This window comes from Phyllopteryx taeniolatus, chromosome 4 (genome assembly GCF_024500385.1).
Source record: "Phyllopteryx taeniolatus isolate TA_2022b chromosome 4, UOR_Ptae_1.2, whole genome shotgun sequence".
Lineage (NCBI taxonomy): Eukaryota > Metazoa > Chordata > Actinopteri > Syngnathiformes > Syngnathidae > Phyllopteryx > Phyllopteryx taeniolatus.
This window is the reverse complement of record NC_084505.1, coordinates 10713336-10784494: the sequence shown is the minus strand read 5'-3', so window position 1 is coordinate 10784494 and position 71159 is coordinate 10713336. Positions and strand designations below refer to the sequence as shown.

The 71159-nt window shown below is 40.8% G+C and overlaps 5 protein-coding genes across 7 annotated transcripts; 1 reads left to right on the top strand and 4 right to left on the bottom strand.

Annotated features, from left to right (window-relative positions):
* Nucleotides 1–15729: 15729 nt before the first annotated feature.
* Nucleotides 15730–21965, top strand: kpna7 (karyopherin alpha 7 (importin alpha 8)). The gene is made up of 12 exons (XM_061769383.1): nucleotides 15730–15890; nucleotides 15971–16114; nucleotides 16186–16271; nucleotides 18231–18399; nucleotides 18496–18595; nucleotides 18785–18867; nucleotides 19091–19177; nucleotides 19969–20145; nucleotides 20232–20465; nucleotides 20548–20730; nucleotides 20833–20979; nucleotides 21836–21965. The coding sequence occupies exons 1-12, from the start codon at nucleotides 15825–15827 to the stop codon at nucleotides 21926–21928; spliced, it is 1569 nt and encodes a 522-aa protein (XP_061625367.1). The 5' UTR covers nucleotides 15730–15824; the 3' UTR covers nucleotides 21929–21965.
* Nucleotides 21966–25072: 3107 nt separating this feature from the next.
* xpa (xeroderma pigmentosum, complementation group A) lies at nucleotides 25073–27741 on the bottom strand. The gene is made up of 4 exons (XM_061771943.1): nucleotides 27338–27741; nucleotides 27161–27266; nucleotides 25405–25688; nucleotides 25073–25325 (listed from the first exon to the last, which is right to left on the bottom strand). The coding sequence occupies exons 1-4, from the start codon at nucleotides 27735–27737 to the stop codon at nucleotides 25171–25173; spliced, it is 945 nt and encodes a 314-aa protein (XP_061627927.1). The 5' UTR covers nucleotides 27738–27741; the 3' UTR covers nucleotides 25073–25170.
* Nucleotides 27742–29475: 1734 nt separating this feature from the next.
* slc24a2 (solute carrier family 24 member 2) lies at nucleotides 29476–48278 on the bottom strand. 3 transcript variants are annotated; one of them, XM_061769381.1, is made up of 11 exons: nucleotides 47989–48278; nucleotides 47859–47891; nucleotides 44027–45138; nucleotides 37994–38032; nucleotides 37790–37901; nucleotides 37218–37304; nucleotides 36443–36519; nucleotides 36206–36343; nucleotides 34781–34870; nucleotides 31245–31411; nucleotides 29476–31173 (listed from the first exon to the last, which is right to left on the bottom strand). In XM_061769381.1, exons 3-11 carry the CDS (start codon nucleotides 44927–44929, stop codon nucleotides 30924–30926), a joined length of 1863 nt encoding a protein of 620 aa, XP_061625365.1. In that variant the 5' UTR covers nucleotides 44930–45138; nucleotides 47859–47891; nucleotides 47989–48278; the 3' UTR covers nucleotides 29476–30923. The 3 variants fall into 3 exon arrangements, with proteins under 3 accessions (XP_061625365.1, XP_061625364.1, XP_061625366.1); XM_061769380.1 differs by lacking the exon at nucleotides 47859–47891; XM_061769382.1 differs by lacking the exons at nucleotides 37218–37304; nucleotides 47859–47891.
* A 4708-nt stretch (nucleotides 48279–52986) lies between these two features.
* Nucleotides 52987–57536, bottom strand: LOC133476244 (sialic acid synthase-like). Its single transcript, XM_061769378.1, has 6 exons — nucleotides 57285–57536; nucleotides 56894–57109; nucleotides 56722–56821; nucleotides 55612–55766; nucleotides 55262–55528; nucleotides 52987–53534 (listed from the first exon to the last, which is right to left on the bottom strand). The coding sequence occupies exons 1-6, from the start codon at nucleotides 57414–57416 to the stop codon at nucleotides 53319–53321; spliced, it is 1086 nt and encodes a 361-aa protein (XP_061625362.1). The 5' UTR covers nucleotides 57417–57536; the 3' UTR covers nucleotides 52987–53318.
* A 2617-nt stretch (nucleotides 57537–60153) lies between these two features.
* Nucleotides 60154–68874, bottom strand: LOC133476245 (sialic acid synthase-like). Its single transcript, XM_061769379.1, has 6 exons — nucleotides 68636–68874; nucleotides 68110–68325; nucleotides 65965–66064; nucleotides 65361–65515; nucleotides 65006–65272; nucleotides 60154–60525 (listed from the first exon to the last, which is right to left on the bottom strand). The coding sequence occupies exons 1-6, from the start codon at nucleotides 68765–68767 to the stop codon at nucleotides 60334–60336; spliced, it is 1062 nt and encodes a 353-aa protein (XP_061625363.1). The 5' UTR covers nucleotides 68768–68874; the 3' UTR covers nucleotides 60154–60333.
* Nucleotides 68875–71159: the final 2285 nt, after the last annotated feature.

Here is a 71159-nt window from a genome sequence, read left to right as displayed (position 1 = left end):
AACCAGTCTCCACCATGTTGCCATAAAGGAAAAATAGTGAGATAAATAATCTTAAAATTTTTAAAATTTGATTGAATGACGATACAGTGTGCAGTTCTGTAAGGTAGAAACTATTGCACCGTGTTTGATTTAAATTAGTACACATAAAAGATGATCGACTAATTCAAGGAAACAGGCTCAAATTGGTGAGGTAAAGGTAATGCAGGCAGTCTGTGGGTGGATGGCTGCTGTAATCTGATTTTAAATGTTTTAAAAGTTTGTCACATGAATTTTGCTTCCAAATAAATCTGAAACTATTTTACTATAATGTCAACATAATTGTCATTCCTTATGTTTGTTATATCGAATGTTTAGTAGATAGTGAATGTAAAATTTGAATGCAAGTTTCTTTTGAAAATTTCAAAAGAAAAGGACCAATTGTACGGCGGCTGCAAATTGAGCACCATATTCATCCATCTATTTTCTGTACCGCTTATCCTCACTAGGGTTGCGGGCGTGCTGGAGCCTATCCCAGCTATCTTCGGGCGCAATGCGGGGTACACCCTGAACTGGTCGCCAGCCAATCGCAGGGCACATATAGACAAACAACCATTCACACTCACATTCACACCTTTAGAGTCTTCAATTAACCTACCATGCATGTTTTTGGGATGTGGGAGGAAACCGGAGTACCTGGAGAAAACCCATGCAGGGACAGGGAGAACATGCAAACTCCACACAGGCGAGGTTGGATTTGAACCCCGGTCCTCAGAACTGTGAGGCCGATGTGCTACCCAGTCCATCACCGTGCCGCTGAGCATCATACTGTCCTCCAATTGGACTTGCTGCTGGTGCACTGACCATGTGTCCCAATACCTTTGTCCATATGCAGCAAGGAAATGTTTGGTTGAGGTTATTTATTGCTGCAAAAGAAGGGTGAACCAAAGTATACCAATGTATACAGAAATATTAGAACTTCCAAAGGGTTCACATACAGCGGCTGAAATAAGTATTTAACACGTCACCATTTTTCTTATTAAATAGATTTCCAAAGGTGCAAATGAAAATCCATACATACAAAGAAAGTAGAACAAATAAACTCAGAAATTAATTTGTGTGTAATAATGTGAAATGACACAGGAAAAACGTATTTAACACGCCAACTGGTATTTATTTAACACTTTGTACAAAAGCCTTTGTTTGCAATTACAACTTCAAGACACCTCTTGTATGGAGAAACTAGTCGCATGCATTGCCCAGTGTGATTTTGACCCATTCCTCCACACATTCCTCCCTCTTTTATGGACCTTGAGTTTCAATTCTTTCCATATTTTTTCGATTGGATTCAAGTCAGGTGATTGGCTGGGCCATCCATCCATCCATTTTCTGAGCCGCTTCTCCTCACTAGGGTCACGGGCGTGCTGGAGCCTATCCCAGCTGTCATCGGGCAGGAGGCGGGGTACACCCTGAACTTTTTGCCAGCCAATCGCAGGGCACATACAAACAAACAACCATTCGCACTCACAGTCACACCTATGGGCAATTTAGACTCACCAATTAATGCATGTTTTTGGGATGTGGGAGGAAACCGGAGCGCCCGGAGAAAACCCACGCTGGCACGGGGATAACATGCAAACTCCACACAGGCGGGGCCAGGGATTGAACCCGGGTCCTCAGAACTGTGAGGATGATGCTCTAACCAGTCGGCCACCGTGCCGCCTTGGCTGGGCCATTCTAGCAGAATTTTTATTTTTTCTTTGAAACCAATTGAGAGTTTCCTTGGCAGTATGTTTTGGATCATTATCCTGATGAAATGTCCACCCTCGTGTCATTTTCATCATCCTCGTAGATGGCAGCAGATTTTTGCCAAGAATGTCTCGGTACATTTGCCCATCCTTCCTTCAATAATGTGAAGTTTACCACTACCATTTTCTGAATAGCAGCCCCACACCATCATGTTCCCACCTCCGAAATTCACGGTTGGTATGTTGTTTTTAGGGTGATGTGCAGTGCCATTTCATGTCCAAACGTTGTGTGCATTATGGCATCCAAACAGTTCAATTTTGCTCTCATCCGACCAGACTACATTCTCCTAGTATTTAACATGTTTGTCCAAATGTTGTTCATCAAACTTTCAACGAGCTTTGACATGTTATTTTTTTTAGCAACGTGGTCTTGCATGGTGAGCATACATACAGGCCCTGGCGGCGTAGTGCATTACTTTTCCTTGTGACAACATCCGTCCATTTTCTACACCGCTTATCCTCACTAGGGGCGCGGGTATGCTGGAGCATATCGCAGCTAACTGCGGGCAGGAGGCGAGGTAAACCCTGAACTGGTTGCCAGCCAATCGCAGGGCACATAAACAAACAACCATTCACACTCACATTCATACATACGGACAATTTAGAGTCTTCAATTAACCTACCATGCATGTTTTTGGGATCTGGAGGAAACCGGAGTAGATCGAGGCAAATTTATGGTGGTATGATTGGCTTTCCACTTACGTATTATGGCCCCAACCGTGCTCACTGGAACATTCAGGAGCTTAGATATGCGCCTGTGACCAATGCCATTGTTATGTTTTGCAACAATTAGTTTGCGATGGTCTTGAGACAGGTCTTTGCTCTTACCCATCGTGAGATGTGTCTTGACTCTCACCTTGGCAATGAGACCTTTTTGTAGGCCATCAATTAGGACTGAACCAGCTGATATTCGTTTTCACTGACAAGGGGCAGGATTGATGTTTGACTATTGATAGATTTTAGTTGTTGTCTTGGCTTTCCATGCCTTTTTGCATCTCCCTTTCTTCATGTGTTCAATACTTTTTCCCTGTGTCATTTCACCGTTTTACACAATTACCTTTCCTATTGTGTAAAAATGGCCTTAATTGAAAATGTATTGGCTGTGTTGTTTCTCTTGTTCTGGGATGTCCAAATGAACATTTGCAAAGGTGACTTGGCATGTTTTTGTACACACGGCTCTCCCCTTGATTTTGCTCTGCCAATGGGGCTCATGAGAAAAGAAATTACTCAGGATTGCTAGTACTGTAAGTCATGAAGTGCTTTAGGTTACTCCAAAATGTTAACAAACCTCGAACAAGAGTGTTTTAGAAAGTAAAAGTGAAGTTTAGGCTTTCTTAGGAGAATATCAATATGTGGACAATTACTAGGCAACTACTGAGTGTGCAGAATTATTACGCAATTAAAATGAAAAAGACAGATTTTCCCATCTCACTTTTTCATTTTCATTTGTTTAAGTGAGAATTATAAACAAACAACTCAAAACTTTCCAATAGAAATGAATAGAAATTGATATAGATAAAAAAGTGACTTCTTTTTCAATAACGGTGATAAGCCTTCCATCCATGGATTCTGTCAGTTTCTTGATTTGTAGTCGATCAAGTTTTTGTGCAGCAGAAAACACAACCTCCCAGACATTGTTTTGAGAGGTGTACAGTTTTCCTTCACTGTATATCTTCCGTTTAAAAACGGCCCACAAGTTCTCAATTGGTGTTCCTCTGCATTCAGTGGGTAGCATTATATTTTAGACGCTACTTTCTGCTCGAGAGTGCATACTGCTTAGCCTCATTAGTAAATGAAAGCGAGAAAAAAAAGAGAGTTTTACATGTCTATGAACTGAAACCAAAGGTTCAGACAATTAACATAAACTGTCCCACCCCTAGGTACGTTAGTTAACTATTATAAAGCGTTCACAATAACATGATTTTTATTTTTAATCCTCCCAAACTAGTCTACGAAGCTTAATGTTTGACCTGCTAGCTAAACTTTTAAATTAGCTTCTGTCTTTGTGAGTTTTGTAGTGACGGATGAAGTTCGACGTAGTTGTTGTTGTGTCTTTAATGCACGAGTAGCAAACCATGTAGGTTGCGATCCTCTTTTGCAGACTTCATCAACAACATAATCATTGAATCCAAATTAATTATCTTTGGAGCTCCTTCCATCGTTGCGCATGTTGTTGGCTACGTCACACTGGCAAAATTGTGTACTAATCCAGAACGTGTTGCCAGGTTGGCATGAATGACACCACAAAAAAAACGTTTCTGTCTTTCAAAGGAAAAAAAAAAAAGACAAACTGTCTTAATTAAAATGCTGATTTCCAACTCTAAACAAGATGACTTGTGAAGTCATGTAGTTCAAGTCAAACTCAAGTGAAGTCTACCATGTCTAAAGTCAAGTCTTCAGTATTTGGCAAGTCATAAAACTGGCAACTTGAGTCCCCTCATTTCTGCTATTCGTAACAAAACGTTGGATTGTTCTGTGATCACGCCCTAATATATTAGATCTCTCTCTCTCTCTCTCTCTCTCTCTCTCTCAGTCTCTCTCTCTCATTCTCAGCCTCTCAAACTGGGTGGAAGTAATTAAACCAAGTGGAGCTAAATTGAAGTGCATTGAACTCATCTCTCACACGCTCCCACTCTGTCAATAGATCACTCGCCAAGCTATATCGACCTCAGCCTGACTGACTGCATAACGCTCCTCTCTGCGGTGTGCGCACAAGTGAGTGATAAAGAGGGATAAAGATGCCTCTGTCTCCCATCGTTTCTCCTTGCTCGCTAAATGTCTTTTTCTTGTGGGAGGGGTAATGATTTTCAGAAACCTAAAGCCTTGCACTTCCACACGCCACTAGATTAACGGCTCGATAGAACAGCATTTGTGCGGTCATCTGTGTGCCTGCACAATTCATATACTGTAGATCATGCCGTCATCATAAACACCCAGTGACACCCCAGGTGACTCTGCACTGCACCAACCATTTACTGATGCTCAACAAGAACAAACATGAGAGCTGTGGTGCATTGGAATCAGCAGAGGAGAAAGAAAGAATAGATTATTATTGAATATTCATCAGGAATTGCCCTGAAGGTGTCGACATGACAAATGGGCATCCAACATACCATCAATGGCAAAGGAGAAGAACTCGTCTGTTGCTGTTGAAATGCCGTTTTCTTTGACTTGATGTGAATTCAATTGGAGTTGAATTGATTATGTCCCTTTTGGGATCAATACTAACCGGGTTTGCTGAGTAAGATCCTCCACTGTGATTTGACTCAGAACCATTGGACTTTTTTCTACTCTAAATGTTATGTTAATTCAAACGGCACTAAGGAGTCTTAGTGCCACTCTGCAAAAAAATAAAAGCCACATTTTTTTTCTTCTTCCTAAATTTACAATCATTACTACATGTTGTACCTGTGTTTAGATGAGGATCTTGTCAAGTTACGTGGTAATATAGCTTTCACAAACAATGGAATGTCTTGGTACATCAACTCCATCATCGATAGCAAGAACAGTTTACATATGTGCACACCACACGGACTAAAATTACCTCTTTTATTTGTGCTTGTGTGTTCCCACTCAGATTTTTGACAAATTAAGAGCTCTTTTCCAAACCTAAACAAATACCAAATTAAATTAATCTTGGCTTGCCATTCATCGCATACAGACTCGATTTTTGAATTAGGTTATTTTTATTTTTGTTGTTAATATCGCAGGTCTGGTCAGGTCATTTTTCTCAGAATAATCAAAATGGATTAAAAGAGTTTTTGAAAAAAAAGCTATTTACATAGTATTTGATGATCTGATTACCTGATTTTGACAATCACTTGTTCAAAATACCCCCCCCCCCCAAAAAAAAACAACAACATTTTGACTTCATTTCTTCTTAGTGTGACTCTACTCTACTCTTTTGTGAGTTAGGTTTGACATAAAAAAGAGAAATTAATAATGGCACTAATATTTGAGCTTTAAAGTAATCTGTAGTGGTTCACTCGCCGTGCAGGCAGTGTGTTTCACTTCCTACTCAGAGACTGAATAGTTGTGTGTCTTTATATGTACCCTGTGATTGACTGGCAACCAGTCCAGGGTGTCGTCTGCCTGTACGCGAGGTCGGCCTCCCGCTCCCTGCAACCATAAAGTGGATGGATGGAGGACCGATGTGTGATGTTACTGGATTGTATTAAGGGGTAGAAGTGAATTCTATAGAAACAAACAGCCTCCTGACACCAGCCTGAACTTAAAACAAGCAAGAGTGCTCACATGTCCACAGCTGGGATGAACAATAAAGCCAGATTCCTCTATTGAACTTCTTCTACAAGAATATAAGTGTGAGATTATGAGCATAGAAGCAATACCATAGCAAATCACAAGAAATACTAAAGGTTCAAAAGCAAAGTGACTATATGATATCAAATGAAGTATAACATTGCAGCTTTCCTAAGATACCACAGAAAACAAATAGTTCACGTGCACATACTCACACATGTCACTACATGTTGTGTGCAGATTGTGCAAAATGCAGATCCTATCAAAGCATGTTGGTTTCCTCCTGTTAGTGTGACAGCTCAAGTCTCACACCTGAAAGACTGACAAGGAAGTTTTATTACCCTTTTTTCCTACGGTCAATCACGAGCAACTATATGGAACTGTGTTTTTGTGTACCGGTATGTCATATTCTTAGAACTAGGTGTGACCTTGCAAGTACATCAACTTCACTTGTATCTGCTGCTAGCATGAAATATGTGTCGCTTTGAATGTAAACAGGGGATTAATCATCACACACGTTTTGCCTGAATGACTTGTATTCTTCCTGGATTGAATGGGCCAGAAAATAAGAAAATAATTGCAATATTTGCAGGATGAATATAGTGTGTGCAGATATGTTACAGGTATTATCCATGTATGTATTATTTTGTATTTTTATTACAGTGTCCATTTGAAAATGAGGATCATAATTCATAAATTCATGTATAGAAATTATTTTTGAGAGGTCTATGCCTATTTTCATGACTTGTCATGTGATCATTATTTCCCGTGAAATTGAAATCATTTGCATAACGTGTTTGTACATCATGGAAAAAGGAGAAACATATTTTATTCCAACTTGTGAGTAATAGTTAAAAATACCTCACCAGTATTTTTTATCAAGTGGTGATTATTGAAAAAAGTTTAGATGGTGGCAACTCTGTGTTTGACTGGTTAGTAGCTCCATAATTGTATATAATTGATTTAACAAATATTTTTTCCTTATTACTTAATACATTTCAGTCTACTTTTTTTTTTTTTTTTACTTAAAAGGAGTTGAGGTTTTTTTTCTTCTATTAATCAGCATTGCTTTCATTGATTGACCTACAGATTGTGGCAAGCCACGGACAAATAGGGGTGCCATGCAGGCAAAATAAACTTACTATTTGCAGTTGCAATATTACTTTATGTCATGACATGCCATGCTGCTGTTCCTCCAATTCTACTCAAGAGCACACGCGAATACTCATTTTAAATGGCATGAGCTAAGAAATGCAAAATACATCTCATCTTTTTGGTACCATGACTTATTTATTTTTTGGTTTTTTTTGGTTTTTGTTTTAGGGTTCTGTGCGCAGCAAGAAGCCTGGCATGAAACCATAACTCATCATGTTATGTAAAAGATGTGTAAATGACAACGTGTCATTATTGAATGGTCACACAGGCCCTCGTGGTATACAGAGGAGACTGTAAGTAGATGAAGTATCACATGCATGGCCGGTAAAAGGTGAGAAAAAAAAAGGAAGCTAACATTTCAGAACATCCACAGTAAAGGTGAGGAGGAAAACAACAGCATTTTAGAAGTATTTGCTCCAAATTCCAAGCGCAACATGACTACAGAACATCTATATAACAAATGCACCTGTTATTTTAAACTCTTATTTTGACCCTCTGTCTCTGCCCAGCTGTGTTGTAAAGAGCCTGCACATGTTAAGACATGAACATCCACACAACCTGTGATTTTTATCACCACATTTACACATTTTCCCACACACACACAAACACACGCACACACACACAAACCACGTAGACACAGTGACAGGTGTGTTTTGCATACGGCACAGAGATCAGTTGCTCTATGCAGTGTGTAATAGTGTTCTCATACTGATGCTTGAAGTCAGGTGGGCTGCCACATTAGTATCTTCTTTGAAGGTCGTGTTTATGCATAACACAAGAACCACACACACACACACATACACACATACACACACACACACGCACGCTGACCAGCTGTTTCTCTCTTCCACTACTCTTTGATGTCTGTACTTTGCCATTCTATCCTCAGAACTTGCAATCTCCTTGTCTATCTTTCTTGCACTTAACATACACACGCACGTACACTCACATGCACGAACGCACGCGCGATCGCACACACACACACCTGCCTCTTTATATGTATGTCAGTGAAGTATTCTATTTATTGCTTCTAGTCAGTCTTCTGCAATACGTTCACCTGTCCACTGCAAAATTTGTGAGTTCTGAAGTATCCTATTCTATGAGGTGTATTTTAGTCAACCCCATTAAAACAAGGGGTTGACAGACCTTACATATCCACAAAAGCCTTTCACACTCAGCTTAATGAATCATATACTGTATTTTGTAAAGGAGAGTTGAGTTATAAATCAAAGTGTGAAAAGGGTTTCTGATTGACAAGGATTCATTTTGGATTATAGGCCATTTTTTTCAGAGGTCTTAGCTTGTTGGACACATAAAAGGACATTTTAATCTATCTTTTTATGGTCTACTTTTCCAGATTCAATGTATTTAGATGTATGTTATCATCTAGCTGTTAAATTCAGTACTAATTGCATGAAGACATACTGTAATCGAGCTTGTGGAGTTTTTTTTTCATTTTTATTTGTTTTTAACAAACCAACAAATGGAAATCAAAACATTACCTCGTATGCTTGGTGGCGGTAAGCAACGTGGTTCTGATAAGGATGTCCAGGTCATATACTCAGGATAACTCACCATTTTTGCATCTTTCAAACCATATTTCCTTCATCTGTATGCTGTCACGACCTCCTAGTATTACCTACTCTCTTTTTTTTTTTTTTTTCCAGGCCTGGGCAGCAGGTAAATAGGATGCCCATGTGGGGGATGGAGGAGACTCTCAGCACAGTTCCACCTGATACATGCTAGCATTTCTACAACAATCACTCCACCCTCCAAGTCACCCTAAAAGCCCCTGACGCCTCTTCTTGCCTGTAAGCCAGCTGGCTGCCTCACTCGTGGACTCACAACAGCAATAAAGGATGTTATTGTTGTCATCAGCACCCCCACACACCCCCCTGGTGTGTGTGTTATGTATATTTTCTCTCTGTCTATGGAGCCCATCACTGTCTATGTGGTGGTCCCTGTCTGAGCACTATATCTATTTGAACTACACATTCACCTTTGAAGCCCCCCGCCACCTCCTCCATTCTTGACCTTTTCACTTGCTTTGATTCCCTTTCCTGTCAGTGTGAACATAGGAGACAAAACTATTGAGACACCTGGCTACTCCCTTCGCAGCAACTATCCACTCTTCAGGAAAGACTATAGCTGTTGGAGGGCATCATGGGATTTGTGAGCTCATCGGTTACGGATGTTGGTTCACAGTCTCTGTCAGGGTTCAGGAACCTTAAACACTCAATGAGCTGTTTGGATTGTCTCCCACAGAAAAAAAAAACAAAAACCCAGGAGCCACAAAACCCTTTTGAAATCTAAAGTGAGAATAACATTGTATTTTAACATAATAATATAACAATAACCTTTTTTTTAAATCTGTAGGCCGATGTATAAAAAAACTGTAGCATGTTGCATGCATGAAAGCAATCAACTGCTACAGAGAACATGGAAATTTACTGTATATCTGCGTATAACAAAAACATTTTGAAAAAACACACTTGATTGAAGCTTACTTTCAAATAAAATAGTCAGTGTCGATATGAGTCATCCTCATATTCCTCCTCCTCACATATGAAATTAAAGTCGAGCCTAAACTATCCACCTGCAGTAAACCAAAAACGCCGTCTGCTTCCGTGTTTCGTCATCATTTTATAGCATGTGGAGCATGCAGTCAGTTGTACACTTGGATTAAAAAGGACTATTTCATTAACAATGTCCTTCCATCCATTTTCCATGCCGCTTATCCTCACTAGGGTCGCGGGCTCAGACTCAGGGTGAGATGGGCAATTTAGAGTCTTTAATCAACCTACCATGCATGCTTTTGGGATGTGGGAGGAAACCGGAGTACCCGGAGAAAACCCACATGAAAATCCATACCGGCGAGGCCGGATTTGAACACGGGTCCTCAGAACTGTGAGGCAGATGTGTGAACCAGTCGGTCAATGTAAAATATATATTTGGGAAATAGCCAATTAGTCTATTTATTTGACCTGTTTCATGTAATTTTTATTCCTGAACCTCAGCGTACAGCACATCAGGGCTGTCGACGTCACCTTCATTTGCACCCACAATTATAAGCTGTCATCTGTCAGGCTACGGGAGCGATGTTTGTTTTTAATGTAGTTATTGTAGTACATCATTAAACATTCTGTTTTCTTCAGAAACTTTTCTTTTATTGTATTTATTAATGGTTTGCCTACTGGGGGTCAAATAGATCAATAAATCTTTGTGCCAGGTGTCGAACATCGGCGCTTGTGACGCATATTTTGAGCAACAACAACAAAAAAAGTGTATTTTAATATTACAAGAGCACTATAATCTTTATATGTATAATTAATTTGAAAAACAAACAAGCTAAAAAAAAATTACAAAAAATCTAAATTAAATATTTATTTTCCAAAAGTCACAGAGAGCCACTGGTCTCTGTTCTAGTTCCACCTAAAGATGTTTTTATTGTGTTTATGTTTGAGGTCCAGACACTCAATTTCTTCCACACAAAATGCATGTGTGTGTGCCTTTATGGAGAAATGTGTTTCAATGTTTAGTCCAAATGGTATATACAGTATGTCATCTCCGCAAAGTAGCAGCATCAGTATAGAGTGTCAGTCCAGCCATCTTCTTGTTTGTGAATCTCCTTATTTGCACAAAAATAAACACCAGAACTAAAGCCCACCGCAGTGTTGCCTCTCTCATTTTACTGCACGTCACCAATGTGATGAAATAGCCGAGTTGCTTTGAAAGCCCACGTGTAGAATAACAAGATTTCCACTTGCATGCTGATGATAGTTTGACTTAGCAACTTGAATGACAATGGAGGGAAACCTGTTCATGGCTTTTTACTACATTCACAAACAGCAGTAAGTGTAACGCCTGTGCACTACACATCTGCTGGGCGTTAAGATGGCAATATAATTCTCCTTCCTGTTTACTTTTCAGGGATATTCATGGGTACACAGTGGTACCTCAAGACTCGGACACTAGAAAGTTCATAACAGTTTGAAACTGACAAAAATTGACATTAAAAAAAAACATCAACATGTTAACGTGAGAAATGAACTTCATTCAGAGGTCAAAGGATTTTTATACCTCCAGAGCAGATGTTTGGGCATATTCTGATTTTTATAAGATGGAATAAGATGGAAAGTCACCACAAAGGGGGCCAACACTTCAAATACTTTGAGTCATCTCAATGATCCCTATCAGTTGGTGCAAATTTTATTTTTGTCAAATCTTGCATGTCGTTTGTGTCCTGTGTGTATGTTAGTGTGAATGTGACTTGAGAAATGATAAATGATAAATGGCTGCAACCTGTTTATACCTACAACCCTACACACACACACACACACAAATCTATGGTGAAGAATCACAGTGAAACAAGGGCAAATGTTTAAAAAGGCTAAATCTGCAAATACTTAAACCAAGTGTGAAAGTGTTTACAGCCAACACAGTGTATGTATACAACGCTGTTGAAAAATAAAGAAATGCGGTATTGAGAAAGAAAATAATAAAATGAAAAAGAAAGATTGCAAATAATTTACATTAATTCAAACACGATGGGGTGACCAGGGGGCTGTACCCTTACGTTTTGACAGCTTTCAATTTTGTCTTTATCAGTGGGCAGATTTTGTTTGAAGTTTCAAATTAAATGCCTCAAATTAATACTGTAAATCACAAAGAATATCAGCAAAGTATTCAATTCAACATTTGCAAATTCACACAGTCTCATATCTGTTTCATTGTTTTAATTTTCAAATTTCTTTCTGTAAACATCCCACATTTTTTATATATTTGAGTATTTTTATAGGTCAAAATGTAGCCTTTGAGGAAAGAGTGAACTTTTTGTACAAAGTAAATGACAAACACATTGTAATAATTTGGCCAATATTTTTCCTCCATATAATACTTTTAACTGTGAAGTGAGTTTAACATTTCATGTGTGATGCAGAGTAGGCCTATTACGTGCTGGTTTCTGTATGCGTGCATGCAGTATGTATTGATGCAGCGCGATCTACATACAGTAATGATTTCCCGTACACACCTCAAATTGATCTGGGAACCACGGAGGAAAGGGGTGGGAAAATAATGACAGCAAACTAAAGAACGGAGGATATTGTAATTAATAATTACAGTATCATTAGAATGTTATACATTTCCCGTGTTAGTCTTCAATGCCAAATCTGAAAATTCATCCATCCATCCATCCATTTTCCATACCGCTTATCCTCACTAGAGTTGCGGGCGTGCTGGAGCTTATCCAAGCTGGCTCTGGGTGAGAGGCGGGACACATCCTGAACTGATCGCAAGCCAATCACAGACAAAGTAGTTCTGAGCATCCCAGACCGAGAGAGAGTCGTGATTGGTGCAGATTTTAATGGACATGTTGGTGAAGGAAACAGCGATGATGAAGAAGTGATGGGTAAGTTCGGCATCCAGGTCAGTAACCTCGAGGGACAGATGGTGGTAGACTTTGCAAAAAGGATGCAAATGGCTGTAGTGAACACTTTCTTCCAGAAGAGGCACGAACATAGGGTGACCTACAACAGCGGAGGGAGAAGCACGCAGGTGGATTACATCTTGTGCAGTGCAGACGATGTAATCTGAAGGAGGTTACCGACTCTAAAGTAGTGGTAGGGGAGATTGTGGCTAGACAGCATAGGATGGTGGTGTGTAAGATGACTCTGGTGGTGGGGAGGAAGATTAAGAGGACAAAGGCAGAGCAGAGAACCATGTGGTGGAATCTGAGAAAGGAACAGTGTTGTGTGGCTTTTCGAGAAGAAATTAGAAAGGCTCTCGGTGGACAGGAGGAGCTTCCAGAAGACTGGACCACTGCAGCCAAGGTGATTTGAGAGGCAGGCAGGAGAGTAGTTAGTGTATCTTCTGGTAGGAAAGGGGCGAAGGAGACTTGGTGGTGGAACCTCACAGTACAGGAAATCATACAAGGAAAGAGGATAGCTAAGAAGAAGTGGGACACTGAGCGGACCGAGAAGTGGAGACTTGGCAAGACACTAAACGCTAAAGTCCCTCCAGGTTGGCATTGTAAAATAGAAACTGTTTTTCAGTGCCGTACCTCATTAAACAAAGGAAATAAAATGAAATACGGATGCTGAGGTAAAAATCCAAGTTTGCCAGCACCTTTTCCTTGATCCAAAAGAACATTTTTACTGAGCTTTGACAAGCTCTCAGGGTTTATTTCTCTGTCAGAGGATGAATTTTTATGAATTTGAATCATATTCACACCATAGATGCTTGTGACAGCTAGGGTCATATTGGCACATGAAACAACATGTCACAGGGTGTCTCAGGGTCACCAGGAAAAGATTATTGATTAATTATAGACAACCCCAATTCCAATGAAGTTGGGACGTTGTGTTAAACATAAATAAAAACAGAATACAATGATCCATCTATTTCATATACTGCATATTTTTCCTCTAGTAGTCAAGATGTATACCATGTTTCATGCAAATAAGTCATGTTGCTTCTGTATGGGGCTGTGGAGACTGTGCAACCATGTGACTGCCTGGCTCCATTTGATTGGGGAAACACAGTCATGTGACACAAGCAATAAATCCATCCATCCATCCTGTGGAAACCCACCCAGGCACAGGGAGAACATGCAAACTCCACACAGGCGGGGCCGAGATTTGAACCCCGATCCCCAGAACTGTGAGGCAGATGTGCTAACCAGTCGTCCACCGTGCCGGCTTGAGTAAATTTAATGGGGTAAATGTTGCCCATTACTGTCCACCTCTCCACTGAATGAAGAATCAATGGTAGAAAGGGAACGACAGTAATGAAACACATTTGCGTATATCCCCCAGCAGGTTTCCCACCTCTGATGAAAGGAAATTGCTTTCATTTAGGAAAAGAAAAAAATATAAAGCAGGGGAAACAGCGGGGTTTAAAAAGGGAGCATCCAGATGACGCTGACACTGTTTAACACCTGGAAGGTACCTAATACGACCACCATACACTTCACACACAGTTCACGCTTCATGGAGCTACATGACTGTCAAATACCAAACGATTTTGGTAGGTTACTGTGACGGGTGAGGGGACAAATATGTGGACTGGGGGCGTTCAATTCAAGACCCAAAATAATGGTGACATTTACATGACCATAATGTATTTTCTGCAAGCTATTTTTAATAGCTTAGTACATTGACACAGTGCACACGCGGAGCTGGAACTGCAGTAAAGAATGCCTGCAGAAAACATTACAGTCATGTAAATATTTCCACTGCTTTATTTTTTACCACTCTTCAGAAATATTCTTTAGAAAGACAGACCAGCGTATCTACAACCAGTCAAAATTTACATATTTTGGTGATTACATACTAATGGCCCTGACTAAGTATTTATTTTTCCAGGTGTGTATAAATCTCAATGGATTTTATATTGGGAGCGATGCACCTTCAGCCTGACCCTTCTGTGATATGCACTCAGATGACCTGTGTTTGTGCATGTATTAGCAAATTAGTTTGTAGGAAAAAGCACAACAGTTCCCTTTGTTCAGGATTTCCTGAGTACAGGGGAAGAGGGGAGACTTCCGTCACTGTCATTCATGCACAAGCATGCTCAAGTGGGTGTAGGTCAGGGGTGGGCAAAGTATGGCCTGCGGGCCACATATGCCCCACTCTGGTCCCCAGCCTCGAGCATTTGCATTATCAAGAGATCTGTCACATTTGTTGCATTAGTTTAGCTGTTTTCTCCTAAAATTGGTTCATGACGATTAATGTATTATTTAGTGTTAGTATATATACAAATAATTGGTTAATTGATTATAAATAATAAAAATAAAAAAATACTAAAATAAACTATTTTACTTACATTATACATTTATTTTTTTGTATTAATTGTATTAAATAATTACTTTACTATTTATCCATCCATTAATCCATGCTTTTTCCACACTGCTTGTCCTCATAAAATTAGGAGCCTATCCAGCCGAATTTGGTGCAAGGCGGGTGCACCCTGGACTCGTCGGCACTCAATCGAAGAGCACATGTAGACAGTCATTCACACTTCACACTGGAAAATGTAGTCTCCAATGGACATAAAATGCATGTTTTTTTTTGGAAGGTGGGATGAAGGTGGAACCCCACGCAAGCACTGGGGGAACATGCAAACTTCACACAGAATGAAGAAGCGATTGGAATTCTGAACCTCAGAATTGTGAAGCAGACATGCATAATCATTGAGCCACAGTGCTGCATTTAACTAATTATAATTGAATTAATTTTAACTTATACAGTTCATAAATGAGAATGAATATTATTTTTTATTTTAACATTTTTTCAACCTCATCTACAAATGAACTGGCCCATTTGTCTGTTTTAAAAATCAAATGAAAATCTCCATCAGTTTGCCCACCCCTAGGTTGTATTATGCTGCCATCTATCGTCCAGATGACGTTAGTACATACTTTAGGTTGGTAACTAGCTCCTGAGAGTAAATTTGATTGGCTACGTACGTGGCCAATCAGGCAGCACGCTAATTAGTTGGTTGAGTACACCTGCTCCCGCTTTCTCGCTGAAAAGGTGCCCAGTGGCTCCCAATGCTTCAATTTCTCTCGTTAAGACTACAGAAGACGTCAACGAAGCGCAGACTGTGTCATTCTAACCCACCACCATGCCCACCAAGAATACCCCGAAGGAGCGCATCAATAGGTTCAAGAACAAGGGGAAGGATCTGACCGTAAGCTGGAATTTATTATGGAGTGGGTTAGTTTAACGGTAACAACAATGGGCTCACATGTTGTCTTTGTTTTTGTCCAGAAACTTCGAGAAAATAGGTTTTTGGAATGCGTGGAGTTGCGCAAAGCTCAAAAGAATGAGAACCTCATGAAGAGAAGACACATAACGCTGTCCTCTCTTCCTGACGATGATCCGCTCTCGCCTACGTACATCTCTGCGGACAAGGTCAGCTTGATGGTTTGAAGGCCAGTGTTGCCGTTCGTGCGTCTTCCTAACCTAACGTGGCTGTCTTGTAGGCTCGAACTTTAAGCATTGAGGAAATTATTAAAGACATTAACTCTGCCTGCAAGGATGCTCAAACTCGTGGCTGTCAGGCTGCCAGGTGAGCAACTTTCTCTGACTAAATTCATGAATTGCTCACAAAGTTGGAGATAGTTGGCTTCTGGGTGACTTTTATTATTTATTTATTTTTTTGGGATGAGCCTAACTGAACTAAAACCTTCACAGGTTGCGTAACTTAATTTGACCTTATCTAAACTTTGACACGTCTGACTGGTAAATGTTTCAGCACTCTATGCACAACTTGCTATTCTCGAAAGATTTCAGTGTTTGATCCTTGAATTGACTTAAATGTTTTGGATCAATCAGAATTGGTATTTAAAGTACTCAATCATGCCATGAGTATTCTGACATGAGAAGGATGATTATCAACAGTACCTCACCATTGCGAGACTTCGCTGGACTTTGTGTCAGTCATCTGTCGGGTGCAGCACAGAGACTGGAAGAGTCACAGAAGGGCTTAGAGACTTATTGGCTCAATTAATGCATCAAACACCTGGAATGCTTCCATTTAGCTCTGTGTTGGATCACAAAGTTGTGCAAAAAGTCCTGACACAGTGAAAGTTTATTTCATTTGGAAAAAGGGACAGTGTGTTGATTTGAACATTGTTTAAAAAAAAAAAAAATAATAATAATTGTAGCCTGTGGCTAACTTGCATCTTTAGTCCCTTGACAAGTGGATAGTGCCTGAATAATAATAAAAAGGGTAAATAACCACAGAACTGAGTAAATGTACATTGACTAAAAGTGCATTATGCAGACAGGAATTTATGCAGGGTTACGGCTACAGCTTTTATCCACTAAGCAGTCCTTCACATGTTTACAGAATGAAATGAGGCTTGTGACTTTAGTTATAGCAGTGGGTATTACATTACATGAATGGGCTGAACTCTGAGAAAATAGCCTTTTCAAATACACTAAATGGAACGGTTGGATGTGCATTTCAAAAGTTTAGAGAAGGTAAAATTTAAGTTTACCTGCAAGTTTTAGGTTCATCCTGAAATTTTACCCATATTTGGTATGGTACCTGTGCTTTACTGCTCTTGTACCCATGACACTTAACATTTTTAAAGACAATTTAAGAAGCATCCTAATTCAGAACACATCGGGACTTTACATCATATAATGTAGATTAAAATAATTGGTTTTCACTTTCTGCCAGTTGCACACTTGAATCCAAAGAAATGGTTGGAGCAGAGAGGCCAATTAAAATATTATAGCAAACTGCAGAAAGCATGTATAGAGTCTCCTAGTGTTCCCAATCTTTTGAGCCAAGTCTCATATTTTGGATAAGAAAAATCTCATGGCGTGCCACCAAACAAAATGCCAAAGTATATGCTGTATACTGCAATGACTGACCTTGTCATTTACTCCCAAATTGTATTGCATAAACTGCATTAGGTGGATACACAGGTTAATTGTACCTTCTGCCATCTCATTAAGTGTTTAATTGTTCTGCCTGTCACTATACATTGCTGGCATAGATGAACAAAGATGCAATATTTGTAGTAAATTTTCATACCACTGAAGTGAAATTTGTGGCACGGCGGTCGACTGCTTAGCACGTCCGCCTCACAGTTCTGAAGACCCGGGTTCAAATCCGGCCTTGCCTGTGTGGAGTTTGCATGTTCTCCCCGTACCTGTGGGTATTCTCCGGGTACTCTGGTTTCCTCCCACATCCCAAAAACATGCATGGAAAGTTTGATGACTCTAAATTGCCCCTGAGTGCGAATGGTTGTTTGTTTGTATGTGCCCTGTGATTGGCTGGGGACCATTTCAGGGTGTACCTCGCCTCTCGCCCACAGTCAGCTGGGCGGTACGGAAGATGAAGTGAAATTTGATCAGGTTTCGTGGCAAACCTAATGATCTCTCACAACACACTGTGCTGCTGCAGCACAGTGGTTGGGAATAACAGTAAAGAGTGCTATAGTGATTTGAGGCAATCACGTTTGTTCTTGAAACTGATTTTAAGTGATTAACTTTTTGATACCCCCCTCATCAGAAAACTTCTTTCTCAAGAGCGTAACCCTCCTTTGAAGGAAATCATAGACTCTGGTCTCCTGGCCCGCTTTGTGTTTTTCTTGGGGATGGACGATGAGCCCAATCTGCAGTTTGAAGCAGCTTGGGCTCTGACCAACATTGCCTCTGGAACGTCTTGGCATACACAGCAGGTGAGGGCACTGCAGAAACGGCAAGGGCAATATCAACAAAAATATCACACTTTTCTAGATTTGCGGAGGGGGAGAAAAATCCATTTCTGTGCACAGGTGGTAGAACATGGTGCGGTACCACACTTGATTGCTTTGCTGGCGTCTCCACAGTTGCACATCAGTGAGCAAGCAGTATGGGCCCTTGGAAACATTGCAGGTGATGTGCTGATTTTAGTTGAACATGTTTATACAGCTTGTGTATGTAATAAGGATTCGAGGTGACTTGTGGTTTATCATTTAAGAAGTTTAGCACTCTAATATGTGTTGGTTAAAAAATGGTTATCCTGTGCTCTCCCACAAAGAGTTTTCAGTGCTTCCATTTTGCCTTTCTCATCAAAACTCACAGGTGATGGCCCACTCTATAGAGATGTTCTCATTGAATGTAATGTGATCCCTGCCTTACTGGCACGGGCCTCCCCAGAAACTCCAGTAAGTTTTATTTTATTTTTTTTCCCTTTTCTCTTCCAAGATTGTACATGTAGTTCACCATTTCTGGTCATCAAAGTTGTTGCTGTAGTGAACTGGGCGAGACTGACCTACACAATTCTTAGCCTGCAACTTGCAGGCTAGGTGTTTGTTTGGTGGTGTTTTTTTATTTTATTTATTTTTTGAGCGAGAGGGCGGGGGTGTGAAAATTTCTCATCCCTTTCAGGTCGGATATTTACGCAACCTCACATGGACAATGTCAAACTTGTGCAGAAATAAAAACCCATTTCCACCCTTGTCTGCAGTCCAACAGGTAAGTAAATTATTAATTTTTGTGTAAAGGTTTAATTGAAAAGAATCATTTGTCCATTGAGATGGAAAATTTGCTTGACGGCACTAAAAATGGAAGTAAGATGTGTTGAGAATAGGAGTAAAAGTACAATAAGATCTAGTAAAATAACACATCAGTGTGGAGCAGTTCAGATAATGTCGATTGGTTACTTTAGAGTTAAGGATTGTGATGACATTTGGAATATTTTATTTATTTATTTTTTTAATTATCTTTTGGCCATAGACACTCCGTTGCGTCTCCCAGACTCCAGAAGCTCAAACTGAGAGTACTGAGGATGAGGCCTTTCTGATAGGATTTTTTTTTTTTAGCTTTCTGCCTTGTCCTCACAGTGCAAATGTAGGTCAGAGGTTTCTGAGATTTAACTACAATTTTCCATGCCATTTTAACAATTGTTTAGGTTGACTTCACACTTTTGTCACAAGTGACCTGGAATTTTTTTTTTTTTTTGGGGGGGGGGACTAATTATGTAGCAAGCTGGATCACTGATCTCACAGCATTGATTAGATTGACTTTACACTGCAGGAATAAGGCCCCAATTTCGATTTTAGTTTTCACTATGTACACAGTGACACAACCAATATCGGTTTACATTCATAAACTCGTTAAACAACCTGCACGTGCAGGTGTCCAAATTGGGAGTGAAAAGCCAGGAGGAATTGAATGGGGGAAAATATGAAACTTTGCATGGACAATGAAAGTTGGGATGTGTGGTTAAAACTACAGAAATTGTGATTAGTGTTCAACTCCTACAGATGCTTGCAACATTGATCCAGTTTCTCCATCTTGGGGACAAGGACATCTTGTCAGACGCATGCTGGGCAATCTCCTACCTGACAGATGGTGACAATGATCGTATTGCCATTGTGGTAAGAACGGGTATTGTCCAGCGACTGGTCGAGCTCATGAGCCACAAGGAGCTGAGCGTCATGGTAACAAATGTCTTTTCACAGCTTGGGCTGATTTTCAATCTAATACAGTAGTTGGCTAACTGTCATTTTGGACGCATATACTTCAGATACCTGCCCTTCGTGCCATTGGGAATATAGTGAGTGGCTCAGACCAGCAGACGCAGGCAGCCATTGATGCTGGTGTTCTCGGCATACTTCCTCGACTCATGAGGCACCCAAAGGCCAACGTAAAGAAGGAAGCGGCATGGGCATTGTCAAACATCGCAGCTGGGCCATGTGAGCAAATCCAACAGCTGCTCACTTGCGGCCTACTCCCTCCTCTCGTCGAACTACTTAGAAATGCAAGTGGTAAAATGTCACAGAATCAGCACTTCAAATGATTGTCATAATTGGGCAGAATTGTAATAGTTTTGTTTCATAAAGGGAGATTTCAAGACTCAAAGGGAAGCTGTGTGGGCAGTGACCAACTTCACCAGCGGGGGCACTGTGGAGCAGGTAGTCCAGTTGGTGCATAGTGGGGCACTCGAGGCAATAATCAACCTTCTCCAAGTAAAGGATGCCAAAATCGTTCTGGTCATATTGGATGCCATCAACAATATTTTCATGGTGAGGGGGCAGCTAGGGTGGCAAGTGTTTCTCACTGCACTTGAGCTAAAACATGGACATGATCAGTTTGAGTCAGACTTGCACTGATCGATTACTCTTTAGGCAGCAGAGAAGCTCGGCGAGATAGAGAAACTCTGTCTTCTAGTTGAAGAGCTGGGAGGACTGGACTGCATTGAAAGTCTACAGAATCATGAAAATGAGATGGTGTACCAGGCAGCCTGCAACCTCATTGAGAAGTACTTTGCGGATGTAAGTAAACATGGCTACGTCATATCTCTGAACCAGAATTGTGCCGTTTGGGCCCGTTTCTAGGCGGATGACTTTGTGAACATAAGTTTTCACACACTAAGTATATTTCCGGGTTTGGAGCGAGTGCAGAGCGAACTAGCTGGGCAGTTGCCGCCATGCAAATGCAGTGGATAAAAGAATAAGTGCTGTGGTTTACAACAATACTTACTATAATTACAAGCGATGAATCCTCCGAGCCATTTATGTTAGTGACTGGATGTGACCCCACCTATCAAAATCTTTATTCCACCCATTTCCCCTCCTCTGTCAGGTTGTGAGTAGTGGGTGAAAAATCCAACGCATGGCATATTTTGTGTCACATTGAATGAGCCAAACGTGAGGTTGTTTTGAATGTTTGGCTGCCACAAGAGTTGGATGCTATGATATTGCCAGGGAACAATCTAAGCAAAGTTGTTTTCAATATTTAAATTTGGGGATTATGAACGATCCAATCAGAGCAACGCTTATTTACCTGTTGCATATTAATGAGAAATCTGGCCGTTTCAACTACCAGGTGAAAAAGGCCAACAAGAATAGCTTAAAGGGACATTCTGGGCATTTTAAAACAAATTTCTTGCAAACCTGGTATAAGGATATCTAAAATGATGGAAGGGGACCTTAAAGTATGGATAAAATATGCTACAGAGGCAATGGCACAATCATTTGTCTGTGAATAGCTGGAATAGTGACATATTGCACATTCTGTTCATAGGAGAAATTGTTTCAAAGCAGTTGGTGCTTAGTGATTGATTGGAAAGAATAGACTGCCTTGGTGTCTGTCAAGCAATTTACAGCTCAAGTTTACTTCTCTTGACAGGGTGAGATGGAGGGGTTGAAGCTCGACTCCACAACCACAGAAGATATTTTTGTCATCGAGAGCCCAGACACTTGCAAAACATTTGAATTTTAAACTGTTCAACTATGCAAATAAAAAAAATTGTATGAAATTTGATTAGTTTTGAAATGTTTAAAAGGTGGCATATTTGAGAATGTACTTTTAGTATTTATAAAAAAAATATAAAAGTCTGGTGTGTGTGCGCCTGTACCCACACAAAGTGGGGGAAATTGAACACCCAAGTAAATCTTTAGTTGTCTGCCAATTTCTGAAGTGTCGAGTGAGCAGTTCTCCAAGTCAGCCCTACTGTTGTGAAACAGTGGGGCTAATGAACATAACCACCCCTGACATTTTCAGAGCCAAAGAACCACATTGCATGTGCTGGCTGAAGCAGAAAATCAAGGACCTTGGCGATTTGGATGTTGCATACAAATGTGGCAAGCAAACTTGAAACCTGGTGACCTTGAGCACCTATGGTCAACAAACATTGTATCGAGTTGCTCTTCAATACTACTGCAGCGGTTCCTGCCTATAGATGCCACAAGATGGCAGCATTGCTTTACCCTGAGCACCCAAAAGGTAAATTTTCTCCAGCAAATAATGGATAGGGTAAAAAAAAAAAAATCTGCAAATATGCAGGGCTTCCTGACGTCAGAAGCACATTAAATGTACGGCTATAATGTTCACAAAACCTCCATGATTAACCATTTCTATTACAATATTAAGGTGTGTTTTGCAGCAGTGACGGCTGGTGGAATTTTCTCCAGGGGTCTCGCTCTGTCTACTCATTTTATTGTATTTTTGTCAAACATGCTCCAAATAGTCCCTTCATCAACTTCAAAACGTTCAAATGTGCCATTCATTGTCACAACTAGATGGCGTGTAATGCCAAGGAATGTACATCGATGACGGGGAAAAAAATCGTCTCCCTCCGTTTGCAAAAAAATTATTACATTTTATTTTTTTTTTTTTAATTTGATTTCAATGTCCTGTCCTGTTCAGGTGCGTGGCCTTGCAGAATGGTGGCTCTGTATGCCTTTTGTGCTGGAACAGTTTTGTTGTGCAACGGGAGTTTGAAGTACTGCTTATTTTGTTTGTTTGCGAATGCAGCAGTACCGAAAAAGGTTTTAGGGGACAGACAGAGCGGATTTAACTGATTTTGTGTGCAACTGACCTGTGGTTCATTTTGTGCATGATTGAGAATCTACACAGACAAAATGTATACCTGTTTTGAATTTGAAATAAACAGTTTTATTTTTAAAATTAGGAAGGGTTCTGTCCCTCCAACAAGGTTAAGAACCACTGGTCTAGATATTTGAGCACAACTAAGTTGAGCGGGAGGCCTAGCCAGCGAAACAGTCCAGTAGGGGACCCAATCAGGCGGACACCCCAGCCCAACCGAAGCGCCTTGACCAGTCCTAAAGGGAGGGGCACGGGCAAAGCACCACCGCCCCCCAGTTCTGAGGACCCGGGTTCAAATCTGGCCTAGTCTGTGTGGAGTTTGCCTGTTCTCCCTGTGGGTTTTCTCCCACATCCCAAAAACATACAGGGTAGGTTAACTAAGGACTCTAAATTGCCGGTAAGTGTGCATGTTAGTGCGAATGGTTTTCTTGTGCCCTGCGATTGGCTGGCAGTTTAGGGTGTTCTCAGTCTCTCACCCAGCGTCAGCTGGGATAGGCTCCAGCACACCCGCGACTCCAGTGAGGATAAGCGGTACAGAAAATGAATGTATGGAAAAATACTGGACATATGAACCAATTTTTAAAAAATGACCATTTTAAACAAGTATTAGACTTTGGCAGTAGCAAGAGTTTAGCTAGTGCAAAACGTGCAAAGATGCAGGCATTTGAGTCGACTATTCAAGTTATGCGGGTTGCAGAAGTATTGCACATTCAGGTGAGCAGCATTACAAAAGAAATAAATTGCAGGTGGTTCACAGATTGAGATGTCACTTGTTCAGGAGTCTGATGGTGGTGTGCAGTGTTCTATTTTTTTTGGTACACACATTTTGCCCTTCTGTTCTTGAGAGGCAAATTGCTCAATGACTGTTTAAAGTCAGGTGTGTTTCTTAGAGAGCAAGGCCAATTCCCTGAGCAAAGACTGAGTTGGTCCGCTTCTGTAGCTGTCTGTAGAGAATGTCTACATGAGGCATGATGAGATGGAACAGTTTCAAGAAGAAGCTGAAACTGTCCTCCTCCATTAGTCTCACAAACCCTCCAACTTCAAACTCCCTACCTCAAAGTCTCTGATGGTTTCAAAATACTGGAGCAGGTCTTTGTGCTCAAAAACAGTGTTCACAGTTTAGCTGTGGAAGTTCCACCTCACTGTGCCTTGCTCTTAGGAGTCTGTGGGCCACCACGCTATCAAGCACACCAGTTCTCTTTGGAGAGCTTGAAAAAAATGCAGCGACTCAAGCCAGGTCTGAGAAGAAATTACTCACTTTTTGGATATGTGAGGTCACCTGCTGCATGATGAGGTTTAGTTGGTGAGCATTGCAATGGCCGTAGTGAGCGTTCCCATATACTGTACATCCCGAACCTTCTTTTGCACACTACCTGAGGCTCCTCTCATGACACTTGCACCATCCAATGCTTGGGGGTGGCTGGCGGGGTAGCGTTGGGTCACTGCGGCTTCCTCCGAGTGGCCGGCTTTCTGGCCGTCTCGCTGGGGGAGGCGGACCGCCTTGGATCCTTCGGTGTGGGAGGTGTCCCGTCCACCAGGCCGCTCTTGGGTGGACTCCTGGAACCGACCCCCGCCTCTCGAATGGGTGGGGTCAAACTTTCAACGAGCATTTATTGAAAAAGGTCTGAGCGCCCCAGAATGGAAATTACGTCATAGAGCGAGACAGTAGCAATAAACAAATTCTTTTTACGCTTCATTAACTGTATACAATGTGTCCCGCCCAACTAAAACTACATATGTGAAGTTTTAACTTTTTTTTCTTATTCAAGGTAGTGACTCAGCACCACGGTAGGGCAGCACCCCCAGCGCCCTCATTGCCCAGCCGCCACTGTTCTGCAGATTAAAACTTGCTCTGAGTTAATTCCATGTGTCCTGTAAAGATGTTTATAGTAATGTTCTTCCCATTGCGAATGTTATGAAATTATGAAAGTTTGAAATGTTCCACTTTATGGCGCTTGAGGTCTATTAACAGTTTTAACTAGGAAAACTAACATCACTCAAAGGTTTCCTCAAGAGAATGGCAAACATTTGCATGGATTGAGTCAAGTGTTTTATTTGAAAATGTAATACTAAAAGTGATTAGGGAGAATGTGAACATGCGGCTTCTAGCAGAGACGTCAAACTGTGCTGTCCATTTACATCTTTTCGTAGGTAAGTTCATGCCCGCAGGTCCTGCAGGTTTTCTTGTAGAGGTCCTCTTCCAGATCCACCACCACCTCTGGTCCATACTGATGATGGTGAGCACTGGTGTCTTTGGTCCACATGCTGCTCCTCACTGCCCGACGCAGTTCTGGCAAACACACAACAAAGGCATTCAGCCACCACGCCAAGGTGCTCCAAGCTCATTCTATGCTCAAGCATTAACTAACCTTTGACTTTCTTATTGAAACGTTTTTGCTTCTGTACTTCTCTGTTTTCTTCCCTCGTCTCCTTGGCTTCTTCCAGCGCCGCCTCTGAACCCCACACCTCCATACATCGCTTCTCTACATGTACTTTAAGGTAGAGCTTCATGTCCCCCCAGTGTGGGTTGTGAGGGTTTTTCCTCAATATGAACTTGAGCGGAGGCTCTCTCTTGTCCAGGTCACAGTCCTTCAGCAGGTAGTTCTGCTTGGCCTCAGTTCTGGAGATCAACTTGTGTTTCTCTTCAGTGTCTCTGAATGGGAAAGATGGTCAACTTCAACTTATTTGAATTTTAAAAGAAGAAATGGCAAGGCAGTGTTTCCTAAGTACAGTGCCGAGGCACATTAGGCCCACCGCACAACAAGCAATATGGCCAAATGGCATCGCAGCAACGGCGATCTAATGTACTATCAAAAATGCCATGTCGTATAACATGAGCTTGCACAACAAGAATTACATTTCCGGGGATGAAGCGAGATCCGGCCGGTCACCGCCAAGCTGGACCAATATAGTACACACATTACACTGGGGAACACAATTTTGGTTGCGTTAGGTCCGATAGTTGTTTTTAACAAATCTTTGGGTGCAGAATCCAAAACTGATCTCAGTTTTTCTCTATCACATCTAGTTTTTGAACTATAGATCCATTTTTTTCTATAAAAAAAATCTGAAAAATACTGTACATAACAGATATGTGCTCGTTTTATAAAACTTTTCAAATATTGACGTACAATGAAATATGAAAGAAACAGGCATGACTGCAATGTTTATTTAACACTATTATGTTTTACAAAGGACATGGCACAAATCCTCTTTCTCTTTGCAGATAATGATAGTACTGACCTATTGGGAGCTGCACAAACAAGTTGCCACATAGCTGTAAAGGAGTCCAATCATAATCAGCTGGCAAGTCTCACTACAGCTAATCACTGAAATTTTGCTTTTCTGGAGGTTCAGCTGTGGAGAAAAAAAAAAACAAGATGCTAGAAAAAAAAAAACAGACTGCAATTTTTATCAGCATAAAATTCTAACTCCGAATTTTTTTTCCCAAATTGTTCCCCAGTGTTATAAGTGTACATAAGTGGTGCACACGCGCACTGAAAATACAACTCCAATTCCAATGAAGTTGGGACGTTGTTAAACATAAATAAAAACTGAATATGTGCAACATTTTAATTGAATCATTTAAGTCGTTTTTTTAAATTTTCCTATACAAGTACAGTGTTAATGTTCAAACTGTGCATAATTTTACAGTGGCTTACAATAACAAATGATATACTGTTGATATCAAATACTTGTGAAAGCACACGTGTTTGTTCTGTTGACAGCGCTGGCTCGGCGCGGAGAGGTAGGTGGAGATCTTCTCTCGTGACGTAGATAAGCTCGAGAAATTTGAATGGCCTGATTTCAGGCCTCTCGGCAGAAAAACATCGATAACTCCGGAATGCGTGGACGATTTTAGTTCATATTTCACGTTTACTTAAGCACCACGGTGCCAATATAACATCCCAAATGCTAGAAAAAGTTGGTTTCGTAAAAAATATAGGACCTTAAAGGTCTAATTAGTTTAGCAGCAGTAGCAGGTTGATCCTGAAATTTCACCCGAAAGCCAAAATGCCCCAAACTTTTTGAGTACAATTGTTTATGTGCCTTCGTTCACCAAAGCTTGGGAAACACTTGGTAAATGTATTTTACAGCCCAAATGCGTTTTGTGTACACATGTACCTGCACTTGTCACACACAGACAGGTCGAAGCTGTTGCTGAGGTAGGAGTCCATAAAGGGCTTTTGACAATCATCGCAAAACAGGTAGTCTGGCTCAATGACTGGGGCTGCGAAACGATACCGTACATGAGAATACGAAATCAACGCACATTGCCCCAAATGCACCTCGCGCACCTACCTGGCTGGTGCACCACCTTACTGGTCTTCTGCTCCTCCTCGACACCCTCCTCTTCCTCAATGAAAAAGCCCGCACCGGAGTCGATGGTTTTGCAGACTTTGGCCGAGGTCGCACCCTGCACAGCGGCCAAAGGGCGGCTCGCTATCCGGGCTTGTCGGAGCATCAACGCCCGCTGTCGATTCCTCTCGATTTTTGCCCGCACGGCAGCAGAAAGTTCGGGTTTGGGACATGGTTCAACAACGGGTCTATCGGTAACAACCACCGCCGGTGACCAGGAAGGGTCCATATCGCTCGTTGGAACCAAAACGACTGAAACAATATAAACAATAATAAAGATCAAAAGTATAAACAAAGATTGGCCTGCTGCTTTGTCCACCGTCCAAACCATAGATATGAACATAGGTAGATCTGATCCGCCCTCTATGAGCTTCGTGCCTACGGCGACGCTAAGATAGAAGGGTCAAAGTCTTCCGGTCTCATTCCATGTGTGTGGACGCAAAGAAATACGAAAGAACAACGATCCTGGCACATTGTGCTGCATACAGTTTCGCAAAACGCCGTACAGCTGTGGTAAGGGAACAAGGAATAACGTTTCACAGGAAAAAATATTTTTCTGCTTTTATTTTTTTCCCCAAAAATCTTCTTTATTAAGAGAATACTATTTGGTATTGTCAACTAAAAAGCAAACCTCATGAAAATAGGTTGAAAAATTAGCAATTTACAACTTAATTTCAACGTTCACGGATTGCCCTTGTTGGGAACGTGGCCCCTGCCAAAATGGCCGCCTAATAGGCACGCTGCTCGAGTGCGCAGGGATATTTAGTGTTCGTTTCATATCTGTGGTCCAGTGTTCGGCAAAAGTGACAGCGTTACTTCCGGAGACGTCTTCTTTTCTCTCTCTCGCTTTTGTGCTGTAGTCACTGCCGCCATCGTGCGGTATATATGGGTACTGTATATAGACGGGTACAGTACTTTATCTTGTAATTATTTTCAACTCTTAGTATTAAAAAAATAAATAAAATACCGATTATTATCCCGCAATGGAAAAATCCAACGTTAATAAGATATATCCTGACATACATGGACATTTTAGCACTGTGCACAGATGACAATTTGAGTAATATTGAGTGAACAATGATGGAAGGATCGAGCTCCAGTGATAATAAAATTTAAGGATTATGTTGTCAATGAAGTCTGCAAGAGGAGGACGGCAACCTGCATGGTTTGCAACTCTAGCATTAAAGACGCAACAACAACTACGTCGAACTTCATCTGTCACTACAAAACGCCCCTAAACAGGTAAGCTAATTGAACAGTTTAGCTAGCTGGTCAAACATTAAGTTTCATAAACTTGTTTGGGACGATTAAAAATAAAAATCATGGGATTGTGAACGTTAAGTAGCTAAGTAACGTACCTAGGGGTCGGCTGGTTTATGGTAAGCATTAATGTTGTTTTTACATCACAAAAACCTGGCACTTTAATAGGGGTGTGTAGACTTTTCCTGTCTACTGGAAATATTGTACAGTGATGTGCCAGTCTTGGCTTTTGTTTAATAGTGTCGGCATTACAAGGTTGTCACCACAAAGTACACAACATAGTTTGCTCAAAAATGAAGTCGAGTTAAATTAAATTTGAAATAAAACGTTAAAACAATTCAGTGTAAAAAAAAAAAAATCAATCATAATCTCAGTTGTTGTTCATTTAACTTTTATACAATGTGAATACTTTTTTTTGTGTCATGATTTGTGACCAGATGACCTCAGTTTTATAGGACTAGCATGAGATGAGATACTGTTGTTTATTTTAATTCAGTGTTAATTTATTTCATAATAGAATTTCATACAGTGAGTTGAGCAAGACAGTATTTTTTTCTTTTTCTTTTACATTGTTATGTCATTCAAGTAATAAATGAGAATGATTTCATGTTTGCATAACATGAGATGGAGTCATGATATCCAATGGACTATTGTAGATATCTTTGCAATGGACACATACATGCACAGAACTCACAGACAATCATCAACAATTTCAAAATGTTACTGCATGAGCGCCCTAAAGCTGACTTCTGAGAATAGACGTTGAATTGACGATAAGTAATTACATACAGGTGTTTACAGTATATACAGTCTTGTAATAGTTTTCTTTTTTTTTTTTTTTTTTACAATTATACAGACAAATGCAAAATAAAACATATTCTGACAACAATATTAGGTGAGTTCAATTGATATACTTATGGAAGGGAAAAATAAAAAACTGACTCAGAGATCAAGTGTGTTTCTGTGTTGTTATATTTTTCACCTGGATAATTTATTTGTCTAAACTGGAAAAACTTGTATACCAGAGAGAAATGTGAAACACACAAGTAAATATACAGATGAATATGAAAGTGCTCGGGGGTTATAAAAGAAAAAAACTGTTTGCAGCACCTCACCACCTTACACATTGACTATACAGTACATGAATGATGTGCCGCTAAAATTGCACTGAAAAAGTCATTTTTGTAAGCACAGAACAGTTTGGATGATAAAACAAAAATGCAGTGGATGGTATTATTCAGGAATAATGACTGTGCCTTTCGTTTTGCTGTGACATGCTGACACTTTGTCACCATATCTGCATCACTTTTAATACATACTGTATTTTCAGTCAATTCAAGTAACGTGAGGAAGTGATTTGTTTGAAGAAATTGGTACCTTATTTACTTTTAAGTATAAGCAAACAAAATGCTTTTTGCATTCTCTTCATTACAATGACGAGATCATGAATAGAAAGGAAAAGTTCTCTAAAATTCTGTAATTTATCCGGACAAAAGTATTGAGACACACCATTTAATGAATTGGTGAATGAATTGATGAATCAAGGTTAGGCTACACCTCTTAGGTCCCATGAATCTTAATTATTCAGCTAAGTAAATTCCAGAAAGCCATTGTTGAATAATTAGTTTTTGTAGGACCATGACTAACAGCATGTGAACGCAACATTTCGAGGGCCTGCAGCCAAACAGGATGGGGACGACATCAGCACGTGATTGCACTTAAAGGCATACCAATCACAAACATGGTGTGATCATAATCATACTGTATGAAAAACACATCATCACATACTGATATTGGCAGAGATTATGGGCACCTCAGTCAATTACAATTCTGTGTACTGTACAGAGAAGTTTTAATAGCCTATGTTTGTTATTCATGAAGTGAATGAACCGTAACAGTACAAATTATTCTGACGAATCAAATTAAATGACAATGTACAGTGATGCAGTGTGTGAAATAAAACTTTTAAAATCTAAACATCTAGTCTTCACACGTATGAAGTCCATTTGCCTCTCTTCCGCTCCCCATGACAATGAGAATCCCTTCCAGAGCAGAACACAAACAATCCTCTTATCAATCATAAAAGTAACCCCACTGCTTCCATGGGTAGTATTGTTGTTTTTTAAACACATCGCCGTCTCTGATGAACCTTGCTTGACTTGTCCATGTCAGTCAGTGTTTATGTAACTGTTCCATCTGTCTCTTCAAGTAGGTATCAACCTACTAAATGTTATTAAGTGGCATCAATGCCGCCAAACAGGCTCCTCTCTCAGATGGTTACAGGGCAGATTATAATTTTGTCCTCCAGCATGACGCTGATGACGAGGAAAACAAAATAGAGCAGGAACATGAAGAAGCCTAGTATCTTGCTCATCCTCCATTTACAGGCTGCAATGGAGATGATGACGAAAAGAAGCATGATGAAGAGGAGGACGATGGCACAGAAAAGGCCATTGCTGCTCACCTCCACCTGCTTGAAGTCATTGATGATGCTGTAGAGGAGCCACGGGAAGGGCAGTCTAGAGAGAAAGTATAATAATGAGCTGGGGGGCGTCGGTCATATCTTAACTCATGTAAACCTTCCACTTACCCCACAGTGATGTCAAATATGTTAGAGCCCACTGAGCTGGACACAGCCATGTCACCGAGGCCTTTTCGGGCCACAATCACACTGGTGATGAGATCAGGAATGGAAGTGCCCGCTGCTAGAATAGTTAGACCCATGATCTCCTCTGTGATCCAGAAAGTCTCTCCAACCTATAGGAAACAAAAAAAAAAAAAAACGTTTGATTCATGCTTCAGTCATTCATTATTTAACCGGAGCCAGAAACATGCAGACAAACTTTATGTGTCTCAATATCACATTTGTAATTGCCATATACAAAACCAAGAATGTCAGTAATAATCCATTACAAATTCATAATTAATTATTAGGCATACTAAAGCAAATCATATTTATTCTTTATAGTCACAGATTATTTGATTTATTTATTTTTTTCCAGAACTGCAAACATACAGTATGATGGATTATACTATCCATCCATCCATTTTCTGTACCGCTCATTCTCAGTAGGGTCGCGGGCGTGCTACAGCCTATCCCAGCTATCTTCAGGCGAGAGGCGGGGTACACCCTGAACCGGTCGCCAGCCAATTGCAGGGCACATAGAAACAAACAACCATTCGCACGCACATTCACACCTACGGGCAATATAGAGTCTTCAATTAACCTACCATGCATGTTTTGGGATGTGGGAGGAAACCGGAGTAGCCGGAGAAAACCCACGCAGGCACAGGGAGAACATGCAAACTCTCTACAACCGAGGCTGGGATTTGACAGACTCTTATTAAATATAGAATGAGCTTGTGGTAACCGCTGGCAAGTTAAATATGGCCGTGAACCTTGGTATCTGTCTACCTGTGCCCCGATCAAATTCACCAAAATCGTGTTAGACCAGCGGTCAACCTTGCGCCAAGATTTAGACGTGGTCTGAGCAGGTGTGAGGTTAGACCGACTTTCTGTCACCAAATTGTCACTCTTCCGGGCACATCTTCAAGGTCACACTCTCGCTGCGTCGGAACGCCCAGCTTGGCGCAGACTGGTCTGCCAAGTTGGCAAACACGCACAGCATTGCGCTTGCACGAAAATCAGGATACTCCACAGATGCGCCATCTTTGAGAATAGAGCCCAAAGTGTTTAACTGTTTTTCACTATTTCAGTTTTCCTGATTTTTTGGAGTCCGGCTAAAATGGCACACTTGGGTGCCAAGGATGTGTCGCCCCTCTCCTACTACTATATATAAGAACTGAGCACCTTTGTCCACATCAGTGGCTATCCTGCGCAATTGCAAGTTACTCAGTTATAATTACTTTGCCCATTTCCACCACCACAGCGTGCAGTTAGCTCGCTAACTATGCCTGCACCCAAAAATCCATCTTCCCACAATTTATACAGAACAGCTTGGTGTTGTCATATGTTACGTATTTAGTGTTATTCAGGCTACCATAATATGTTGAAACGTAAAGTATTGTAGATATATACAGTGAGCAATTTGGCCGCACACACGACCCAATTTTTCAACAATACTCCAAAAAAACCAAAGAGGTCGCACTGGTGCACACAGCCGATCGAGCGGAAAAACAATTTCCACATAATGATGTCGGTTGCGAATGAAACGGCTCTTAGGTACAGTTCTTCGAAGTAAACGATGACGACGACGACGACAAGAGCTGCACTTTTTTTTTTCTTCTTCTCCCATTCTCTTTCACTCTCGCACTGGGCACTGCAGAGGGGAGAGCACCACATACACTGCAGGCGGTTCATCCGAAAGTCCTAACCAACACCTTTAGGCACCAACACTTTTCAGGTACCTCTCTTCTGTAATTGTGCTTCAAATAAAGAACATTATATTGACCAGATTGTTTATTAACCATTTAGTAGTCCATATTGCCTAGGAAGACAAGTAGCTATTTAAAAGAAAGGGGGGAAAAAAGAGCTGGATGAAGTGGCTGGGGAGCGGGAAGTCTGGGCGTCCCTGCTAAAGCTACTGCCCCCGCGACCGGACTTCGGATAAGCGGTACAAAATGGATGGATGGATGGATGGATGGAAAAAAAATAAAGGAAAAAAACTAAAAGTGAACCTGTAAAACCACGGTGTTGAATGTGATACACTCAAAAAACTGGGTGCACCTAACTTTGTGCTGGTTCAACAGTGCAACAAGGACAAAAAGTAGATCTAGAGCCCTGTACATAACTAGCAGGAGGCATGTTCTTAAATGCCTGTCATGTAGTGTGAGCTACAGGCTGATTCGCGTGTGTTGCTTTGTTTATTAATGGTTAACGTTCCCTGAAGTGTCTCTGTTATGTGGCCGTACACATCATCGCAACACCAAGCGTGGCGGTGACGTATTGGACAAGCCCACTGCTGGAAGCCTGTTAACCTGCGAGCTAGCTAGTGGCTCTCGCCTCTCGTCTCGCCATGTTACAACAACTCGATGGGATATATTCCAGCCAATGGACGCTTAAGCGGATATATTTTCAGGGCTCAAACATATAGGAATGTTTCGGCATAAAAAGATGCTATTCGTACAAACATATTTTATTGACAATTGACAGTTTAGGGGGGCACATTCAGTCGACACGCCCACACTATCTGAAAACTGAGAGAACGTCTCGATTTTTCACGATTTTGAAACCTAATTTTCTACACGTGGCAATTTTTTTGTTCATATAAATTTGGCACGCTTGTTAACAACACTCTTTTCTTTCGTGTGTCAAATTTTAATCAATGAATTATAAGCTATTTCTACGTTTTCCACTTTACAGGGACTAACTGCTAGAGCAGGCATCTACGAAAAGCAAAGGAAAGTCTATCTGGAGGTTTGCACTGGAACTTAGCACCCAAAAAAAGCTTGATTCAGCGGATGCTTCAAAGCGTTGATGAAATGAAGCTTTGTCTGAACTGACTTCAGGTTGTTGAGCATCATAATCTTTCGCTTGAAGCCTTTGAACAACCTGAATTTGATAGGTTAATCTTCATCACGCTGTGACACATGCACTGAATCAAGCGTTTGTTGATGCTGAGTTCTAGTGCAGCCCTCCGGATACAGTAGACGTTGCTTGGCTTTGCGCGAATGCCTGCTCAAGTAGTTAAGTGTTTTCATCACTGGTGGTAGTAGTGGTTTAACTGACAACAATGACAAAAAACGAGGTATTTGTAATTGACTAATGGGAGATGAACTATGACTACACTGATATACAAAATGACTGCTCAGGGGCGGAATATTAACGTAGATGAGTGTGGTCAAGATGCTATGATTAAATGTAATTTACTTTTTACGTAAACAGCTCTGTGCCCTGCGATTGGCTGGCGACCAGTTGAGGATGTACCCCGTGGTATAGACCTTGCACGCAGGATCTGTTGCTTCATGTCTGTCTTTTGCATTTGCACCATTGAAATAGAGTGCTGCAGGTTGATCTGGCTATGGCTCAAGGCAGATTAGCCAGGGTTTAGCGGCAGAGGTCATCTATTTAACACTCTGACTGCTGCATTCTGTGTGCAGCTCAAAAATAGGCAGGATAGAACAGGGAAAAGTGTGTGTTTGTGTGTGTGTGTGTGTATCAGTTACCTGATGAGCCCACCACACCATCAAGTAGGAGAAGAAAGCAATCCAAGAGATGGCGCCAAGGAAGGTGACGGGGAAGAACCTTTCTGAGGACTGAAACAACCATAGAGGATATTATTGTCCAGCTTGAGTACATGTATATAATAAGGTACAACCCAATTCCAATGAAGTTGGGACGTTGTGTTAAACATAAATAAAAACAGAATACAATGATTTGCAAATCATGGTCAAGGATGACACAGTCACTGATGCACTTCAGTTGCTTTATTATATACCAACTAGCGGTAACAGAATGCACATATACAAGAGCTGCTATCAGCTACAACTCATGCCAAAGCACTCCACTCATGGACTCCCTAACTTGAGCCAACGTTCAAGCTTAAAAGCCTGTTTGCATTTTCATTTGAAATGTTCCTTTCTCCCTGTAGACTTTCATCCTTGATGACATCACAAATGCCTATCAACAGGCCCGCCCTTAACACCCCACACTCAGAGCCAAAGACGTTACAATACAATGTATGATATCCAAATATTCTTTGCTAAGTTCTAACATTAGATCCTACCATGTAAACCTTTATCCAACCCCAATTCCAATGAAGTTGGGACGTTGTGTTAAACATAAATAAAAACAGAATACAATGATTTGCAAATCATGTTCAACCTATATTTAATTGAATACACTACAAAGACAAGATATTTAATGTTCAAAGTGATCAACTTTATTGTTTTTAGTAAATAATCATTAACTTAGAATTTTAGGGCTGCAACACATTTCAAAAAAGCTGGCACAGGTAACAAAAAAGACTGAGAAAGTTGAGGAATGCTCATCAAACACCTGTTTGGAACATCCCACAAGTGAACAAGCTAATTGGGAACAGGTGGGTGCTATGATTGGGTATAAAAGGAGCTTCCCTGAATTGCTCAGTCATTCACAAGCAAAGATGGGGCGAGGTTCACCTCTTTGTGAACGAGTGCGTGAGAAAATAGTCGAAAAGTTTACGGACAATGTTCCTCAATGTACAATTGCAAGGAATTTAGGGATTTCATCATCTACGGTCCATAATATCATCAAAATTCATATCATCCAATTAACATGTTCACCTGCTGAAAGTTCCAAACAGGTGTTGTTTGAGCAGTCCTCAAATCTCCCTGTTTTTTGTTGCTATCCCTGTCCCAACATTTTTGGAACGTGTTGCAGGCCTCAAATTTAAAATGAGAGAATATTTGCAAAAAACCAAACAAAAAAAAAACAAAAAACAAAACAACATCAAATTTTGAACATCAAATATCTTTGTAGTGTATTTACAAAATAATTGTATTCTGTTTTCATTTGTCTTACACAATCTATCTACAGTATCTATCAATCTATCTATCCATCTAGCTATAGTGTGTGTGTGTGTGTGTGTGTGTGAGTGAGTGTATTGTCACCTCTCTCCTGACATCAGGCAGTGTGAGCCAGAGAGGAAAGACAATAGGTAGGATGACGAGGTAGGTGAGACGTTTCCTGGTGGTGTCAGGCCAGGCCAGGCTCAGAGGCTGATCTTCATCTTCCTCCTCCTCGCCACCCTGATGGAGAGCTCATTTACTGTATATTTTCTGAACACGTTTCAGAGCTGCTTTTATTCATTTTAAGATCCAAACTGCAGCGAGGAGCAAACACCATACCTCGTCTCCTGCGACACCATTCATGGGAGGTGTGACTTCCACTGCGACCTTTGTACTCGCGGGAATGTTTTTAATTACTTGACAAAAGAACACACAGAGAGACATTATGGAATAGAACACATGAATTAAATCATCTTAAGTCTGGAAGAAGTGTCATATTGAGATGAATACAATATAATAGTTAAATGTCAGAATAATGGATCAGGTCAAAGCGCTCACATTATCCACTATAATAAGTCCGACTGTGCCCATGTCAATATAACCACCCAAAATAAAGTGAACTTTTATTATTCATCCATTTTCTATAGCACTTGTTGAAGGTAACTAGAGCTCAGCCCACTTATGCTGAGAACTTCATTTTATTTAATGTATCAAATACAAAGACGAGTGGCTAACACATCTGCCTCACAGTTCTGAATTTGGGGTTTCGAATCCTGGCTCTGACTTTCCTGTGTGTAGTTTGCATGTTCTCCCCGTGCTTGTGTGGGTTTTCTTCAGGTACTCCAGCTTCCTCCTACTTTCCAAAAACGTGTCTCTTAGGTCAATTTAAGACTTTAAATTGTCCGTATTTTGAATGTAGTGCGAATGCTTCCCCCCCCCCCCCCCCCCCCACCCCATATATGTGCCCTGCGATTGGCTGGTGACCAGTCCAGGGTGTACCCCACCTCCCACCCAAAGTCAGCTGGTATAAGATCCAGCTCACCCGCAACCCAAGTGACAAAAAAATAGTATACAAAATGGATGGCTGGAAATTGAAGATGTCACTGCAACTTACCAACACCGTTGGCATTGGCAGCCTGATCGTCTTTACACTTTTGTTTTGCCATTTTGTGAAGGATTGATGCCTTCTCCTTGAATTGTCCTGAAACCGTTACAAGAGTGTTGTTTTGTGATTCCATTTGTGCATTATTGGAAAAAGATTTTTTTTTTTTGGGGGGGGGGGGGGGGGGGGGTAATAAGGAAACAACTGGCTCAGCCACTTCATTACAGTGCTATATTTCAACTAATCCAATAGAACTGTGTATAAAATTCTGTCTTTATAGTTATAATAATGCAGACTTTTGATTGGCAGAGAGGCATTGATTTTACAACATATTATTGAGGTTTTATTTGCACTGGTGTAAAAGTACATTGGATCAGACTGAGAGTTGTTTCCAATTTCTGCAGTGTAGAAATAACTCATATACACTATTATGTCTGTGGTATTTGATGTTTCCTTCTGTTTGCAACCATATGACAGGCAGCCAATAACAAATATAAGGCATTTTGCAACATTTTGTTATGGCTTTTGCACATGCCATTCCTTCCTATAACTATTTGCTCGAATTAATGTCTTCGAACGAGCACCTTCATTGCTCAGGGGGTCCAGTGTGTGTATCATAAGCTGGAAGATGCTGTTTCTCATCAATGAGTTGTGCAGTGAAGCACAGCTCCCTTCCCTCTGTAACCTTGGTTTGGCCTGTAAAAATATAAACATGGTACCATTCATAATATTCTTTTGGGGGAAAAAAAACACAAAAAAAAACTTTGCACACACCAAAGCAGACTCACCACGAGTTTGTTCTCATCCTCTGCAGGTGGGGTGTTGACCTGCCAAAAGAAACACAGAGTGAAAACAATGTTTCTGTTTTTCCCCAAAAAATATTTTCATAATTTCTCGTATCATCTTTTATAGACAATCTGTGTTATAGACATCTTTTATAGAGAATACCACGCAGTGGCAAAACAACAGATTTGGGGCCCCGTGGTAGAAAAGCAACACTTTAAATCCACAAATTAAAACTAATTTTTCTAGACCTTGACAATTGTCACCACCTCGTGCCCCTACTGGCAATTTTAGGGTGTGATGGCGACAATGTGTGCGAAATTGAATTGAACTGAACTTGCCCTCGAGTGCAAACTACATTTCAACCCTTGCAACGTTTTAATTATAGTCATTGAACTGCAACAAAGCATCTAGTGACACAATCAAAACAATTAAATAAGCAAGAAAGAATGAGCACTAAACAATAAACAATAGGGAAAGTGCAAACATTCCAAGTAATATGCTGTACGATTTCACTTCAATTTAGATACAAAAAAAGTTATGCGTGAGAAGGGTTTGGGGATCAAATCTAGTGTCTGGGGGGAAAAGTAGTAGTTTTTTGGGGGTGGGGGTGGGGTGTATTGATGGATGGTTTATTCAATTAGAGAAGAAATAGTTGCTTTCCAAAATAAACCGCTTTTGGGCCATTCCACCTAATCAGTGCCATTTGCACCCCCAAGAAATATAATGTATGAAGGCATGATAAAATTAACTGTAAAATGTTCGTTGTTCTTTTTTTTATTTTTATTTTTTTACTAAGTGTCCTGTGCATTGATCTGATTGCATATTTAATAAAAACATTTTAAAAGATACATTTATACATTGAACACTGCAAAAATAGGATTTGTTGCCTGTCCCCGCCTCCCAAAATGTTATTTTATCATGAAATATAATTTTTAATTCTTCTGAAAAGTTAGTCTTTTTTTTTTTTACATATTTCTGTTACTACTTATCCCAACTATTTTAAATTCCTTTCTCAATGAAAAAAAATTCATTTAATTTCACACTTTCTTCATGTACCTGGGTTTTCACTCAGTTCTGTTAACCCGAACACATTACCCCATCAGAAAACTTTGAATATTCCACAAGTCACACGGTCCACAGGAAGTTGCATCTTTTAGATTCTCTGCAGGCCACAGGTAGGCCAAAAGTAAGTTTATTAATTTATTTTTCTGTATATTTGATCATATTTCAACTACGACTGGGTGGGGAGGTTAAAATCTTAGCACAGTCCTGTTACCTACAGTTTTCGGGGGAGAGGCGGTGTGCACCCTGAACTGGTCGCCAGCCAATGGCAGGGCACATAGAAACAGACACCCATTCGCACTCACATTAACACCTACGGGCAATTTAGAGTCGTCAATTAACCTACCACACATGTTTTTGGGATGTGGGAGGAAACCGCAGTACCCTGAGAAAACGCACGCAGGCACGGGGACAACATGCAAACTCCACACAGGCGAGGCCGGATTTGAACCCCGGTCCTCGGAACTGTGAGGCACATGTGCTACCCAGTTGTTCACTGTGCTACCACATAAAAATTCAATTAACACAAATAATTGTGAATAAAGAACTTTCTTTCTTTCTTTCTGGTGCACATGATGGTTGGCCAATGTGTCAAACTGCCACAGTGTAGCGCCAACTACTGGCAAGGAGGCCTTACACAATGTCTGATTTTTTTTGCCTTAAATATCGGTGACTGGTATCGGCAGCCTTCACGAGCCGATGCCCTGAAATAAGGCCGGTATAACAATACCTGGTATCGGTACTCGCCCATTGCACGTAAAATACAATCAACATTTTCTATACTCATAATTCATACCAAGACGTACTCTAGAAAAGGAATTGACTGCTCCATACAATAGGAGCAATACATTTAATTAAATTGGACCAAGCAGACGCTTAAATGTTCTCATTATATTCTACGAACGCAATAATTTCAGCAATACCTATAAAGCTACACGACGGTATCGCTCCACAAACACAATACTGTTTCACTCCTTGTGCCAAACGGTGATGACTTTTGCTTTATTTCAGTTTTATTTTACAGGATCCTTGGTTTTACCATGGTCCTGAACTATGGCTGCTTTGTGGTTACGAATGGTGCACAAAGAATTCATTTGAACCCCTTCCAGTGAGCAAGCCAACCACAGAAGTGAAGGTAGGGAATTGTTCTCCTTTATTGTTGCTTTCTTTCACTTGATTTTCTAATATTAATGCCCTATAAATATTTTCTTTCCAAGTATTTACTGTAGTGAGGACTTAACAACCGCGTTTGCGTAGGTTAGTGATAGAGTCTATGTAGGTATGTTCCGACTGAGGTAAAACATCAGGTTATGTTGGTGTCGTCAGAACAGAACTCTGTTGTAAACTGCTAAGTTACTTCCCTTTAAACTTGTATATAGTGACAGGCAGTACAATTGAATCCTTGTCCATTAGCTGGCAGAAGGTAAAATAAACCTGTGTATCTACAGTACCGGCTGCCATTCATGCAACAGAAAAGGTCATGGCTTCCTTTAAGTGTAATCACCTCTGTGTTCTGTATTCCACACTCGCAAAAATCCATTTGCGAGTAAATTAAGATGAGATCATCATTATTCAAACTTTTTGTGACAGTTTTGTTTGCTGGTGTGCCATGAGATTTTTCTAATGTAAAATGGGTGCCTTGGCTCTATAAAGGATAGAAAACACTGTAATAGAGAGAGGGTGCACAAAACCTAAAGTGATAATATTTGTGTGTGTCCAAGTGCAATGATGATTTATGTAGATAATGTCTGTGTTGCACATTTTGTGGGAGTGACTGAGAGCGCGCCGGGATGCTTGTTTGCTGTCGTCACTGCAGGTAAGAAGATGTTAAAAGGATCAGAGAGGATTGGTGTCTTCCGTGCTATCGGGAAGGAAATCAGCAGATTCTCGTTTTTTTTTTTGGCACAGAAACTGAAGTAAATGTTTGGTTCAATCTCCTAACAATATCGCCAAAGGGCATGACTTCAGGATGTTGTAATTGGAATTGAAGAGAGGTCTTCTTGTTCTCCCCCCTCTGTGTTCTGCTCTCACTCCCTCTACCCTTAGAGAGCATCTGGCTATTATTAGCGGCTCTAATGGGATTCAAGAGTATTAACCTTTGGGATTATTTAGCAGCGACCATTACATGAGAACTGCTGGACATCAAGTGCCTTGCAACAAAAATGGAAAAGCTCTTCTTGGGGGTGATGTTATGTAACCAAATGTACAGCTGATTCCCAGATGGCAGGAAAAGCCACAGAGCATTTCAATGTGCGCATAACTTTAGAATATACGATACAATACAGTATAAAAGTATTTAGGATAATAACCCAGATGAAGATATTTGTTAAGTGAGACAATATTACGAAATGATATCACCACAAAAATCATGAAAAACAAGACAACCGTTATTATTATTTGTAGAGCAATAAAGCAAAAAAAAAAAAAAAAAAAAAAAAAAAAAAAAGGCCCCAAAAAAGCAAGTCATGTTTCTTGGGGGCAGTTTTTTTTCAATTGGCCACTGGTAGATGATCACCAGGAGAGGGGGAGGGGCTTACAGCGTAATGCTGCAAATCATCAGCTCAAAACATCAACAGGCATTAATCACAACCATGATGACGTTTATATCAATTTGGGTTTGTGTCAGTGTTTGTTTGACCTCGTGCCACGTCACATAGCACACACTACATAATTTGGACTTTCAATGTGAAATGATTGGAAAAGTGGATGTCAAGTGATTGCCTCTCTGAGTGTGTTATTACAAGGTCAATCCACAGACAGCATAAACCACGTGGAGAACAGACCCAGCCATTATCGCCACAGATGAACGAGAGTGAAGAAGCGTCTTCGCAATGTCATCGAGAAGACAAGATGTGTTGATGAGAGAGAGATACTTAAAATGGTCTCTTGTGACATGTTCTTACATTTTAAATTGCAAAGCAGAATTAAAATTGAAGAAATGCAACATCTTTTAGAATACTTTTAACACAATGTCTCCTGATTAGGTGAACCCAAGTGGGGTTATTTTGCTGTTACATCACTCCCGTTCTAAGAGCTGACTGGTTTTGAGTCTGGACCTGGTTTCTAAAAGTAGACACAAAGATGAAGCCTGTTCTTAAGTCAGCACGAAGAGGCCGTGGCTTGTCTCTGTTTGTCTCCCAGGTGCACATGGAAAAAAATTAGCTATGCGCAATTTCTGTTCATGACTTTTAGTTGTATTTGATTGTTTTATAAAACAAAAGTGCCCCCAAAACGTAAATCCTTGCTTTTTCCCCCAAATACATTAAATACGTTTGAAGATAAGTGCTGAAAACATGTGCAAAGACTGAGAACAATGCAGTACAGAATTGTTGAAATATGGTTTTCAAACTCTCCTCGTGACATTAAGAGGTGTGGGCGTATACTATTTAAACATCAAATGCCCTTATTCCATGCAGTGGCCATTTGGCGGAATTGCCATTTCTTCATTCATAATGCACCCACTTCTACCAGTAGCGTGCATTTAGCCAGTATGCCCACAACTCAAAATAACATCTTGCACTGTGTTTTGTGCTATTTGAGCTATGTCTCTGCCATCTGATCCTGTGCGGCAAAGCGCACAGGATCCACCAGCCCGCGGCCCCACGCCAGACAGGCAGTGGTTAGAGTACACAGCGAATGCCCACAAGTCACTCGCATCGCGGGCGAGGAGGAAGAAATTATTTCCGGCCGTGGCCACCGAAGGCTGCAACTCGGAGGCCACAGGCCCACAGCATTGCGTGCACTACGGAAGACCCCCACTCCACCCCTCCTGACGCGACACGGTTAACAAGTCCCTCTGTCAAATAATGGCCTGCTGAATTTCTCAGAAACAAAGAGGCACAATGACTCTGCAGCCCGTGAAAGCATGTAGCGTGTGCAGGCAGAGGAGCAGGATATCTGAGATAGCAGTATTTGATAGACAGCTAGAGGCGGGATTTTCAGAACACCCAGCGACATGCCCACAGCGTCTGGAAGCGCAACAATGTCTCAATTCTTGACCATTTGGAGGCCTGATTTCGCATACTTTGCGATATTTTTATCCATTTATTCATTGTCCGGCTTGTTAACATTACTCTTTTCTGTGGTGTATCGAATTTACAAGATGTAATTTTGGCCTGTTTCGTGGCACTTTAAAGTAAAAATGTAGATTTATACTAGAAACCAATTCATGTCATTCGTGTCATGCATTGGCGACCATGTTACTTGCTAACATGTATGGATGGAGCGATGGATGGATTTCAGGACAGCCAGAAAGATTTATAGGATGGATAAACAGATGGATGTTAGATAAATGCAGGGATGGATAGATGGATTTAGGGATGACTAAACTGATGGATAATTGGAGGGGTGAAAGGAAATGATGACATGGATTTACGCACAGTCTGTTGTATGCATGGAGTGGCGGATCCGGAGACAAACAAATGGTTGAAAGGATTGCATTCAGGATAACCAAAAATTGGTATGGATGCAGAGATGCAAAGATGGATAAATAGAATTAGGGACAGGATAGATGAATGGATGAACAGAAGGACAGGTAGATGGTGGGCTAAAGGGATAGACAGGTGGATTTAGGGACAGGTGGTTCGTAAAATGAAGAGATGATGGATGGATAATGAATGGATGGATGAAGAGAGATGGATGGGTGAAGGGAGTGACAGATTGATTTAGAACAGGTAGTTCAATGAAAGTGGAGTTTAATGGGTGGAAGGATGGATGGACAAGCGATGGAATGGATTGATAGTTGGATAGATGAATGGATGGATGGATTGGTGGCTGGATCGATGGACATACAGAAGACTGGTTGAGAGAACTGATGGACAGATAGTCGGCTGGGCCAATGGATGGAATGATGAACTGATTCATGTCAATCAAACAGATGTAGGTGGAGGGATTAATGGTTGGACAGTTAGTTGTACAGATTGCTAGTGGGGCTGAATTAATGGGTGGGTGGATGGTTGAAGGAATGGACATACCTTGGATGTAGTCTCTATTATGTCCACCTGGTTGCTGCCCAGTTGTCTTTTGATGAGTAGTTCTACTTTGGCGTTGAACTTCATGAATGTCACATAGGTGACGTAGCACATGAGCAGGCCAATACTTTCAGTCAGTGTGATTTGATTATCCAGAAAGAAGTAGATGAGCATGAGCAAGCCGACAATGTAGAAGGAGACGTCTCTGAATAGAGGCCACCAGGTGAGGTTCAGCACCTCTTTGGAGAAGAGGGCGCACATCCCGATCACAAACAGGATGTTAAAGACGGCTGAGCCAACGATGGTGCCAATGCCCACGTTACTGTGGGAAATGAAGACTCCTATGACGGAGGTGAACAGCTCTGGAGCTGAGCCACCTGCTGCCATGAAGGTGGCTCCTGCTACATCATCAGAGATCTCCAGCTTCTCAGTAATGACAGTCAGGGCCGGGACAAAGAATTCATCACACACAATGGCTAAGGCTATAAACATGTACAACATGCCAAACATATGAAACACCACAAAGCCTTGGCGTCTGTCCTCCACGCTAAAGTAGTCTGTTGGGTAGTCCCCGTGATTCATCTCAAGTTCTGATGTTTGCTGGTCCCCGGGGTCGGAGACATTCTGGTGCTCCAGGAGAGTTCTTTGGGGCACCTCTGCATCTCTTGAACCCTCAGATTGGGGTTCACTGGGCGCCCCCGTGGTCACAAGAGACAAGGCACTCATTGAACACACTGTGCATACCACCGCCAGGCTGAAGATAAAGCCAAGAATTCGCCCAGGCCGCAATTTTTGCTTTACACCCTGGTAGTGGTGCCTCAGGCAGCTGCGAGGAGGTCCGAGGCGGAGAACAGAGCTGGATGAATTCATGATGTTGTGACTTCTTCTTGGCAGGAAAGACTCCATCCTCTTTTGTTCTCAGGCAGAGAGCGAGTATCTACAATCCCCCCCACCCAAAGATGTGTTGGTGGTGTGTTGGCTACAAGGGCGGGGGTCTGACAGGCCACACTGGTTCACCAATTGGTTTGCATGTTGTGTCTCCCTTTAAATCCAATGGAGGCCCTTCAGTCGGATTCCAGGGTCTAGCCCATTTAACGGCTTCCTCATATTAATCCCTGGACACACACACACAAACAAAACATTTTAATTCAGTAGTCAAGAATGTTCCCCATATTTTATACAGTTGAAACCAGATGTTTACATGCACCATATAAAAAGACATACACTTTTTTTCTCACTGTCTGACATGATTCATACTAAACCTTACCTTCTCTAAATCAATAATAATCACCAAAATTATTTCTATTTGCTAAGTGCCAGAATAATGAGAGAAGGATATTTTTTTAGACAATTTTTCATTACTTTCTTCAAAAGCAGAAATTTACATTCATTTCATTAGTATTTGATACCATTTCCTTTAAACTGTATGACTCGGGTCAAAGGTTTTGTGTATCTTTCCACAAGGTTCTTAAAATATTTGGCAGGAATTTTGGCCCATTCCACCTGACAGAACTGGTGTAACTGAGCCAAGTTTGTAGGCCACCTTGCTCCTCGCACATGCAAATTTTCAATAGGATTGAGAACAATACTTTGTGATGGCCACTCCAATACATTTACTTTGTTATGTTCAAGTCACTTTGGAACCAGTTTTGCAGCATGCTTTGCGTCCTTGTCCATTTGAAGGTCCATTTGTGCACAAGCTTTAACTTCCTAGCTGATGTCTTGAGATGTTGCATTAGTATACCCAGATTCTTCTTTCCTCGTGATGTCATCTATTTTGGAAAGTGCACCAGTTCTCCTGTAGCAAAACAACCCCACAACATGATGCTCAAAGTTGGGATGTTGTTGTCAGTCTTGCAAGCTTTCCTCCAAACATAATGATGTTCATTATGGCCAAACAGTTCAATTTTAGTTTCATCAGACCACAAGATATGTCTCCAGAACTGTACATCTTTTTAACGGTGTGCATTTGCAAACTGTAATTTGGCTTTTTGATGTTTCTTTTGGAGTAATGGCTTCTTCCCGGCAGAGTGGTCTTTTCAGCCCATGTTCTTTCAGTTCTCGTTTCACTGTGGATAATGACACATTCTTAGCATCTTCCCAAGGTCTTTTGCTTTTGTTCTTGGGATGATATGTACATATCGAACCAAAGCACGATAATCTCTGGGACATAAAACCCGTTGCCTTCCTGAGCGGTATGAAGGCTGGACATTCACATTGTTTTTACACTGGCGTATAATTGTACAGATGAATGTGGTACCTTCAAGTGTTTGGAAATTGCACCGAGGAATGAACCAAACTTGTGCAAGTCCACAATTCTCTTCTCTTATATCTTGACTGATTTCTTTTGACTTTCCCATAACCTTACACAAAGAAGGAGTGTGTTTCAGGTGTGCCTAGTTCAAATACATCCACAGGTGTGTCTCTAATTAACTCAAATGTTGTAAATAAACTTAGCAGAAGCTTCCAAAGAAATGACACCATTATCTGGGTTTTCGTAAACTGTTTAATTGCATAGTAATATTACTGTATGTAAACTTTGTCTTTGAAGAAAGTAATACAAAAATGCCTAAAAAAAACAAAAACACACAAAAAACTCATTATTCTGGCATTTAGAAAATAGACATAATTTGATAATCGTAATTGATGGAAATGGAAAAAACTGTAATTTGAATTCATGTCAGACAGTGGGAAAAAGCATACAGTATGTGTATTTTTATATAGCATATGTAAAAATCAACAGTACATTTACTTATAAAAAGACAAGCATCTTGCACAAGCTAATGAGATTCAATACAAGCGCTGTACCGCAATTCTGCCTTTGCAAAGATTCCAATGCTCAGTTTTGAATCGAATTAGCCACAAGTTTACTAATATGTGCACTGCATCATAATGAGTGCTGTAGCTAATTATTTTCATTAGCATGGAGCGAGATGTGAGATGACCAAAATATTAGAAAGACTTCTCCGTATGTATGTAGTTGGCCAACAAGGGAACTACATTTTCACAATAATTAACATATTGGTAAGTTACTGTGATACCTCTTTGACAGTGTCAAATCTGAGCATTATTATTAGATTTAAGATTAGATTTAAGAGCAATCTTGTGGCGCTTGCCGTGCTTTAGGCCACCTTTTGCGTATACAATAGGGGGTTAAAAAAAAACATAAAATATTGCATAAATTGTTCAATTAAATACAATTACTAAATTATAAAGGGTTATTGTGAATAGTGAATACTACTGCACTTAAACGTACGTTTCATCCGCTTTAGTGGTAAAAAGAACAAGGGGAACTACATTTGCGTTAAAGTTATTTAACGGTGGCACCAAATTTTTAGAGATTGCATGAGTATCAAATTAAACATCAGAGCTTCGTCATTGACAGACAACAAAATGATAAAGCTTCCGTGGAAAAGAAGGTAATAGGTTTATTCTCCCAAACATGATAAAATGGAGGTAAATTGACAGCGCATTTGCAATGCCAATTTTAGACACTGAGTGTTTATTTTTGACCTGCTTGCAACCAGGGGTGTTAAAATTACCATATTCTGTGACTGCAGCAGCCTTCTTAACATTGTGCTGAGAATCTGTGAGCATCTTCTGACATTAGTGAAATCTTATTAGGAGGCTCTCTAATCCCTGATGAGATATACTTAGATAAGCCACAGAGCCAGCACACTGCTGCTGCCGCACTAAAGTAAAAATCAGACACAATCGACACAAATCAGGTCAATTTTAGGGGCAAAACTAAAAATAACATACAAGGGTAACAAGCTGGGAAATTTTTTAACCCCCCTGAATTATTCATCAGTCATCATCTTGCCATAAAACCAACCTTTTCAATTAGAAGAAACTCTCGCCTGGGAACCTTGGAAGTACATCAGAGCAACAGAAAATACAATAACTAAAAATAAAGAGCACACAAATATGCACATAAGAAACCATACCTAGGTGGAAATCCTCACCTGAGTTGGAGGTTGCTCGGCCAGCTGGCCTGAAGATGTAATAATATTCCACTCAATTCAATCCCCAAGAAAAAAGTCCCTATTGGATTTCTCATCCATAGATGTCAATGGTAAATTGTCCGTGAGATCTTCCTCCCTGACAAGAAGTTTCAAAACGAGCAAGCCAAATGCTGAATCCCAAGTGCTCCTCCCTCCCTCCTTCTCTGTTCCTCCCCCGTAGATGCTGCCTTTCTCCTTTCTGCATCTCCCAGTTCCTCCCCCTTCCTCTTCCTCCCATTCTACATTCAAGTGAAGTCGAACGTTGGTCTTGTCTCTCCACCCGCCAACACTTCCCACCTCCTCCCACCACCACCGCCCCTTCTCTTCATCCTCACACCCAAGTCAATGGGTGTTGTCACCCTCAACGAGCTTACGGTGCGATAAAGCTGTGGCCTATCATGCCATCAGATCACAGGCAAAGCCCTGGAAAACTATCCCAAGTACTGTACTCTGATGTAACAGCAAAGTTCAACTAAGACGATGCACTATTTTATTTAGAGCAGGGGTCATCAACCTTTTTGAAACTGAGAGCTACTTCTTGGGTACGGATTAATGCAAAAGGCTACCACTTTGATACATTTGAAATAACAAATTTGCTCAAATTACCTTAAAATGATCACTTCAACAACATTCCTAGGAAATCGCAGTGTCCCATTACTGGGGAGCTATTTTTTTTTTTTTAGAACATTTTCAAGGGCTACTCGTGGTCCTTGGGGGCACCCTGGTTCCCCACCTTGTTGGTGACCCCTGATTTAGAGCAAAATTCAAATAAGATGATGCAGATCTTGAATTACAGAAGCAAGAGAAAGCTATGGTGCAGTTGAAACTTGGAGTGTAAGAAATTAAAAAATAAGTAAAACCTAAATAGAAGAGAAAAAATATTGTGCAGCTGAACATAATAGATGACAAATGATGGGTACAATTTAAAAATAAAAACGCAGTAAATAAAAAAATAAAAAAGGGCTGTGACAAATTTTTATGGAATTGAATGATGTATGCTTTTCTCCCCAAACCACAGAGTACAGTTGGATTAAAATAATCTGGCCTTTTGTTTTATCTTCTGTTTCTATCCGATTAAACAGGAGCATACTTAATGGTGTGGCCCTAGCCTCTCACTTTCACTCACCAGCAAATGTTGATGTGGAGGGCTTAGAGAAAAATTGGCTCTACCTTAGCCTGTCGAGACTGCTGTAAAAATCCTCTACCATTTGGGAACACCTTTACAGTAAGTAGGGGAGGAAGAAAAACCTATTTATCCTCACCTCACCTCACTACTGTGTGTATATATGAGAATATGATGTCACGGTCTCCCGTGACATTTTGTTTGATTAACGATGTTTGAAGACCGATGCAATGTCCTGTCAGGGCTAAACTGGTTACATAACCCAGCAAATTAAGCCAACCTTTCTTCAAAGAAGCCTGCGTTATAGTGGATCACCTGCATGACCTGATATAAAAATACAGTGGGTATGGAAAGTATTCAGACCCCCTTAAATTTGTCACTCTTTTTTGCATTGCAGCCATTTGCTAAAATCATTTAAGTTCATTTTTTCCTCATTAATGTACACACAGCACTCCATATTGATAGAAAAAAATGGAATTGTTGAAATTTTTGCAGATTTATTAAATAAGAAAAACTGAAATATCACCCAGGGATAAGTATTCAGACCCTTTGCTCAGTATTTAGTAGAAGCACCCTTTGGAGCATGAGTCTTTTTGGGAATGATGCAACAAGTTTTTCACACCTGGATTTGGGGATCATCTGCCCTTCCTCCTTGCAGATCCTCTCCAGTGCTGTCAGGTTGGATGGTGAACGTTGGTGGGCAGCCATTTTCACAGAGATGCTCAATTGGGTTTAAGTCAGGGCTGTGGCTGGGCCATTCAAAAACAGTCACGGAGTTGTTCTGAAGCCACTCCTTCGGTATTTTAGCTGTGTGCTTAGGGTCATTGTCTTTTTTTAAGGTGAACCTTCGGCCCAGTCTGAGGTCCTGAGCACTCTGGAGAAGGTTTTTATCCAGGATATCCCTGTACTTGGCCACTTTCATCTTTTCTTCGATTGGAACCAGTCTCCCTGTCCCTACAGCTGAAAAACACCCTCACAGCATGATGCTGCCACCACCATGCTCCACTGTTGGGACTGTATTGGACAGGTGATAAGCAGTGCCTGGTTTTCTAAACACATACCGTTTAGAATTAAGGCCAACAATATCTATCTTGGTCTCATCAGACCAGAGAATCCCATTTCTCACCATCTTGGAGTCCTTCAGGTGTTTTTTTTTTTTTTTTAGCAAACTCCATGCGGGCTTTCATGTGTCTTGCACTGAGGAGAGGCTTCCATCAGGCCACTCTGCCATAAAGCCCCGACTGGTGGAGGGCTGCAGTGATGGTTGACTTTCTAGAACTTTCTCCAATCTCCCAACTGCATCGGCGTCACAGCAAAGGGTCTGAATACTTATGGCCATGTGACATTTCAGTTTTTCTTTTTTAATAAATCAGCAAAAATCTCAACAATTACGTATTTCCCCCTGTCAATATGGGGTGCTGTGTGTACATTAATGAGGAAAAAAATTAACTTAAATAATTTTTAACAAATGGCTGCAATATAACAAAAGAGTTAAAAATTTCTTCTGTTCAAATAGATCTGTTGTTGCTGGAGTCACCTTTAAAATGTCTCCATTTAATTACTGTAAATAATAAAGGATTAATCTGGAAACCATCAGACAACACAAGCACAAGAAAATTAATTCATTGCATTGTTGATACAATTTTAGGATGAGAGGGTGCTCACTTTGGTTGGTGAGATGTGAGAGGGTCGTTGGGGGTCAGCTGAGGTTTACTGACCATAGGCTGCACCTGAAATAACTGCAGTACTATTAACTGTATAAATAAGTGAATGTAGCCATCACTTATATCATAAACCTTTTTTTATTACCTGACAGATTCAGAAAGTGTAATTACACTGAATGGCCACTCTAGCTAACTCTCACTTTATAGCTTTACTTATGAATTGGTCTAAAATGGCAGTTCCAATGTGGGTTTTTTTCACACCACGGCCCAGTTTCACATTAAGCCATATTTTTGATGTTTTAACTAGTACTGTCGAGATTGTCTCTTAAATGCAATTTTCTTTTTCGTGGAAGTTGTGGTCGTGTCTTCTGGCTCATAATTTGGACATTTCCCTAATTTTTGCTAACTTGTGGGCTTCTTAATATATCATGTACTCAAAATGCAGAGGTGGGTAGAGTAGCCAAATATTGTACTCAAGTAAGAGTACTGTTACTTTAGAATAATATGACTCAAGTAAAAGTAAAAAGTAGTCATCCAAATGTTTACTTTCGTAAGAAAGAACTCAATGAAAAAAAACTACAAGTAAAAAGTAACTTGTGAGTAACTTCAGATTTTTGTATTATTATTTATTTTTAAATCACAGCATGAACATCCAATAAAATAAAAAAATAATAATATAATATATGGGAGTCAACACACACCTGCCACCATTTCAATTTTTAACTGCCCAAACCCAACAACACATGCATTGGGCCCTACAGAAACATTATTTGCTTTATTCGCTTAAATGACTTCATAAAGAAGCTGTTTATTGACCAGACTTATTGATGTTGTGTGCATGTGGACACAATAGGGATAGTGCTAATTTTTGCCATATCCACTGCCAAAACAACAATCGAAACATCTGCAACTTACCGCAACGTGTTTTCTCAAGTTAGAAGTGGGCTGAAATATCCAAGTTTGGGCAGTCATAATTTAATAGCTGCATGATAAAGCTGTTGTTTCTTTGGAGTCTGTAAAATAAACAAAGTCGTGCGGCTGTTTTTCCCCCCTAAAATGAGTCATTTTGTTTGGCTCGTGAAGGCTATGTGCGCGGTCATGTGACTGCCTTGTGTAGTCTGATTAGTGAAAAATGAGTCATTTTGATTGGCTCGCGAAGGCTACGTGCGCGGTCATGTGACCGCACTGTGGAGTTATTTTGGCCTACTCTCTCTTGCAGAATTGTTTGAATTCAGCCAAAATTTATGGTTTTTGAGCATGAACAGCGTTTTTTTAAAGGTCATGCCACTGCATTACAATCGGATTCAAGACTGGACTTTGACTAGGCCACTCCAAAACCTTCGTTTTGTTTTTTTGGTGTTTTTTCTGAAATGCTGAGCACCAGATGTAACAACACACACACCATCTAAAAAGCTCAACTTTCATCTTGTCAGTCCATATAATTTTCTCCCAAAAGTCCTGGGAGTCATTCAGATGTTTTTGTTTTTTTCTTTTCCCAAAAGATGATCCTTTATGTTCTTTTTGGTCAGCAGTGGTTTTTGCCTTGGAAATCTGCCATGGATGCCATTTTTGCCCAGTGTCTTTCTTTCTTGTGTCATGAACACTGACCGTAACTGAGGCAAAGGAGGCCTACAGTTCTTTAGAAGTTGTCCTGAGTTCCTTTGTGGCCTCCCGGATGAGTCATTGCTGCTCTCTTGGGGTAATCTTTGTAGGCCGTGCACTCCTGGGAAGGTTAACCACCATTCCATGTTTTCGCCATGTGAGGATAATGGCTCTCCCTATGGTTCACTGGAATCCTAAAGCTTTAAATGGCTTTTGTAACCCTTTTCAGACTGATGTCAATAACTTTATTTCTCGACTGTTATGTACTGTTTCTTTGGATCATGTCATTTTATTGCAGCTTGTTTTAAAATCTTTTGTCTGATTTGATTTTGTCAGGACAGATTCTGTTTACGTGTGATATGAGATTGAGAGCTCAGTTAAATATTCGAATTTATAGTAAGTTCTTAATAAAGGTCAGTGCTTTTGTGTTTAGGCCTGCAGAAGGCCTTGCTGGCCTTGACCTTAAACAAGTGTTCCTCAAATTTAGTAACAGGCAGTGGTGGGAGGTCAGGTTCTTGGGAAGAAGCTTTATCTTGGTAGATACCCAAAAACTCAGTGACTTCTGGCATGTGCATCTTTTCATCTTTATTTGGCACAAGCAAACATATATTGCATTATACAGAAAGGCAAAGCAGAATGTGACATTTTAGTGCGTCTTGTTGATAATTAGCAGCATCCTTCACTGTCTGTGACATTGGCTTCTAATTTATTACAATTATTGATTAGTTTTTCTTCAGTCTAATTGTGGAAAGGACCCAACCTGGGGTTGTGCCAGAAGACAGTTAGCGCCTCTTCTTCCTGATTACTGAAACTATCTGAAAGCAAATCACCCACCGAATTAGGTCCCCATGATTAAGGTCCTCACCATTCAAGTGCTCCTATTGCCATTGCAAAGCTCTCATCTATCCACAGCACTTGGCCTTCTTGCCATAGCTGTCCACCACCTCCGGTAAGACGCTCTCATCTTCACTTACATCCGCTGTGATAGACTTGCCAACCAGCTGGAAGATGTCCTCAGCCGCTACGCCCATGGGCTCGGCCACCTTCACTGCCAACATGTCCAGACTGAGAACAGTTCCTTTGGTGATCTTCATCTTGGCCACCACCGACTTCCCCAGCTGGAGAAAAGGAATCATGTAATGACTGTTTGCCTTACGAATGCTATGTGTTTACTCTGATGTGCAATAGTTGTCAAACAACGTCAACAGAAACAATTTTTATCATGTTTTAATGACAAATGTGTTTTCATTTAACATCGCTATTATTTCGTCAATATAAAGGAATATTCTTGAGAAAAATGCAGTCTACAGCTACAGACTACGCGCAAGCCGGCGGGAGGAGTAAATGGCAAACTGCCGAGCCCCTTCAGAGTGCAGACTCCACTTCCTCATGGAGAAACAAAAGGCAAGACGCATCATTTGGAACTATTCACTATTACTAGCTCTTAGCGGTGTGCTAATCAGTTTCCTCTGAGCGCTAGCATGCGTAAGCATTAGCACGTGTTAGACGACGAATCTGGAATTTGGGGAGATGGAGAAGAATTAATATCCACCCGAATGCAAAAGAGTAAACCACTTAAAATCCAAGTGGCGCAAAGAGGTCCACTGTTTGAGCATCTCAACTCTGTATGCAAGCAACAATAGCAACAGCAACCACCGAGTGGTTACAAATGTATTGTTTACTGATGGAAGAAATCTAATGCAGTCAAATGCAAGAATATTGCATTCTAACAGCATGTATAAGTAGTATATAAATAGATTAATATAGTCATCGTTTCTTGTTCATTTTTAATGCTTGGTACAACTAAAGGTATATTTGTTTGGACAAATATAATGAGGACAAGGAAAATAGCTCATGAGAGTTTAAGAGCCGTTATCTTGCCATTTTCCATGGTTTTCTTTATAATAACCAAAATCATATTTAATAATACACGTAAACTCATGCATTCTATTCAAATGAATAAGAAATTGATGAAACAAGGCTAGTCTAATAATGTTTTTCACAACTGTATACCTCATAGATATACTGTATATAGATATACAAATGTATACACATACATACACACATTTGTTCTATAATAGATATGATAATGCAGGCATCGATGTCATTGTTTTTTTTTTTTTAGAAAATGACATAAAAATTGGCTAATTATTATATTATTCAAGACTATTCCAATATTTTAATACACACACAAATATTTTAAGTTGTTTCGTCAGTTTTCTTTCCACTGTTTTTACGGATGTCATAGATATTTGCCATGGGATCGTTACAGTACGCGTATCGAGGTATTTTATGCTTGTATCGTATTGAAATCAGAATTTTGGTATCATGACATCACCAATTCAAACAGTGAAAAAAATTTAAATATAAAGGAGAATCTCTGTCTGAATAGTTTAAGTTTTGCTGCCAGGGTTCTATTAAGCTGAATAACACTACCTGAGGAAAATAAGCAGCTGAGGATTTGCATTTCCTTTTTTGTAATATCTATTTTAAGTATAAAAGATGCTATACAAATAAAGTATTGATTGATTTATTTTGCTCTCCATTTGTCCTCAATTGTTTCAAGATGTGATCAATCAACACTCAATTCTGTACACATCAAAAGAATTCTACAACCAAATCAAATATTACGCCCATCCGTAGTCCACATCACCACATCCAATTATGTACCAATTCAACTATAAATATAGTACCAATCAAAACGAAACTTTCTAATGTTATTTGATGACAAAATATGTCCTAATTTTTGACTGGAATATTTTACTCATGTACAGTCGTTACACTAATGTATTTTCTCTTTTAATCTCATCAAGCAGCCGTGTCTTGCCGAGTAGAAATATCGCACCTTGTCACGGCACGGCTTCTCACAAGGTAGCATCTTCTTGAGGCCACTTCCCAGCGCCCTCTCCACCAGTCGGATGGAGCGAACCAGCTCGGACAACTCAGAGGGCTCCAGAGACGCTGCATGGTCACTTCCCTTCCAAGTCTTGTCCAGTGTGACGTGACGCTCTATGACCTTTGCCCCAAGAGCAACAGCCGCCACTGAAATACTGATTCCAGACTCGTGGCCAGAATACCCGATTGGGATATCGGGGAATTCTTTCTGGTATTCCTGTTGATGACAAGTGGTCATGAGATAAACTATGCATCTACCATAACATTTAATCGGGTTATAGTCATTTCTGTTCTATTTACTGTGATCACTCTGAGGTTAACATCCTCAGGCTCAAGCGGGTAGGCACTAGTACACTGCAGGATGGCAAAATTTTGGTTGTGTTCCTTCACAGTCTTGTACACACGACGCATCGTCTCTATGGACTGCATCCCACTGGACACCACCATGGGACGTCCTGACACATGCACAAAAAGTGGATAAACATGATGTCAATTCATATGAAAGTAAAGTTATTTAATGGATTTCTTCAGATCGTGGCTGTCTTTCTAATTGATGCTGTGCCGATGAGTTGCGTCATCCCCTAAAATGTTTCTCAAACGGTATTGAGCCAAGACACATATGTGACTTCGGAAATATCTCACAGAAAACAACCAAAACAAAAATGTCAGAACAAGTATAAATATTGAAATAATGATGATCTCGTCTAAATTTACTCACAAATTAACTTGGTATGTATGTGCCATGAATTATTCTGTTGTATGAATGGCAACAGTTTGGTAGTTTAATTATGTAACTTCTGCCATCTAGTGGAAGAGCATTTAATGGTTCCGTCTGTCACTGTATGTCGCTGGCATACATAGACGAAAAATGATTTGAAAAATGAAATGACAATTTGGTAAATAATTGGGACTCACTGAATAAAATAAATGTCTCCCTCAAATAGACGCCTTCCAATTCCCTCCCAAAAATTAACTGCAATTTTGAAGGACTACATAGAATTATTGTACCTCTTGTTCACACGAGGAGATTTAAGAGTTAACTTCTGAGCACATTTGAATATTGCTAACCAAAACAGCAGCACCTACTGAACCACTTAAACAGTCTATTCGATGAATTAAAGAGTGTGGACCTGTGTGGTAAACTAGTTCTCAGCATTGATGACACGACAACGCCTGCAATGCGAATTAGCGTTCCAGTAGGCTCTGACATGTGATCGCACTGCAATGTTGTGCACGTCTCATCTACATTCAGGGAGCTACGCAGCCCACTCCCAAACTACAAATTCACTTGAAATGGCACTTTTCATTTCAAATGTATAAAAATAAATTCTACAATTGAGTAAAAAAAATTAATTCCCCACAGCCACTAGTTGAGGAAATACTGTAATTTGGAACTACTGGTTTTCCCACCTTTCTTGGCAGTCTTTTCCAGGTAAGGGAAGTTGTTGGTGTCTCCTGAGCCCACTTTGAAGAAAGGCACATTTAAGTCATGGAGGAACTCTACCGCCATCTAAAAGGTGCAAATATATTTATTCTATAGTTGTTCAAAGCGTGTAACCTGCAATTAAATTAAGTGAGCTACCTCATCCATTCCTGAGGCAGTGAAGACGATCCCCACATCCTTGGCGTACTTCTGCAGCTCCCTGTACTGCTCATGGCTGAACTCCAGGTGGCGCTTGTGTTCACCATATGTTTCCCCCCACGAGTTTTTGGTCTTGTAAGGACGCTCTAAAGCACGTTTGTTAAACTTGTACTCAAGCTCACTCTTCTGGAACTTGGCACAATCAGCACCGCAGTCCTGTCAAAGTGCATCAAAGTGAGGTCCAAGTGTGAAATATCGTTTATATTTACATGACTGATATGAATCAAGCTAGGCGTAACATCTACAAGTACTACAACAAACCTCAAGTTGATTGTTACACATACTCAGCTTGTCAAAGCCCATTTGTTGTTTACCACACAACATTCATTACCTTTGCCATTTTGATCATTTTCTTAGCGAGCTCGATGTCTCCCTGATGGTTTTGTCCAATTTCAGCGATAATGAAGCACGGGTGGTTGGCTCCGATCATCCTACCAGGGCAAAGTTCGAATTTTAAAGGCATGTTGCTGACAGAATAGAGAGGTATTCAAGTATATGTGAATGGAACAGATCGGAGAGGAGCGATGAGTTGTTGCTCCCATGAAATCAGGAAGGCCGACCCGGAACAGTTACTGTGATGCACATCCCGGAAGTGTCGGACTTCCGGCATGTGCGGTGAGCGGGCGATCATCCCATCTGACTCACTTGGCCGAGAGGTGAGTACATCCTGGAATGGCCGCACTTTCGACAACCAACCGTCCACACTCACACTCACATTCGCAGCAAATGGACAGTTAAAATAGCGTGCATGTTTTGGAATGTGGGAGGCAGCCCTACACACGCCAGACAGGGAAGCTGGCTGCTGCTAATCATACCACAAGACCTGGATCTTCCTCCTCATGTTCTTTCCCCAGAGATTACTGAGACGTTCAGCTAAAGTCGGGAGGGGCCCCGTGTTGGTTTAGACGGGTTGCGGGTTCCAGTCTAACAGGTCTCCATGGCCATTTTTTTAACTGGTGGAAAAACAAACACACAGGGCAGGGCTTGTTTATTTAAATAGCATAATTTGAACAGCTGCTCCGTCTTTATGACACTACCTTAAACAAATGTATATAAGAGCAAGTCTGAAGTACAGAGTGTGGTAGTTTTTCCCCTTGAGGCTTTCTAAGGGGACAATTCTTGAATGCAGATTTTTCGCCAATCGTTCAATTAATGTATACTGCTACCATTTTCATGCAATGTAATGTGATAATTGAGAGCTCAGTTAAATCTGCAAAAGTTCATTTCATATTAAATGTCCATTTATAAATCATACTCATTGCTCGTGCTCCCAAAAAGCTGTAGTAAAATCAAAGTGTGAAGGCGTGAAACAGAAGACTGCAGAGTTGCGGTCATATATATTAGAATCTGAAATATTTTCTGTTGCGGGGACTGGTGCAAGCATGTCACATTTGTTTGTCACACCATGAAACTCATTCTATTCACATGTATGAATAATGTACAAGCATCTGTCCATTAGTGTACAGTATAATGTAAACAGACTATACAGCATCATTGTATATTCACATAGTGAATATAGACTAGGGATGTCTCGATTCAACTCTTTCACTTCTGACCCAATACAGATATTGCAGCCTTACATTTTGGCCGATCCAATTTCAGCAATAATCATACATAATTTACTTATTTTGTAGTATGGAATGCTATAAAAGGATTGATCAAGTGATAGTACTCAAACAGAGAACAATAATCAGCAACCAAAATTCAGCAATAATCATACATAATTTACTTATTTTGTAGAATGAAATCCTATAAAAGGATTGATCAAGTGATAGTCCTCAAACAGAGAACAATAATCAGCAACAGTGAGTATGAGGAAAAACTGACCTATTTATTATTAACCGATGCTGCTGTGCATGTATTGACCTCTGAGGGGCAGTGTGGTGCACGCAATGAGATACACACTTGCAGTAACAAAAAAAATAGAAGTCACGATTGGAAGTTATTATAACTCGTTTTTCACAGAGTTTGAAGAATATATGCCAGAATATTGTTATATGGCCTGTTTGTTTGTTTACCAATATTAATTATTTTGGGAGACATAAGTGCCGCGAGTTCGATGCTAATTTTCGTTAGCTCGTCAGTGGTGTTTTTCATTCATTGTTAGCTTTGAGCTAGCGATTTTTGTAAATAAAAACTAAGTCTGTGATGTATTTGAACATCCAGTAAGTGTAATTATTTTGTTTTGTGAGTTTAGTTTTACAGTGAACTTAAACTGGAGTGTCAATAAATGACTTTAAGCAAGCAACCTTGACTCTTACTCCTTGCAATATGTTTGCACCTTAGCAACCAGTTGTTGTGATCACGTGGTCACATGCAATCCGGGCGCTGCTGGATAGACGTGCTGGAGCGGCGCATGGAATAGACTGCTTGTATACGAGTGGTAAAATCGGCTGTTTTAGATCCAGTCCGAACAGTTCTTTTTTGTTATTTTTTGGCTGACACTGGACCGAGATCGGATCGGGAGACCCCTATATAGACATAGTTTGCCTATTCACAAACATACATGATATAAATAAACATGTCTCTCCATTCACTCACTCACTCGCATAATGAAACTATCAGTCAGTCCATTAACTTCCACATGTAATCCAAATATGTATCTGTCCGTTCACATAAATGCATAAAACAAGGGTGTCAGTCATTTTTGTCACAAGCCACATTGTAGTTATGGATCCCCTCGGAGGGCCGTTATGAATGTGGAACCATAGAAACGTATAATTGGCTCATCATATCATAACGTATACAGTGGAACCTCGGATTTCGTATGCCCTAGTTTTCTTAGGATTCTGTTTTCAACATTACTTTCGCCAAAATTGTGTCCCAGTTTTTGTACATCTGCATGGTTTTCGCACAGTTGAACACAGTCCAAACACTTAATGTATCCGTCTGCCTCCATCATTCCCACCTTTCTAATTGTGTTATTAAAAGTGAAGATAATTAGAAATTTTGGTCCAAAATAACATGAAGTAGATGCACGATTTGCTTACTCGGACCACATGAAATGATTGTGGCCTTGAGTTTGACACCTGTGATATGAAGTCTATTCATCCATCCATTCTCATTACCCCTTATCCTGTTCAAGGTAACGGGGTATAGAAGAAGTCCATCTATTCACATATGTACTTATGTAATTACAAACATCTGTCTTGAGAGAAAGAAGAGCACACTGATAGCAGACTTTTTTTTTTTTTTTTTAATCTTCATTTGATACATACAAATGAGAAAATCAACAATGATTTTGTATAGTGAGCGATGGTTATGAAGCAAATTTGTTTATTCGATTCACAATTTTGTGACATTCGCAGCTAACTTGTGACTCCTGGGCAATCAATGCAACAACTGAGTTGTGTTACTCTGCAGCACATTTTAGAAAATAGCTACAGGCCGTCCACTACATCTGGGGTGACGCTCTCATCTTCACCCACATCATGATTTACAGACTTGCCAACCAGCTGGAAGATGTCTTCGGCCGGGACACCCATGGGTTCGGCCACCTTCACTGCCAACATGTCCAGACTCAAGACAGTTCCTTTGGGGATCTTCACCTTGGCCACCACAGACTTCCCCAGCTGGAGAAAAGGAGCAGGTCATAATAGTTTACTTTTGTAGGCGAACGAATGTTACTCTTTTAACAACCTTGTATTCATCAAGTAAAAAACTGGGGAGACATAGAACAATAATTACAAATGTAATTTTCTTGTTGCTCTTAGGGTTTTATCAATGGTGTTCACTGTGTCCTTACAAGAAAACATTGATATTCAAGGTTAAGGATGTCCCATTGTTTGCACAGTTTTGTCCCCTTATTATTATAATTAGTTATGCTGAAAAAGACAAGAGGAGCACAAAATATGCACATATTCACAGTGTAATTTTAAAGTCAATCACACTTCCAGGAGATATCAACCTGCCGTGAAAAAGAACGGACGCCACGTTTTTGTGCATACGCACCTTTTGTACATGAGGCCCCAGGTCTCTTAAACATTGAAGATATACAACCCCAATTCCAATGAAGTTGGGATGTTGTGTTAAACATGAGTAAAAACAGAATACAATGATTTGTATATCATTTTCCACCTATATTTAATTGAATACACTACAAAGACAAGATATTTGATGTTCAAACTGATAAACTTGATTGTTGTTTGCAAATAATCGTTAACTTAGAATTTTATGGCTGAAACACGTTCCAAAAAAGCTGGGACAGGTGGCAAAAAAGACTGAGAAAGTTGAGGAAAGCTCGTCAAACACCTGTTGGGAACATCCCACAGGTGAACAGGCTAATTGGGAACAGGTGGGTGCCATGATTGGGTATAAAAGGAGCTTCCCTGAATTGCTCAGTGATTGACAAGCAAAGATGGGGTGAGGTTCACCTCTTTGTGAAAAGGTGCGTGAGAAAATAGTCGAAGAGTTTAAGGACAATGTTCCTCAACGTACAATTGCAAGGAATTTAGAGATTTCATCATCTACGGTCCATAATATCATCAAAAGTTTCAGAGAATCTCGAGAAATCACTGCATGTAAGCGGCAAGGCCGAAAACCAACATTGAATGCCCTTGACCTTCGATCCCTCAGGCGGCACTGCATCAAAAACCGACATCAATGTGTAACGGATATCACCACATGGGCTCAGGAACACTTCAGAAAACCAATATCAGTAAATACAGTTTGGCGCTACATCCGTAAGTGCAACTTGAAACTTTACTATGCAAAGCAAAAGCCATTTACAACAACACCGAGAAACGCCGCCGGGTTCTCTAGGCCCGAACTCATCTAAGATGGACTGATGCAACGTGGAAAAGTTTTCTGTGGTCCGACGAGTCCACATTTCAAATTGTTTTTGGAAATTGTGGATGTCGTGTCCTCCGGGCCAAAGAGGAAAAGAACCATCCGGACTGTGATAGTATGGGGCTGTGTTAGTGCCAATGGCATGGGTAACTTAAACGTCTGTGAAGGCACCATTAATGCTGAAAGGTACATACAGGTTTTGGAGAAACATATGTTGCCATCCAAGCAACGTCTTTTTCATGGACGCCCCTGCTTATTTCAGCAAGACGATGCCAAACCACATTCTACAAGTGTTACAACAGCGTGGCTTTGTAGTAAAAGATTGCGGGTACTAGACTGGCCTGCCTGCAGTCCAGACCTGTCTCCCATTGAAAATGTGTGGCGCATTATGAAGCGTAAAATACGGCAACGGAGACCCCGGAATGTTGAACAGCTGAAGCTGTACATCAAGCAAGAATGGGAAAGAATTCCACCTACAAAGCTTCAACAATTAGTGTCCTCAGTTCCCAAACGTTTATTGAATGTTGTTAAAAAAAAATTATGTAACACAGTGGTAAACATGACCCTGTCCCAGCTTTTTTGGAACGTGTTGCAGCCATAAAATTCTAAGTTAATAATTATTTGCTAAAAAAAAATAAGTTTATCAGTTTGAATATTAAATATCTTGCCTGTGTAGTGTATTCAAATAAATATAGGTTGAACATGATTTGCAAATCATTGTATTCTGTTTTTATTTATGTTTAACACTACGTCCCAACTTCATTGGAATTGGGGTTGTATTAGGACTATGGGGCAGCATGTTTTGTAAATGTTTTAAATTAATCTTTGCAGTTACGGTCCCAGATTTGCGCATTATACCAACGAAGGCGTCCAGATGGCCAGCGGATCTCTGCAACCAATCTTCCGCATCTCCAGGAAGAGGAAATTTGAGATTGACATGGTAAGTGTTATGTATAATATTTCACAGACCCTAATTAAATTTGTCTGGGCCTGGCAAATTGTCATTGTTGTACATACATGTCCAAAATGTAATCTGCATCCCATTCACTTTAAGGAACCTCAGACCTCTTTGATCCAGGCCAGTAAATGTGCGGTCAAGTCCTCTCCCGGGGGAGTGGTCAGTCCCATCTTTCAGGCACGCATCAATGTTTCATTGTCTTAAAGTTATGGAAGTGAAGCACATTTATGAGCTGACGATAAACACTCACTGGCAAGTCATCAGACATATCTACATGGAGCGCCCACTTGACACTTCTTCATCTGAGAATCATGTGGCTGTAACAACATTTGTACAATCAGAAAACAACAAAAATAAATCTGAAAGCTACTAAATGTTGAGAAATAATTGTTTTATGATACTATCCTTCTTCAAATATGATAATATTGGACATTAGCTAATTTATAATTTACGATGTATGTTCACAGCTGATGGATTACATTTTGAGGACTGTTTTCATTGAAGCTCTTCTTCAAAATGGGGACTGTGCGATCCGTGCGCTGGCTCTGACCTGCACCCGTTTTTGGGTTATAGTCAGACTAGAGACGTTCCGCAATGCAGCACACCTTCGCTGGCTAGACTGAGTGAGTGATAAAATACAGTATACAACATATATACAATATATCTGTATCGTATTTTAATATTTAGGTTTTTTTCGTTAACAGGTGTTGTGATCTGGAGTCTCTACTCCCCTGAATTTAGGAACAAATTCAGAATCGCCTATGTCATTGCCACCTGTGTCCAATTTTACACTGATTATAAAGACACAAAAGGTTTTCGGGGATGGGGAAAGAGAGGAGAACTTCTCAGTTTTCAGTCCGAAGGCGACAATCTGGGAGGATGCTGCTCTGTGGACTGTTTTTTTGGTTTCTGGGGGGCACTGATTAAAAAATAAATACATTTGCTTTTGATTCATGTTTTTGTGTGAATATCTAAAGTTACATAAGCGTGTACATTCCATATAAGCTGCACGTTTATCATATAAAAACGGTGTTTGTGTAGGAACAGTACAATTTACAATGAAATACTTCCTACAAAAACAGCCCAGTTTCGATTACAAAAAAAAATACTATTTACGGGCTTAATATGGACAGCACGTAAGCTGCCTTTATTAAATACATGTAATTATAGTATTTTGAATAATTGAAACATTCTCAGATCCAGAAATCCAAAGTCAATGGCACCAATTAAAAAGGTTTTTGAAGCAATTATTCAGCCACTGACATACAATCTGTCATTTCAAACTCGTAAATGTTTTCCTTCCCAACATGGCCGCCTCGTAGGCACGTGGGGGCGTACCCAAGAGGAGAAAGGTAACCAAGAGTAGTGGGCGTAACCACACGAGTGGGTGTAACCACAAGGAGGCGCTGCACACTCCAGACAGATACAATTGGGGTGTAACTGTGACTTCATTAGTGTTACCCTTTGTGTGAGTGTGGAGCCAAGGTGTCAGTGTTTTTTGTGTTGGCACAGGCTGTCATGGTTGCATGAGTGGGCCAAATCTCCCAGAGTGAGCCTTGTCAAAGAATGTTACCAGGTCAAACCCCATTTCTTAGGCGGTATCGATCCTAAGCATATGTAAACAGTGCCCTTTGTGGTTGTATCCCCATACACCTCAGGTCATTGTGATGTCTTTTGGATTCTTTCTGTATTACTTGTGTAACTTACGGTTGTTCTAGGTGTCGGACATTGGATGGACATTTTCTCATTTTACTGCGCTTATGGGTGTTGGACTCACTCACATTGTGCTTACTGTAGCTATTTACTCCTTTCCAATTCATCTGTATTTTTTTTCCCTTCAGGTTTGTTGGTTGCCTTTTACTTACTTCTACACTGTTTCCAGTTGAATTGTTAGACAGTTGTAATTGCTGCATGTTATTTATTTATTTTTGTTCTAATTTCTGTCTTTGTGATATGTCACTAAACTGCTAATTCAGTTTTATTGATAATTCCATTAATATAGTACACATTGCTTCCTTATCCCAACTGCAGTCATTCTCTCTCTCTCTCTCTCTCTCTCTCGCACACTCTCTCCCTCCCTCCCTACTAGGGTCTGTTCGAAGTTTTTTTTTTCTTGCAATGAGTTTTCCTTGCCTCCACCCCTTAACTGCTTGCTCATATGGTTGGTCTCAATGTGTGAGGTGTATAGTTGTAGACATGCTCCGATTGTCAAGTGCCTAGAGATCACTTCTGTTGTGAGTTGGCACTATATAAAAAAAAAATCTATATATAATAAATAACATTTAATTGGGGTAACAATATCTCACCTTCCTATGGAATGGCTCCTCGCAGCACAGCCTCTTCTTGAGGCCACTTCCCAGCGCCGTCTCCACCAGTCGGATGGAACGAACCATCTCAACCAGTTCAGGGGGCTCCAGAGACCCTGCGTGGTCACTTCCCCTCCAAGTCTTATCCAGTGTGACGTGACGCTCTATGACCTTTGCCCCAAGAGCAACAGCCGCCACTGAAATACTGATTCCAGACTCGTGGCCAGAATACCCGATTGGGATATCGGGAAATTCCTTCTGGAATTCCTGTTAAAACAAGTGGTCATAAGATAAAGCATGCTTCTACCACATCATTTCTTCATAGTATAGTCTTTGTTGTTGTTGTTGTATTTACTGTGATCACTCTGAGGTTGACATCCTTAGGATCAAGAGGGTAGGTGCTGGTACACTGCAGGATGACAAAGTTTTGGTTGTGCTTTTTCACTGTCTTGTACACACGACGCATCGTCTCTATGGACTGCATCCCACTGGACACCACCATGGGACGTCCTGACACACACAAAAGAGAAGCTTAATGTCTAACATGCAAAGAACATTGTGTAATTTTAGTGTTGGGCCATTTTTTATTTTTTATTTTTCGGTACCCAGGCCTTCAGTGGAGACTGACCAGATTGAATCCACCTCTTAATATACCACCATAATTTCACAAGCATAGAAACAATAAATACTATACAAAAGCAACATATGAAGCACGAAACTGTGTTATGTGCATCATCTGGATCAGTTCAGAATCAATATTTATTTAATAACATGCCAAAAATGTTTTAATTTTAAATAGAACACACCATACTCACCAGAGGTGCCGATTCGTAAATGGACTCATGTGCATTGATATGTGAACTCAAGTTGTGACAGTTTAAAACGGTACAAAAGCTTCTCCTACAGCCAGCGTTGCAAAAGTAAACGATGGCACCTCAAAATCCAAGCAAAGCAATCACCTTTCTTGGCAGCCATTTCCAGATAAGGGAAGTTGTTGGTGTCTCCTGAGCCCACTTTGAAGAAAGGCACATTTAACTCATGGAGGAACTCTACCGCCATCTAAAAGGTGAAAATATTTAAGGTGAAATATATTTATTCTATAAGTGCAATAGTTCAGGTGAAACTTCATATTCAAAGATGCTGCTTCTTTTAAAAAATAATTCAGTTTGTTTGTGTTTACCTCAATTGTGCATGAGGAAGGACAGGAGGAAGCAAAGCGTATAATAAACGTCCCTCTTTTGAAGGAATACAAATGTTGCAAGTATAGAAAATTTCCCACGGAGAAATGACTAGTAAGCATATGAAAAAACATGCAAACAAAAACACATGCAATTTCATAAGGGCCACACACAATCGAAATCAAACATGCTGTATACTATATACAAAATACAATCCCCTCCTTGAGCTGTCACCTTATCGTTGTGGAGTGATTTGTGTGTCCCAATGATCCTAGGAGTTAAGTTGTCTGGGGCTTTATGCCCCTGGCAGGGTCACCCGTGGCAAACAGGTCCTAGGTGAGGGACCAGACAAAGCACAGCTCCAAAAACCCCTATGATGACAAACAATTCAGGAAGATGTTTTCCCTTGCCCGGACGCGGGTCACCGGGGCTCCCCTCTGGAGCCAGGCCAGGCCTGCACCCATGGGGCCCGGCCCGAAAGGGTAACGTGGGTCCCCCTTCCCATGGGCTCACCACCTGTGGGAGGGGCCATAGGGGTCGGGTGCAGAGTGAGCTGGTGGTGGCCGAAGGCAAGGACCTTGGCGATCCGATCTACATGTGTTTTGTAGACTTGGAGAAGGCGTTCGACCGTGTCCCTCGGGGAGTCCTGTTTGGGGTACTTCGGGACTATGGGGTACGGAACCCCCTGATACGGGCTGTTCGGTCCCTGTACGACCGGTGTCAGAGCTTGGTCCGCATTGCCGGCAGTAAGTCGGACTAGTTTCCGCTGAGGGTTGGACTCCGCCAAGGCTGCCCTTTGTCACCGATTCTGTTCATAACTTTTATGGACAGAATTTCAAGGCGCAGCTGAGGCATAGAGGTGGTCCGGTTTGGTGGTCTCAGTATTGCATCTCTGCTTTTTGCAGATGATGTGGTTCTGTTGGCTTCATCAAGCCGTGACCTCCAACTCTCACTGGAGAGTTGCCGAGTGTGCACACTCGCAGCCGAGTGTGAAGCGGCTGGGATGAGAATCAGCACCTCCAAATCTGAGACCATGGTCCTCAGTCGGAAAAGGGTGGCGCGCCCTCTCCAGGTCGGGGATGAGATCCTGCCCCAAGTGGAGGAGTTCAAGTATCTTGGGGTCTTGTTCACGAGTGAGGGAAGAATGGAACGGAAGATCGACAGGCGGATCGGTGCAGCGTCTGCTGTGATGCGGACTTTGTATCGGTTCGTTGTGGTGAAGAAGGGGCTAAGCCGAAAGGCGAAGCTCTCGATTTACCCGTCGATCTATGTTCCTACACTCACCTATGGTCACGAGCTGTGGGTCGTGACTGAAAGAACGAGATCCCGGATACAAGCGACCGAAATGAGTTTCCTCCGCAGGGTGTCCGGGCTCTCCCTTAGAGATAGGGTGAGAAGCTCGGTCATTCGGGAGGATCTCAGAGTAGAGCCGCTGCTCCTCCACATCGAGAGGAGTCACATGAGGTGGCTGGGGCATCTGATTCAAATGCCTCCCGGACGCCTCCCCGGTGAGGTGTTCCGGGCACGTCCCACCGGGAGGAGACCCCGGGGACGAACCAGGACACGCTGGAGAGACTACGTCCTTCGGCTGGCCTGGGAACGCCTCGGGATCCCCCCGGAAGAGCTGAATGAAGTGGCTGCGGAGAAGGAAGTCTGGGGGTCCCTGCTAAAGCTACTGCCCCCGCGACCCGACCTCTGATAAGCGGTAGAAAATGGATGGATGGATGGACAATTTTTAATAGAACAACAAAAAATACAATGTCAAGATGATGTACTATTGTTCAGCTCCACATGTCTTTACTGGTACAAATTCTAAATTCTATTTTTACAATAAACTTTATTCAATGTATACAATTGTAGAGGTAACTTAGGAACTTGAAAACAAGTGTCATAAGACCTGCAAATAAATGACAGTAAGTGAGCTACCTCATCCATCCCTGAGGCAGTGAAGAAGATCCCCACATCCTTGGCATATTTCTGCAGCTCCCTGTACTGCTCATGGCTGAACTCCAGGTGGCGCTTGTGTTCACCATATGTTTCCCCCCACGAGTTTTTGGTCTTGTAAGGACGCTCTAAAGCACGTTTGTTAAACTTGTACTCCAGCTCACTCTTCTGGAACTTGGCACAATCAGCACCGCAGTCCTGTCAAAAGTAAGTACATTTGGAATAGACAAGAGACGTTTTTGTTGTTGTTGACATCCGCAATGCTTATAATTATTCCAGTATTTCATTATTTCTTTTTCGTATTTGAATTATGCTCAGCAGGCCTTGTCACTGGTCATATAGTAGCGGAGATGTTCATGATAAAATGTAACTGTATACACGTGCCAAAATTACACACGCACGCACACATAATTATAAAATAATACATTGACAACAATGTTGCTTGTTGCAATCAACAGTGAATCGTTTATGGTAACATAATAAAAACTGTAAATTAGTCACTTATTACCTTTGCCATTTTGATCATTTTCTTGGCTATCTCAATGTCTCCCTGGTGGTTTTGTCCAATTTCAGCGATAATAAAACATGGACGATCCCCTCCGATCATCCTATCAGGGCACAGCTCAAACGTTAAAGGCATGTTGTTCGCAGACCAAACGAGTTGCAGTAGAATTTGAAGTCTGAGATCGTGGGGTGATCTTCAAACGAATTAGAGATGTTCCTGTGCCGAAGAAGAACGCAATGCGTTGTAATTCCCTATTTAAACCACTAATGGGCGTAGCTAGGATTTCAAAAGTGGGGGTGGTAACTTTTTTTTTTTTTTTTCCCGCTTTGTTTTCCCCGAGCTTTTTGGGACAATAGTTTTCGTAAAATACAAGATTGTCCAATTGTCATGCTCAGATATTGGAGAAGGCCAGCAAAACAAAGCAAACATTGAGAAACCCAGGCAATATGCATTGATGTGTGATGACATAAATAGATAGATAAATACATTTCAAAGGATAATAACAATAAGAATTTCAGAGTTTGAATTGGGCATGAGTCCAGATGTTCGCAAACATGTTGGTGACAAGTAATTGCAGTTTTTGCTTTTTTAGGCTTACGTAAAGCGTTTCACTTCTTACTCACTGATCTAATCCACCAACCCTTCCCCCTATTGTTGTCTTGACAACACAAAACACACACATTTGGGAAAAAAAAACTTTGCCATTTGTACCTTGCGCATATGAACACATTTCCCAAACATGAACTTAGCAAATGCATTCGACTTCAATCTTGTTGTCGGTTTTGTTAAATCATCTGTCAGCGTCTGGTCTGTTATGCGGTACGGTGTTTTCCCATCATTAACGTGCTATGCTGCCTTGATTGTCCTCAAAAACACGGGTTGCACAGAATGGTATTTGACGGTGTTTCCCAAACTCGCTGCTGGAGACATATACTTTGCCTCACATGTGTACAATCCAACTGTAGGTTGCTTACTAGTCTTCTATGAAACAATAGGACGATTATGCTTCTTCTGTCACTAGTGTCAGCCACCCAATCAGCATAACTGCGCTTGTGTTGTAGTCCTAGTTTGTCATTGCATGCACACACTGGTCAGTAAAAAGTATCTTCTTTCATTCATTTCAGTGAATAAAGCATATTGTGTAAGGCCCTATGCATGTGTTGTTGGTTTTTGGGCACTCCGAAATTTGTGGCAAGTGTGTGTGGACTCCCATTGAACATGAGTTTGAATGTGATTGGTTAGTCCTGGTTAACACAACCACATCTCAGTTATAAGGGGGAGTGTATCCTTGTACAAGCAGATTGATTTTTACAGTTTTATTTAACGTTTAGTTAACCAGGTAAAAGACCAGTTTTTATTGCAACGGTGACCTGGCCAAGAAGGCAGCAAGTTAAACAAATCTAAATCCATCACATACAATATTATTGCCTTTTGTTTATTTTCAACTGCCTTCCTCAAAAGGATAAAATAAAAAAATGTGTTGTGCAAATTCTAGGTCACATTAATGGTGGAAAAAAGTTATAAAATGATTTATTTTGTTCTAAATCATCTACATAAAAAAACCTGACATCGGAACAGGTGTGTGTATACTTTGCATATCCACTGCAGCCTTGTTCCTGTTTTTGTAATCTCTGCCTGGCGATCCTATTGTGCTGTTTGACACGTCGGATCAAAATAGTGTAAGACCTTTTCTTGGAGCAAAATTTGCCTGAATTTGTTATTTTACAAAGATTTTATTCATTGTTTATTATTGTATTGATGACATTTTAGATGAAGTGACATTGTTCACCAATACCTGAATTTGCACATTCATATTTTATTTGGTTATTTTTATTTTATTTGACGGTCACGCTCTGATGTAACTTAGTCAACATTTACTCGGTACATGAGAAAACCTGATTACTGTTGCTGGTGGATGTTGGAAGGTCTGTGAATTGGAATCCCAAATGGATGAGGTGTGGATGAGGTTCTCTTTCTTTTCTGTCATCTCTCTTCTGGCTTCAAGTGATTCTTTCTCCATGAGGAGAATTATTGTTGTTTCTAGGGTTTTGATTAATTGGGAATAACACGTGGTTCCCCGAAGTTCAGTCTGATTCATTCTTTAAGAAGTATTTTTCCGATAACCAAGTCAGTTCAGTGTCTGGAAAGCCCAAACCCAAAGGGGGGGAAACCGGTAGTAGAGCTCTGATTGTCCCAGAAGAAGACCAGTTTGACATGCATTCCCAGGCGAGGTGCGTTCCCAGGCGGGGCTGGGATTTGAACCCCGGTCCACAGAACTGTGAGGCAGATGTGCTAACCAGTCGTGGACCGTGCCGCCTGCTGTTGAGGACAAATTTGATTTGTAACCATTTTTCATCTTTTCTGTTCTGCATTTCCCTAAAGTTTTGTTTCTAAAAATGGTTGATTTGCTCAGCAAACATTCAAGAGAAGCACTTAAAACCCCCCACCCCCGGCCCCACCCCCCATACACACACACACACACACACACATGCATTTTGAGTGATTGTCCAAGTTTTAACTGCTCTGG

Coding starts and splice junctions, on each gene's coding strand:
- LOC133476244 (XM_061769378.1), bottom strand. CDS start 57,416: ATGCCTTTAAAATTCGAACTTTGCCCTGGTAGGATGATCGGAGCCAAC. Junction 56,822..56,893: donor CTGCCTCAGGAATGGATGAG/GTAGCTCACTTA, acceptor TGCACCTTTTAG/ATGGCGGTAGAGTTCCTCCA. Junction 53,535..55,261: donor AGAAGCCGTGCCGTGACAAG/GTGCGATATTTC, acceptor CCTTTTCTCCAG/CTGGGGAAGTCGGTGGTGGC.
- kpna7 (XM_061769383.1), top strand. CDS start 15,825: ATGCCCACCAAGAATACCCCGAAGGAGCGCATCAATAGGTTCAAGAAC. Junction 18,400..18,495: donor CGTCTTGGCATACACAGCAG/GTGAGGGCACTG, acceptor TTCTGTGCACAG/GTGGTAGAACATGGTGCGGT. Junction 20,731..20,832: donor CCATCAACAATATTTTCATG/GTGAGGGGGCAG, acceptor ATTACTCTTTAG/GCAGCAGAGAAGCTCGGCGA.
- LOC133476245 (XM_061769379.1), bottom strand. CDS start 68,767: ATGCCTTTAACGTTTGAGCTGTGCCCTGATAGGATGATCGGAGGGGAT. Junction 66,065..68,109: donor CTGCCTCAGGGATGGATGAG/GTAGCTCACTTA, acceptor TTCACCTTTTAG/ATGGCGGTAGAGTTCCTCCA. Junction 60,526..65,005: donor AGGAGCCATTCCATAGGAAG/GTGAGATATTGT, acceptor CCTTTTCTCCAG/CTGGGGAAGTCTGTGGTGGC.
- slc24a2 (XM_061769381.1), bottom strand. CDS start 44,929: ATGGAGTCTTTCCTGCCAAGAAGAAGTCACAACATCATGAATTCATCC. Junction 38,033..44,026: donor TAATAGAGACTACATCCAAG/GTATGTCCATTC, acceptor TTCTTTTGGCAG/GTCAACACCCCACCTGCAGA. Junction 34,871..36,205: donor TGCCTGATGTCAGGAGAGAG/GTGACAATACAC, acceptor TGGTTGTTTCAG/TCCTCAGAAAGGTTCTTCCC.
- xpa (XM_061771943.1), bottom strand. CDS start 27,737: ATGTTCATATCTATGGTTTGGACGGTGGACAAAGCAGCAGGCCAATCT. Junction 27,267..27,337: donor TAAGGTGGTGCACCAGCCAG/GTAGGTGCGCGA, acceptor ATCGTTTCGCAG/CCCCAGTCATTGAGCCAGAC. Junction 25,326..25,404: donor TTTCAATAAGAAAGTCAAAG/GTTAGTTAATGC, acceptor TGTGTTTGCCAG/AACTGCGTCGGGCAGTGAGG.